The sequence below is a fragment of the Manacus vitellinus genome, unplaced genomic scaffold, assembly GCF_001715985.3.
Source record: "Manacus vitellinus isolate BGI_N305 unplaced genomic scaffold, ASM171598v3 scaffold_2_pilon, whole genome shotgun sequence".
Taxonomy (NCBI): domain Eukaryota; kingdom Metazoa; phylum Chordata; class Aves; order Passeriformes; family Pipridae; genus Manacus; species Manacus vitellinus.
Window position 1 is genome coordinate 11,813,810 of NW_021940208.1, and position 60,948 is coordinate 11,874,757.

Genomic DNA, 60,948 nt, shown 5'->3' on the forward strand with positions numbered 1-60,948 from the left:
AGGTAGAAACTGAAGTCAGATGTGTTTAAATTAGAAATAAGGCATACAATTATAAGAACAAAGACAGTTAACACACAGAACAAATGACCATGGTATGGTCATGGTATGTTCTCTCCTGCTTTGTAGTGTCACATAAAGACTGGATGGCTTTTTGTAAAATTATGTGTGGCAAAATACAAGTCCTATTGAGATGAAACACAAACTGCTGGGTGCAAAGCAGAATGATGGGTCCTGCAGTTTGCAGATGGTCAGATGACATACCAGTAGCGTTTATTGAACAGCAAATACTGCTAAACATATGTGTTATTAAATGTATATAAGGAGATAATCTCCAGTTGCCTCCCCTGTAAACAAAGAGCACACAGCATTGTGCCCTGCTGATGTAGTCAGGCTTCCTCCACAGAAAAATTAGGGCACAGTCGTTCTCACCCATGCCTTCCCCTGACAAGGAGGTTGGGTGCAGCCTGAACAGATGCCAGCATCCAGCAACATGGAAGTTTAAACATAGTCACTGAAACTACAAATGTCTATGGCTTTTGCGGCAGTGAATTTGCAGCAGTAGATCTCAGGAGGTCCAGCCCTGATTATCTTTGGGCTTAATTATGCCTCTTTGAAACAAGAAGGGTAGAAACCAAGCAGGGAATGAGTCCTGTGGAATATTAAGTTCTACATTTGCTTGTTCAGCTTTCATGTGGAAATATCCTTTCTATGGGATGTGTTGTAAGTCAGTCTGTTGGGATACCTGTCAGATAGTCAGAGTAGATGGGCTGAAAACAGTGCTAGCAGGGAGAAGTGTTGCCCAATACGGTTAACATGGCATGGTGGCTGCAGTGCTCCCCAATACCAGTCCTCTTTCTTGATAAAGGTTGTGTTGCCACAGACAAAATGATGCCCCTGGCTCTTGGGGTTGAGGAGAAGAAAAGGTTGTGCAGTCCCAAGGTTGTACCACAGTGATTCCAGCAATACACATCATCTGCCCAGCAATCAGAAAGACAGGGGAATACATTCTTATAGGCACCTATAGCAAAGGTTGTCATGCAGCTAGACCCTGGAACAAGCATGTCAAGATTATTGCACATGTTCACAGTGACATCAAAACTGATGACAGAAAAAATAAAAATAATTAAAAAAAAAAAAAAAAAAAAAAAAAAAGAAAAGGAAGATCCCACATGGGTGTCTTCACAGCAAGAGCAGGAAAAAGGAAGCAGCTGAGGAGATGGTTAGTCATGGCTGTAGTGTATGAAATGCAAGTTTTCCTTTGAGTATTCATAGCGTTATCTTTTGTCCCTATGAACTAAAAGCAATTAATATATGCAGCAGTTGTTAAAATATAATGCAAGTAATCCATATGGGATATGCTGGCTTCTACCAGCAGTTCTGCTGCTTCTTAGCAAGCAGGAAGAAATAACTCATCATTATAATATTTATACCCCATTTTACAGTCTATCTTAATGCTGGCTCCCAGAACCATAAAAAATCCTCAAACTCTCAAGACAAAACTTCATATCATTGCTCTAATTTGCCTTGTTGAGAAATATAATGATGTGTCAACACACTAACAAAAATGTAATGCCTGCATTGCATAAAAGAGAGCTACTTAATGTCACTATCCATGGGGGTTTATGCGTATTTTGAAGAGACAACTGCATCCATGTTGGCAGCTGGTAGTTAAAGTTACGTACATGCTTAGTCTCAGGGGTACATTTTCATCCCACGCTGTACTAGATTAATGCAGGTAATACAGACGAAGAGTATGACGGAAATAATCTACAGCACATACAGTCAGCTGGCAAAGAAAGGAAGATATTTTTTCTCCTTGCTCAGTAAAGAAACTAATACAACCAGCTGATATTAACCTCACCCCGTGCAGGCTGTGCTTTGCCAGGCTGTGGTGGCTGCCGTGTCACCTCCTGCCAGGAGCACACAGGGAGGATGGGAAGCAGTCACCTAGCAGGGGGTCTCTCAGGGAGCACAGCCTGTTGCCCTCCAGCACACATGCAAGGCTTCATCTCAGCCAGGGAATGGCTGCAGGCCACTTGTCATCTGTTGCTGGTCAAAAGAGCTGAAAATAGGTCACTGAGTAAATAAGAATGACTTATGATAAGGCTGGAGTAAGAGGTACAGGATAGACTGCCCGCAGTCTTGGTTGGGTCAGGCTCGAGGCAATGAGAGCACTCTGGAATCATAAGCACCTTCTCAGTGGGCAAAGAGAAATAGCAACTACTATCCCTAAATCTTTATGGATCCTGGAAGTTTCTGGTTATGGTATTCTCCCAAATGGGACATACAAAGAGAGTTTAATATGTTTATACTCATCTATTTGTAGCAAAACCAAGTGACCCAAAGTGTAAAAATATCTTGTTGGAACTGAAAATACCAGCTTGAGTCTCCACAGGAGAGGAAAACCACTCTAGTGAGGTCTTGTCCAGTCTCACAGGTTTCTGTGAGACATTACATTACTTTACATGTGTCTCACAACTACTAACAACATGGTCACTAACATCAGACAGGATGTGCCATTGACCATATCCACTGCTTGCAAGTGCAGCTCTAATGGCATGGACGTCTTCTCACTGGAACTAGGCAGTGGCAACAGTGACCTGGGGTGCATTAAGCACAGTTTTGCCAGCTGGTCAAAGGGGGTGATTGTCCCACTCTGCTCTGCACTAGTGCAGCCTCACCTGGAGTCCTATGAGCAGTTTTGGACACCATAATACAGAAAAAACCATTAAGCTATTAGACAGCATCCAGAGGAAGGCCATGAGGGTGGTGAAGGGACTGGAGGAGAAGCCATATGAGGAGTGGTTGAGGTCACTTGGTTTGTTTATCCTGGAGAAGAAGAGACTGAGAGGAGACCTCATTGTGTTCTTCAACATCCTCACAAGGGGAAGAGGAAGGGACAGGTACTGATCTGTCTCGTGACCAGTGACAGGGCTCAAAGAAGCAGCATGAAGCTGAGTCAGGGGAGGCTTAGGTTAAACATCAGGAAAAGATTTTTCACCCAGAGGATGGCTGGGCACTGGAACAGGGTCCCCAGGGAAGTGGTCACAACACCAAGCCTAAGAGAGTTCAAGAAGTGTTTGGACAACATTCTCAGCCACACAATGTGCTTCTTGGAGTGTCCCATGCAAAGCCAAAAGTTGGACTTGATGATCCTGATGGGTCACTTCCAACTAGCATATTCTATGATTCTATGAACTCAAAGAGGGATCTTTCACCCTTCCCACTCCCAGTGGTACTGCAGGTCATGGGGCCTGGCAGCCAGCCAGCCATCTCACAATGTGCTTCCTTCCATACCATCACCAGCTGAGTCACAGCTGTAATTCTGCCCTTTCTGGCACTTCTGACTTGCACAGTCAATAGCACAGCTGACCTCCAGGTCTACGGATTTGCTCCCAGACAACATTTTCCAACTGATCTTCTTAGGGGAAGATATAATTTGGGAGGTAAATTAATCATGCTTCAGCACTAGAGAAGGGAGTTTTCTCCATAGGCAAAGACAGACCTGCTCACCAACTATCAGTTCCCGGTTAGAGTTAGATAAAATTCCCCAGCTCCAGCATATGCTGGAATTATCAGTGGCTGATAGATTACAATTGTCATCAACTCTAGTCTGAGTTTAGTGGTGGGCTTTTTTCTTTAATGAGTTCAACAAGTCCACTATGCTGGAGAAATGAATGTGACTGAGATAAGTCCATGCTCAGCAGCCCTTGGGTTCTTAATCAGTAAAAGCAAAGCTCTCCTGGAAGAGACAATACTATTCTCCTGCCTTTCTATCCTGTAATCAATCAAATCAGTCACCTGCTCTTGATGACTGCTCTGTGCTTTGCTCAGGTCTCAATGCCTTTCCTGAGTCCCTAACACCAAAGGGGATTCAAAAGCCAAATAGGCAATCCCTCTCCTGATTGTACTTTGTGACACCTTTCATTTACTGATTTGACTCTCACACAAAGTCAGTCAAACCCTGTATTTGCACAAGCTCATGTGAGTTTGACTACAGTCGACACTGTTCTCCAATGCATGATCCATGGCTGTGCAAATTTTCTACAATATCCTATTCCCCTGCCTTGGAGGAACTATATCTATTTCTGTGGCTAGGTGGGGATTTTTTCCACTATAACTGCTGACTGCTTTTTGCCCCAGTGACAAACACCTTGTAAGTAGGAAATAGAAGTATTTGCCCTCTTGAGATTGCAAAGAGAGGTCATATCAGCTCGACAGGTTCTAACAAATGGCCTTAGAAAAGGTGTTAGCTGGAAATTAGTTTCCATTTCTACTGACCTGGGTGAATTTCAAAGTGCTAAGCACTTGATAGCAGCCTCTATATGCTTACCCATAGTTTGAGCCATTCAGTCCCCTCTGAGTATTGATTTTTGGCCCTGGAATATTTCTGTTCTACACAAACATGTTGTCCTGCAACTGCTCAATATAACAAGTTTTTATTCTCACTTACAAATGCTGAATTTCATAATAAGTTAGAGAAACATTTAAATCAGAGGGAGGAACTTCATATAATTGTAAATGTCTCCCTTTACATGTTTTTTTGCCATTTTTCAGATTCCTTTCTCCTCCTGGCTCTTAAGAGAAGTGTTTCACATCTGGGCCTCAGCAAGTTTGTAGGCTGTGCTAGTACAATAAAGAACATTGTTTTTTCTCTTCAAACTGTAGCAGGCAGGAAAGAAAATACTGCCAACAGCTAGAGACCCCCAAGGAGGCTTCAGTACCACTGTGGGTAATTTTTCCTGGAGAAATTTATTGAGAAGCAAAGGCAATGCCTAAATATCATTTTATTTGTATGTTGCTCATTTGAATAACATCACCATAAACATCCCTTTTACGTGAGCATTTTTCTCCCTTCTGAGAGACTGAGGAGAGGGCCTGGGAGAGGCAGAAGGAAGCACTGTGTTGCAGTACACTGTGCAACATTCAGGCACACCAAGGGATCTTTCTGCACAGTATGTAGCAAAAAGTATCACTATAATCACCATAGGGGAGTGAATAAGAGAGAGCTGCCTTAGCCAGATCTTGAAAATGTGCATCCCCCACAATGGGCTGCTGGGAATCCCACAGCGCAAACAGCTCAAATAGCACTTTTCAGTCCTGGTGAGAATGTGCCACGTGGAGCCTTTTCCTGAAGAGGTTGCTGGGACTGAGCATACAACAGGAGAGCATTTTACAGGCAGAGAGCTGGGGCTGCCACAGCATGCCTGATGTTTATGTCCACCAAAGGCTTTACAGGTTGATATAAGAAGCAAATGGATTTGGAATTATTTCCTCTCCCTCTGAACCCAGCATCTTCAGCTATGTCCCTGAAGTTTCACATCCCTCTTTTCCACAAAATCCCATAGCACAAAACATCTCTTTGTTCCTAGAGAGGTTGTTACTGTGCAAAGGGCAAAACCCAGTATGCCTGCACCCATTCTTCACTGTTGCTAGCACCAAAATCATCTTCCACTGTTGCCTTTTCCGTTCTTCCTATCCCAGATGCAAAAGAAGTCCAATCCTGCAAGACAGTGACAGTGTCCCTAGGGAGCTTGAGTGCTTCCATTATTCACCCAGCTGATCTAGACAGATATTTTTTATATTTCATTAAACAGAAAAAGCCTCTTACTGTCATTCAACTGTGGGGATTCTCTCTACCACTGGTGCAAATTACATGTTCAAACAAGAGCTTTCTCCCTTATAGCCAGATTCTTGTGATTTCACCTAGTAAAGAAGTCATAATACTTTGTTGTAATGGTTGGTTTGCTACCCTGGTAGCTATAACAGTTTACATTTTATTCAATTATAACAAAAAGCAACCTCCAGTACACCTCAGAGGAATAAAAGGTGCCCACACAGCTCAAGGAGGAAAAGACATGGCACAGACTCCTGCTTGGAGTGGTCGCTTTACTGCAGCATCCATTTGACTCTGGAAATCAAGGACATGATCTGAACAAAGTTCGAGGGATGAATAATTTGCCAAAGATGCTTTTTGGAAAAGTACGCTTTTGTTTTTTGTAAATCATCATCATCTCTCAGCATAATAATTGTGAGATCAATAGTGCCACAGGAACAAGCAGTGGGTAATGTGTCGAGTATTTTCAGGAAAATGGACACATTATGAACAATCCATATTTGATATTTCTAAGAAGCACTAGGTCTCACTTGACATAACTTTGGAGGTTGCAAGCTGCGTGAAAATTCTGTTTATACTTGCAAACTGTGTGAAACTATGCATGTTTATAGTTGTTAGCTGTGTGAATACTGTATGTTTATAGTTGTAAGGTATGAGAAAATAGTGTGTTTATAGTTGAAAGTTGTGGCAAATTGGAGATAAAGGGACACCTGGAAAATCTCGGGAAAGTCCCTAAAGGCGGATCGATGGGAGGGACTTTGGGTGGCACGAATGATGTCAGGCCACGTGGACAGAGCCTCAGAACCAATAAGCTAAAGGCATGAGACACATGCACAGACTGAGCTATCCAATCACCTTGTTGTAATCACGTACCCAGAAAAAACTAGCTGTATAAAAACTAACTCATTTAAATAATAAATCATACTGATCATTTTGATCGTCTGCGTGTGTTCCAGAACTCCTGCTGTCCACAGTAATGTTCATGCTGCAGTCTGTTAAATGCTCTTAAGGTATGTCCACACCAGTGCTGTAGTTCAGATCAAGAACACACACTGCAGCCACCCACTTTTTTCTGCACATCATAAAGCGGGTCTCAGGGGATGCAAACTGGATCCTTTCAAATAAATGTTAGCTAAAGGATTCACTGGGCCGTGCCTGTCCCTCCAGCACCAAAAGGACCATCAGTTTTCTGAAAGCAACACTGGTGTCCATAAATATTCTTAACCTGCTGATAGGAGCAAGGAATTGGGATCACAATTGTATTTCTGCCTAAAAATTACTGGGATCAAAAGGTATTCCAGTAAGCACATAGAGGGGTGAGACTATCCTTTGTCCTTGAAATGGCCACAGTAGGGAAAAGTTCCTAAAACTATTAACCTATCATATCTGTATCAGGAGGAGAAAAGTCCCACCTTCTTTCTCTGTCCTTGGTCTACAGGAAAAACCTAAGGACTAGCTCACATATACACATCTAAAACTAGGCCAGATAATTTCTATCTTTTCTGGCCAGATATGCGCAAAGACCAGAGGACAACTTGACTTCCCTTAATAGTTAGCTGTACCTACAAACAACACATGTTTCTCTGGCCAAGAGCGCAGGGTCTGATAGACAGTGACCGTTTCAGCCGTGGAGCCAATGCAGCCAAAGGTGCTCAGGGTCCCTGAGAACCTGGGGTTCCCCACATCAGAGGACAGGTAATGCCTGTAGTAACTTCCATCCTGACTCAGGTGTTGCCTAGAAGGGTGTATGAGGTACTCAATGGCAGGTTAACAGTAACCATGTGAGCAGGAGGCTTTTAGCAGGAACAAGCTTCAAGACAATGCGCACAAGTCCCGTTGAGTGGAAGGGGCAGAGTGATTCGCAGCAGTCTTGAAAGGTATGTATGTCCTGGTGAAGGTAAGTTAGCACTGAAGCGGTTAGGTGGTCCCCAAGTCATTTAATGAAACAGGCTTGATTTTAAAAAATAGCAGTGTAGTGCAGCAGAAACTCTGGGTTGCTGGGCAGACTGTGTTAGTTTGGTCAGAGAGAGGTGCATCCTGGGAATGCTCTCTTATTGTTCTGTGTTGTTTAGGATGACATGGTTAAATAGCAGAAAATGAAGTGGGTTTCATTTAAAGAAAGCTGTGAGCATCTGCCACAAACCCTCCCAGCAATGCAGCACCACTCAGAAATGGCAAATTTACCCCTGGTGTACTGAAGCACTTTTTCCACTTTCAAATGATATTCCTCTCAGATGTATCACTGCTGCTCTGAGCTCACCTGCAGCTCTGCATGTTGCACCCAGATGGGGTCTCAGGCTTCCCTCCTCATTGAAGGACCATGACGTGAGAGAGTCTGGGGCAGCTGGAGGGGCTGCTGCCAGCAAGGCTGCCTGCATGGGGACAGGGCAGAGCACCTCTGGTGCCACGGAGAGCTGTGACACAGTCAAATGTATCAGACAGTCATTTATTTTTCACCTAGTGCAATAGGCTGTCACATACTTGTCTCAAGGTCGCTGCTGTCCCACTCCACTTGATCTTTCTCATCAGAAGAGAGAACTGAGGAATTCTGCTGTGATTAATAACCTTATCTATCCCCTCGGGCTTATTTTTTCCCCTCCATTTTTAATTTTATGTTCTGCTTACCAGCTGCTCTTGATCATTAAAAAAACAAACCCTCTCTACTTCTCATTAGCACCATATGTCTGCTGGTTATTTGAGAAATGAACGCAAAATATATTTAAAGGATTAGTCAAATCATGATAGGCAAAAAGATCAAAAGGCAGAAAGCTAAAGAGATACACATTAGACTCTGTCTTCTTGCTGCTACACTTGCCCTCCCCAGCTAAACCCAATACAACATCCCACCACAGCCCTCCCTCCCTGCTCCACTAGTGCCTCTAGAGCTGCAATGAAATCACAGCCATGTCTCTGGCTCTCATTAATTCCCCAGTAGAGCTTTTTCTTCTCAACCCTTCTTAGGGGAAGTTACCACTGACAAGAAAATGGTTTTCAAATGGGAGCCAAGAACTAGTGCTAGTTGGAGACAGTTGTTTCTAAAACACTTGTAAAGTTTTGCAGGGCATTCTGAAACTTGTGCAGCACAAAACACAGGCAGCTGCTGTTCTCTGCTTCCCTCATTACAATCCTCAGCATGTGCTGTTTGAAGCGCTCTTTTTCTGAAATCTCCCAATCATTCCACATCGAAACATATTTATTTAATTTGAACTGTGAACATATATAATCAGTTTTCTTTGGGGTGTAATAAGGCAAAAAGTCTAACCTATATCTCTTCTCCAAGAGCTTCTGTCATGCAACAAATCCTGTTACACTATTTATAAATTCAGTCCCCATCCTGACACCCTGATTGGTAAAGGAGAATATAGGCAGCCCAGAATTTGACTTGTCTTAACGCCTCTGCACTACTTCTGAGAGTGTGACATCTCATCTGATGTGCATTACCTCCAGCAACACACGATCCCTTGGCAAAATGAACGTGTCCAGATTTCTTAGACGATCTATTACCAGTAAGACGCAGAAGAAACAGAGCTGCTGAGTGACATTTTTACAGCACTGGCATTGAAATTCATTGTTGAGTGCAGACCTGCAAATGGCTATGCTAACAGGAATGAAAATTTATATATTTAGATAAAGATTTATAAATTTTCTTATGAAAATCTATATATTTCCTCTGGCAATTGAGTCTGTAATATGAATAGCACTACTGATGATGATTCTTTGTTTGTTTGTTTATTCCTTTTCCATAGGAAAAAAATAGGAAGTGATTAATAGCCTGAGAAGAGACTTCCTGCCCAGAGGATACAGGGAACAGGAATGACTCTAACTGGATCTTCTTCAATAGAAAATCTTGTTTAGAATAACAACAAAAAGTTGCAGTTTCTCCTGAGAGTCTGAGCCTATGCTGAAGGTGGGTTATTTTCATTTTTCCCTAAAGCACACGTGGAAAAAACTGAAGAACATGAATCATTAAAATAATGCGTGAAAATGTTGAAAAAGCAGGAAAAAATCCAGTTCTGATCACTCAGTATGCTGCACAGAGGACTTCTTACAATCCATTACAGGAAATTTAAGTAGTAGATGGATTGCAATAGTTTGGGGGACTGGACAGAAACAGTATGTTAGAAATAGCTTGCAGTGGGTGCTGCATGATTAATAAGATGTTCATACTGGCCATGGGGGGAAATTAATTATAATATTTGGTTTTAATGGTGTATAGCATCAAATCTTCCTACAGTTCACATAAAAGATATTTAATAGCTGTCTTGGTTGATGCGAGGGAAAGCTCCAAATGCAATTTAATTCTACTAAAAATATTTCAAACCACGTATTTAATTTCTTAGATGTATGATTTTTTTTCTTTGTTTTCCTTTCTTGTTCCTGTTAGGTTTCACTAACTCTGCTTCAGCCCAAGGGTGTGGACAGAGAACTCTGACTCCGGCAACTGACAGTGAGTGCAGAACCCATGCAAATATATGGCTGCACCCAGCCTCCCTTTGACACTTCACCAGGGCCAGGTTTGTCTGGAGCAGGTCCAGGGGCAAGAAGCACCCCAGGGCTATGCTGCACATCCAACCACCCAGCTCTGCTCCTGCCTTCCTACTGGTCCTGGGGCTCTCTGCATGTCCTGGGGAGCAAAACTCTTCTGAGAATCAGACTCACCAGTCTGAACCCCAGCATTGCCCACGGCCCCAGCAGAGCTCTGTGCGTGCTCTGAGCTAACTAAGAATTTCACCATGGGTAGAAAAGCTATGTATACTTTGCCTTATTACTCCTCTTGATAAAAGGATAGTTGCTTGCAAGAGGGGTACCAACTCTATGTGGTGATGGTTGTTGGTTCTTTTAAAATAAGCATATTTAGGGATTGAATTTTAGAGATTTTAATTTGATCTGTTTTGGAAAAACTGACGCATAGTTTAAAGAATGTGGTGAATAACTGCAGCATCAAGAACAGAAGTGCTTGACTTATGGCTCTCACTTAGTACCAAGAGATCTGTCTGCCCTCTGTTGCTCTCAATAGTGCATCTGGTGGTTCCCCCATGGGCAAACTGTGATGCAAAAGAAAGTAAGTTTTCAGTTTTTTGTTTCTTAAATCAGACTTTCAGACTTTCTCAAGGGTATCCAAGAATGACTGACTTCATTCTGGATCACTGGGGACAGGGAATCTATATTTTTGTGACCAGTCTAAGTTCCTGAGCAGTTGTCAATTAAGTATCATCCTTTCTCCTTCCACTTCCCTTCCCCTTCCCCTTTCCTTCCCTTCTCTTTCCCTTTCCCCTTCCCTTTTTCCCCTTTTCCCCTTTTCCCTTTCTCACTCCCCTTTCCCCTTTTCCCTTTCCCCTTTCTATTTGTATTGGAAAATACAAAGGTTTTGACACAAACATTTGACTCTCCTAGGAGAATGAAACCTGTACCATGGTGCATTTCCAGACACTCATGTCTTGGAGAAATTTTTCCTTTTCCCATTTTTGAAAAATAAAGGGCGCTTAGGATGAAATTGGCAATGAAAGACACCAAAGGTACCAAAGCAGTAGAAATCTGATATTAGAACAATGATTAAATACCACTATTACCATGTGTCAACAGACTTATGGGAGTTTGTAAATTAAGCTGGCATAGCTATAATTACTGAGGAACTGTTCTGTCTTTTTAAAACGTTCTTTCAAATTGACATGAACCCTATTGAAAATAATATGATTCAACACCAAGATAAGACATCTTCCAGGGGCTGCTATGCTCAGAGGTAGTTTGGGGTCTTTTTTAAAAACCTACCTTCTTCTCAGGTCACAAAGGTGAGAATTTAGTGTGAATTTCTTGTACAATTGCAAGCATCCAGGCAAAACTGCAAGATGCTGTTATATTCCATTTGTAGGACACTGATTGAGAGAGGGCATTAGCATGTGAAACCGTTCCTTCTCAGCGTAAATGATGAGCAGAGTGCCTCTTGGTATCCATACTAATAGACCAGTTCAGCATAACATCAGCAGTTTGTTTTCTGAACTTGTTGGTCACCCAAAATTCTTGTCTGATTTTCTTTACAAAAATAAACAAAAAAAGCTTTTCTCCAGAGAAAGTCAGACCATTTCATTCATAAATTTTGCTATTTACTTTTTATTCTAAAACCATCACATATATCTTGTCAGTGTGAAAATTAAGGCGAGCACCAAATGAATGTCTGAATGTCTGACTTGTTTTTTTGGGAAATCAATTCAACCTTTTTTCCTGGATTTGGTATTGCAGGGGAACCAATGGCATAAAGCTGAAACTAGTTTATTCTACTAGGATACAGGTTCATGCTGGGGTGAAGCTGAGAACGCACATATAAGGTCTCAAATGCTCTCATGTCATTCCAGTAAATCCCTGATGACCTTCCTTGTAAGGCACGAGCAAGGGAAGTGACTTGCCTTTACCTGACACAGAGATCAGCACAGAGAGCCTCTAGGTTGGGGACAGCAGGTAGGGGTAGGGGAAGCACCACAAAAACACGATACAAATGTTTGCAGCATAATTTGTATGCTGAAAAACTTTTGCATTCTTGTCCCAGAGAATAGCTGGTTTGTATCTCAACATGGAATATGGTATGGTGACCTTGATTTCAGCCTGCCTCTGATTAGGCTGTCCTATTTTCTGTATCTCCCATTCAAACCATTTCTTGGTATAAGCTGGTATTTGATGGGTGACTGTAAAAAGCATACATGGTACAGAATAGTTATTTTTACTGGAAAATGGCAGCTCTAGCAGCAAGTCTTCCTTCTGGAAAACCAGATGAGTCTATCTATTGACACCTTAGTGGTACTAATTTAATTTAATAACTAGATTTTGCATTTCTGTAATTCCCATAGGAGTCCAGCTCAGTGCAGTGACAGACAGTATACCCCAACAAGCCTTTTCATATGTCCCTCTGTTTGACCCATATGTCTAAATTGGGGACTTTCAACAAAACAATTGATGACTGCAGCAAGATGAAATGAGATTCTACTCCTTTCACTCACTGATCCAGAGAGTTTAAGCCCTTTAGGGCTCCTCACCACACGTTACAGCTACTACATGATATTCTTGTTCTCCTCCTCGAGCCTAGCAATGTGTTTGACGAGAGTCTTCCAGAGAAGTATCCTGCTGATGCTGGCAGTCCTCAGGAAGTGGAGACCCTGCTCCTTCCCTGACTGCCTGCTCTACTAGCTACTCATGTCAAGTTCATATCAACACCTTATTTTTTCTTACTCAAATTTTCCATCTCCAGTGTCCAACCACTGGAACTCACTATACCTTTCTCTGACCTGAGCTATGAGACATTCACTAACTGGTATTTTCTTCTTGTCAAGGTTTTCCAGGTCACAATCAAACAATGTTTCATTTTTATTTCCAGCAGTCTGAACATCCCAAAACCTTTGAAGCTCCCACATTTCAGCATTTCCTCTACATACATCCTTTTTCTTTGTCTTTTCTGTGTCTTCAGCAGCGCTTCTACATCCTTTATAAAGCCCAAGATAGGATGCAACATGCCCCTCTCCAAAAGTACCTTCAGTGACTAAAAGGAAAGCAGAATAACCTAGCTCATATCTGCTTCTAATCCTCTGAATCCTCTGAACCACTCAGAGATTCTCAGTATGGTCTCCCAATGCTGTGCATACAGATCAGTCCCGACTTATTTGTTACCCCTCTCTTGAGGCACACAGAAAATGCATTTTTCTCGAAGTGTCTCAGAGGGGGCTGACACTGCATCACCATAATCCTTTCTCAATGCTCTGCTTCCTAGGCTGTAGTCCCCTGTCCCGTGGATCTGGTGTGAAAACCTTGGCCCTACTCAGAGGAGAAGTACTCCAAAGCACCACCACCTCCCTTCATGATGAACCCTCCCTTCATATTTCCTTCATGAACAACCCAAATGGTGATTTTATGAAAATCCTATCTGCTCCTGCAGCAACTCAGCAAAAGTTTTTCCTTGATGGGACCTTGTGGTAAGAATCCCAGGCCACCCCACCTGCTTGACAGCATCTACATGACATTGCCCACCATGTCCTCCCAAGCCTGCCCCAAGCACCCACAGCTATCCCAGCCACATGGGCTGACCACACTTTTGACCATGTGGCCAGCCTCAAAGGCCAGTACAGCACCAGGGAAAATGGCTTTTTCCTGGGCATATGCAAATTCTCCAGTTCTGAATGGCTGCCCAGCTCTTGCCACTGCTTGATATTGCACCAGCATCATCTGCAGATTTTCTGTTATCAGTGGCTTTAGACTTGCTTTGAGAACACTGGTAAAACTATTGCTGCACGCTGAGTGCTGTGCCAATCCATGGACCATTTCAGTGGGTGCAGCCCACACCCTGATGGCTCCCCATTCCCTGCTGCCCCTCACAGCGTGCCGGTGAGCCAGTGTTTTTTCCATTTAATGCACACACTTTTCATGAACACTGTTTGACCTTCATGCTGCAGACGGGATACCACAGAGCTCTGAAATCACAGAATCGTAGAAAGGTTTGAGTTGGAAGGGACCTTAAAAATCATCTAGTTCCAAACCTCCTGCTGTGGACAGGGACACCTTCCACTAGACCAGGTTGCTCAGAGTTCCAGTCCACCTGGCCTTGAACACTTTCAGGGATTTGACATCCACAGCTTCTCTGGGCAACCTGTTCCAGTGGATCACCACCTTCATAGTGAAGAATTTCTTCCTAATATCTAATCTAAACCTATCCTCTTTCAATTTAAAGCCATCACCCCTTGTCCTATCACTACATGCCCTTGTAGAAAGTCCCTCCCCAGCTTTCTTGTGCATTTTGCCATATATGTGGAATTAACTTTTTTGAGCCAAATTTTTAATTTAAAACAAGATGAGTATAATTACTAAGACAAATTAAACAACGAGCTGTTAAAGGACACACATTCCTACATGCTATTACAATCTGTGGACAGGGTAATGGCTGACAAAACACCCACAGCTGAGGAGCAGAGCTATGAGACAGAGTATTACAGAATGTTTTGGTTGCTCCACATCTTCACGTCTGATATGGGGGCTATGCCATCTAACTGATGGCAGGGATTTTCCTATTGGCCTCAGTGTACAGGGAGGTCTGAGCAGAGCAGATGGCAGAAAAGATGAAGAGTAAAGGTGAAGAATGGCAGCCCTGTAGCAGGCAGCCCTGCAGCAGGACAGAAGAGAAGCCTCCTCTCAGGCTCTCAGGGAAGGAGTATGGTACCTCAGTCAGAGCTGTCTGGAAAAGCAGGAGGGGGCTCATGCATACTCATACACTCAGTGGAGACCAACAGCAGATACTGAGTTAATGCAGATCTCCCTCATTATTGTTTTTGGTTGAAATGGCAAGAAGAGAAGATGGATCTTCATTTAAGGTAGAAAGGGATGAGAAGTGTAGCATGGAAAAGGACAGTCTGCATACGAATGGCAGGTAAGTGACAGCGCGTTTTGCAGAGCTGAGTGTGAAGCATAGTCTATAAAATCCCTGCTTAACGCTTATCAGGCCCCACCATGTCTAAATCATATATCTCCATACAATTTGCATTCCTTTGACCTTTTTGCTCCAGTTCTATGTTACAGGCCTACTTCACATTAGCATCCTTCTACAGAGACACTCAGTATTGGTAGGCAGACAGCAATAGCAGTCTGCAGTATGTCACCACTGATCAGAATTAGCTGCTGAATAGGATTGATGCTGATGTCCTGTTTGGTTTCACATTTCAGCCTCTTTGTTATGTCTTCTTCTTGTGACTGTACCTTAGTAGCACTGGAGCTTCTTGTCCGGGTGAACACAACATAACCCAAACCCCTCCATCACAAATAGAAATAAAAAGCTGTAGTTTGTTTTCACTTGATTCAATAAGCCCAAGTAAAACCCAAAAAGAAATAGGATCTAAAGATGCATATTTCCTGAGAAGAGTTACTAGATCATGCTCTCTGGCTTTTTAGTCTGGACAAAATTTTCCAGTCCTCTAAATACAGACCCTTGAAATTACCCTGAAGCTACCAGTGATATGAATTGTGTCTGTGGCAAACATTTAGGAGAAATTGTTGCAATAGTTCCCTAGGTATTGTTTAACTGGTGAGCCTGACAGGATAGCTGTTTGCAGGGATTATGCACCATGTGCATTGTCAGTGTCTGTCACATGGCTCGTGCTATCAGTTAAAACAAAACAAACCATTTCAACATAGGTCAGAGACTGTTTGCACACTGTGTTTGTACACCCTATTTCATGATCCCCTAGCCCCAGCCAGAAGCTCAACAGAGAGGAATCTCTCTCTGGGCTGGAAACTTAGATATTTCCTGTTTTTCTTCTGCCGATTTTAACAGCCAGTACTTGCACATTGACAAGACAACTCACAGGTCACAATGTGCTCTCTAGTCAGAGTCACTGATGACAAAGGAATCAGTGTGCAAGGAGACAGCTGTTGCCATCAGGGATCCAATGCACCTCTCAAAATTCCACTGCATGGGGGTGAAGACAACAACCTGGCAGAGCCAACGCATCAGAGAGATCCTCCTGCAGGTAAGGCCAATTTTCAGGAGGTTTCTTCTCCTTCCCAGCAACAGCCTGCAGAAAACTTGGAAACGTTTTGCCTTTGCTGTACCTGGGTGAGTACAGATGTATCTTACAGCCCCAGCGCTCCAGAGTAATGGCTGGGCTGTTGCCTCAGTTGGCACACAGCAGTCATCTGGATGACCCAGGGCTTGGAGGGAGAGTAAAGAGGGTGCAGGGTGAGTGAGCACATGGATGGCATATCTCAACTCCAGTGATGAGTAAATAATTCCTTTCCTGTGAGTGCTTAAAAGGACTTAGAACACACTAAGCAGTACTTGTTTTGAAGATCACCTGGAGATGGTTCTCAGGGTCTACGGGAGAAAAATGCTGTAGGAAAACTCTGATGAGTTTGACACAGTACTTTGTACCCTCACGGTTATTGATAAAATAGCTCTAGGAGTCTCCTTAATAGGTGTCCAGAAAAAGTATCCAGGTTTTAAAGCATTCCCAAACCAAGCCCTAACCCAAAGCTGGCTCTTGGCTCACAGGCATTCATCAGACAGGCACATGGTGCCAAATCAAAAGTTGTTCATAAAAGCAACACTCACTTCAAGCTGCAACATCATGGTAAATAATCATCTAGGCTGCTGATATGTAGCTCTGAACATCTCTTTCCCAAGATGCTGGACTCCTAGGGGTCTTTGTCCTTTAATCTAAGCAGAAATTGTACTTATTCGTGGTTGTCACTGCTACAAAGAAGGAAAATATACATTCTTAGTGCTCTGGAAATTCTTGACATGTTAGGTGTCCCCCAGTGCCTAGAGATTTTAAGGAAGCTGAAAAGTGCCACTGGTAGTGATGGGTCTGTTTTGATATCAGTCGTAGGGACAGTGATCTTCCTTTCTAAGGTGGATCAAGATTTTCCCTTGTTGTTCCACTCTTTTCACATCTGAAAATTCTGACCAGCACTCGTCACCAGATCTGCAGTGTCTGCAGTCCTATGTCTTGGGAAAGCTGGTGGCATCCCTTCGCCTCCAGATGAAATTGTCATCCAGCTTTGGCCTTTTGGATCAGCCAAAGGATGAAAACCAACTTGCAGCTTACTCTGATTAATAGCTTTTTCTTAGGAGGTAACTCTAAAATTTGGAAGGGATACAGTGGCATTTGCATGTCTCTGGTCTTTAGCAAGGATTTAACTACTGTTTATGGAACTTTACAATGCTTTTTCCTTTCTCTCACATTCTAGGAGGTGGCATGTACTTGCAGTGACACTAGAGAAGCACTTTCTTTCTGCTGAGCTCTTTGTTCCTTATTTAATTTTGATATATATCATATATGACAGTGACTCCTCTTATTTAATGCTCTCTAACAGAAATTGGGAGAAATTTTCATAAGAACATGTCTCAGAGAAACGCTTTTCATCAGACATCTCACAGAGCCATTAAAATCCATGATTGTGGCCTGCATTTACCTGCGTTCAGAGGCAATGCTGGCAGGCAGCACCATTCTAAACTGGTGCATCCCTCTCAGCACAGCAGATAGTCTGGCACTCCATATCACTACCAGTTTGATGATGCTCCCACAGCATCAATGCAGTGTTGAAATCAAGGACACAGCCTCCAAGGCTAATGGGAACAAGACACTTGTCATGTTGTTATATGAAATATACTCTGAAATTAAATTATGTCATTGCATTACTGTTCTTTATTCATCTCATGAAGCTTAGTCCTTCAAAGGACAATTATAATGCAGACTGAATATTACAAATACCTATGCAAAAATACCCCAGGCTCTCCTTGGGAAGAAGTTAAACTATAATAGCCTGTTCACTCCTGTTTTTCCTTCAGCTTTTATGCCATCATTTCTTCCACTGATTTGTTGGACACCATCAAAGACATTGTTTCACTACCCCCCAATGCCTGTTCATGTTTTTTCTCTATTGACTCTAGGCTATTTGAGGTCAGGATGGTTTCTCACAGTGGGAATACATATAACATGCATAACAGCGCTACCTGCAGGTTCCTTACGACATCTGCAGTTCAAAGAGATGTATCCGGGTTAGCTTCTTTTTAGGAAAGTTCAAAGGAGCAACGCCACAGATGCAGAAAGCTTATTGGAAGTGATAAACACCACTTCGGAAGCTCACGCTGTCTCAGATGCACTTCCCCTCAGCCCACCTCCAAAGCTGGGCAAACACTTGGCTCCCCAGACAATGTCAAGCAGGTGTATTGACTGCTTGAATATTTTGATGTGTCAACAGCTAGTTAGGCTAAAGCAGACTCAAGCTCACCTAGAGTGCTGCAGGATTAATTTCACCTAACCATAGCCACATGCAACTGAATAGACTAAATTAGACTAGACTAGACTAGACTAGAACAGTTCAATTTGAAGTGACCTACAATGATCATCTACTCCAACTGCAGATGATGCCCAGTCAAAGCCAGGTGTCTAGGTTTCCCTCTCCTTCATTGAGACACTGTTGTCCCCATGCAATGGTTCAGTCCCACTAGTCTAGACAGTGTTTCCTTTGTCTACAGGCAGAGCCTAAACTAGTCTCCTGGCTTTCAAGCTCACAGATGCTTCTCAATCTGTTTTAGCTTCAAGACAATATTTGTGTCCCCTCTCAAGCCCAGGTAACTTCCCTGATGATTGTTGCAGCAACTCAAAGCTGCAGCTCAGCCCTCCTGATGGGCTGGGTGTCATTCCCAGGATGAAAGAGGACAGCTCACCCCTCTCCTCCTCTCCCATGCAGGAGCACAGAAGGGACAGACCTACTTCCCCCCCCCCCCCTTCTGCCTCGAGGAAAGCATGCAGGAGAGTCAGAGAACTGGGGAGGGATTTTCCCTCATGGAAGCAGAGAGTCCCCAGAGCAGCTGCCATTCCTTGGGTCTCCACCAGCCAATCTGGCTTCAGCCCAGCTGGGAAGGCATTGAGTTCACTCACAGGGATGTAATGAGAGCTGACTGTGCCATGCTTCCACATGAAGTGGAGCTTATGTGGAGTCTGGGAGATTTGTGTCCAGCTCTTGATACTCACCTGACTCTTTGCTGTGGACTAGACCATCTGTTTTGTAGAAGGGACTGCATGCACAGTAAGAACTCCGTGTCTGGAGAGCTGCAACCAAGCCATTATTTCCCATCAACACCCACTGGTCATTCACAGCCAGCAGCTAATCAGCTCCTCAGAAGATTTTTCTCTCTCTCACTGAAATGTATCACCTTAATCCAAGCTGAAAGAACTGCATTTTCCCCTTTAAAGAGAGAATGAACAGGGTTAGGTCATTGATAAATCTCAGATTTATTCCTATAACAGAACCAGAAGACAAGGACGTTGTCACTGATGGACTATAGATTACATATTCACTCAGGTATATTCCACCGGAGGGCACTGCTGTTCAGATATCTGTCATTCACAATAAATAATTTTAGCAAGCAAATTTAGCCCCAATCTAATAAAGCACTTGCTTCTGTTTAATTTTAAGTGACAGAACTATCCGTGCACCTACATTAAGCCTATTTTCAACTGCTTAACTGAATTGCAGCAGCATTGTATATTTAAACTTCCCAAAAAAAAAGAACTTCATACAGTGTTGATTAGATGACTCATTGTAGTTTCATCTGGATTTTGTTTCAGCTTGCTCTGCTCACATTCCTGAACAGAGTAAACAGTAGGCAAGGTTAAACACAGACCTGAAAGACATCATCCTCCTAAAATTATAGTGTAGTTAACATTGAAAAAAACCTCCAAGGTCATCAAGTCCAACCTTTGACAAAACACCACCGCGCCATCTAAACCACAGCACTAAGTGCTATGTCCAGTTGTTTCTTGAACACCTCCAGGGCTGTTGATTTCACCACCTCCCTGAGCAGCCCTTTCCATTTACTAACAACCCCTTCAGTGAAAAAATTCTCACTGATGTCCAACTAAACCTCCCCTGGTGCAGATTGAGGCCATTTCCTCCTGTCCTGTCCCTTGTTGCCTGGGAAAAAAGACTGATCCTCACCTGGCTACAACCTCATTTCAGGTAGTTGTAGAGACAGATAAGGTCCTCCCTGAGCCTCGTTTTCTCCAGGCTAAAAAACCCCAGCTCCCTCAGATACTACTCCTCAGATTTGTGCTCCAGACCCTTCCCAGCTCCATTGCCCTTCTCTAGACACACTCCAGCACCTCAATGTCTTTCTGGTAGTGAGGAGCCCAAAACTGAATGCAGGATTTGAGGTGTGGTCTCACCAGTGGCGAGTACAGGGGGATGATCACTGCCCTGGTCCTGGTGGCCACACTATTTTTTATACCGACCAGGATTCTTGGCCACCTGGACACACTGACGGCTCATGTTCAGCACATTCCTTGGTTTGAAAGCATAAACCCAGAGAGATGATATTTCCTCAGCACCAACACAACATCTTGACCACTGGATGACATATCAGGCATCACACTGCACAGCCTGATCTGTTTTCTAAAATCCCTTATTCTTATAGACAGTACTTAGATTTTATTTTTTTTTTCAGTATTTTATGCTGTAGACTTTCCTTATTTCTAAACCAGGTTTTACCCATAGGATAGGAATTGCCTGAGCAAGGAAAGTTGCTCCATGCTTCTTGCTACAGGCAGCATCAAGCCCAACATTTCTTGGCCTTGCATATTTGTAGACCATCTGTGGAAACTCTGTTGGTCATGAACTCTGCATTTGAAGCCTCGTGACAGATTAGTTACTGAACATGCAGTGACTCAATAAAAAACATACAGAACTACAAGGAGAACGGGAAGGCTTCATGGTAAATGGCTCAGGATCTCAATGTTCACTCAAACTGCCTTGTTAAAGCATCCAGCAAATCTTACTCTACATATTAATTCCAATGTGTTTAGTGGATTCGTGCTCTAGTGGTGAGAAAAAATGATTCTGTGTGCTGTATTAGCAATGTCAGGAAAAATTATAAAGGAAATTTCTTTAACTTTGTAGTGTCATAAAGCAGGAGACAGTAAAACTAACTGGGGAGACAGAGAGGTAGCAAAAATCTATAGAGGACCTCTCTAAGTATCACAGAGATTAAAAATTAATTGGGGAGTACAAAGTTAATAAAAAACTTGAACAGTTTTGGTTTTCTTTTGTCTGTTCAGTTGACATAAAACCAGCACAACTGAGCACTGAAAGAGCAAAACATACAGCCCACAAACAGCCCCAAAACTCTTTTATATTATCCAAGTCTATAACACTAAAAAAAAAAAATAGAAAAAAGGAAAAAAGATAAAGACAGAAAAAGAAGGAGAAAGAGAAAAAAAAATAAAGATGGCTGGGAAAACTCACCCAAGGAGCCAAGTAGGAGCTAACAGTCAGGGCCCAGTTATCAAGCTTATTTCCTCCCTTTCTTTTAGTTGAAAGCATTAAAATGCCTATAAAATATTAAAGAATTAGTACAGATCAGCCCCATCTTTGTTATAAAAAACTATCAAGAAGTATTTTCAGCCATGACCTAGAAAAGTGAATGGGTTCCTAAACTGCTAAGAGAAATGGGGTGAAATTACCCAAGAGGACACTGTAAATGGGCTGTTAGGGGAAATTCTTCTGCCTAGAAAATCTCTGTGACATGCTGGTAGTCCCAGCCATTAAGAGGAACATTTAAAACTCGACACAAAGAACACTAGAAAATGCACAACGGGAAACACTACAGGCCTGGGGGAAGAGATCATCAGCATAATTGTTGTTTCTATTCCCATGAGTTTTGCCAACATGCTTTGGGAAGGCAATTAAGGTCTTTCCCATCTATAACTCACACAGTTCTGTAAGGTTGCACTAGAACTTTTTAAAACTTAACTTTCAGTGAAATGGGATTCCAGAAAATGTCTGAATGTTGCAGGGCAATTCTGCCATGTGCGATTTAAACTTATTTTACCCCATGTGAGTAATTTGGCTGGGTGACAACTGTGGCATTCTTTTTGTCAGCACAGAAAAATTATTTGACTATTCACTGTGTATTTTCCAGGTCTGTGAAAGCCTTTGGGATTATGCTGGAGAAAATATTTAGTTATGTTTCTATGGAAACCATAACACTTATATAAAAGCCTGTTTAACAAGCAAGAGTGTGACACTGTATCTCATTCAAGGTGAGCCACCTCTGAGATAACTCATTGATAAACTTCCAACTGGGTTTTAAAGTCTGGGAGGACACCAATGGATTTCTTACACCTCTAATAAGAGTGAGACTCAGCAGGTTCTGCTGGATAACTACTTAGCAGGGTAGCCTGGGTGTTATAATCTCACGTGGAAAGTTACAGTCATTTGGCTAGACTTGAAAGGAAATTTTTCATCAGGTAGATTATACAGTAATGATTCCTAAGTTTTTGTTTTTCTAACTTATCCCCTACTTTATACATTTGTAACTTCACTGACTCCAGTGTGACCCAGAGGAGAAACTTTTTTTATGTTTTTTTCCATAAAACAATGAAGTGTTCCAAAGTGTTTGCTTGCAAACACCTAGAATAGAAGTTATATTTTTTTCACTTAGTTACTACTTTATCTGAGATGGAAGTCTCCTTTAAAATTAAAAGAGCTTTGTCCCCTTCACACTGCTTCACACTTTTTTGTTGCAAAGAAGCACAAACACTGTAGCTAGAAGGAGTCAGAATTTATTTTTTTATTTTCTCCTCAGAAAAGATGTTCAAATAAACTTTTAGAATCTATTTCAGGTTTTCCCTTTGACAGCCATTCTAAACATGTTGAGGATGCTATGGCAATAAACCAGAAATAATAAAGCTGGTCTTATTTGATAAGTGGCAAAAGCTGAGATGGAAAGTTGTTTTCTAAATTACTTCTGGTTACTTCAATATAAAAATTCCACTGACATGAAAAAAAATTGCTGGAGCAGGGATTGAAGGACATTCTAGGCACAACATTGGATTGGGGGATTGATTTTTTAATCTGCTCCTACTGTTGAAAAAGTGCAATGGGTTAAATTATTTTTGATTGCATGGAGATGCATTGTTTTTCAGGGTATGAGTGGCCCTTTCTGGATTTAAACAAAGCCAGTCATGTACATTTTTGTCCATGAACTTCTAAGTCATTCACAAACAGCTGCAGAATCCTCCCCCTGAAAAAGAGAACAGCAGCAACACAAAGGGACTATCTCAGATCTGTTGGGGGCCTGATCCTGAAAAGACTCAAGCAGTAACCTGATTTCTCGTGCTGTCATGGTACCTCTGAAAACATCCTTTTCCACAGACTGAGTTAATAAACTCATGCATGTGTTCTTGCAGTACCTTCACTTTTTTCTTTGCTACACAGGCACTAAAGATGCCATTGATGTCCATTTTGGCAGTTTATGTTCATTAAGAAGTGCACCAAACTACCACTACCCCACCACTGCTGTTGAAGCGGTTTTGAGTGATCAAAAAGGAATAGTTGTTACTCTTGGCTGGAGAGGCCCAGTTGCTGGTGCAGTCAAATGTCACCCAGCTACGTGACCTGTTGCAGAAGACATCAAGATATACAGAGTCTGTCTGTGTTTTAAGGGTTTATGAGAGGTGACTGACGTCTTCCAAGTTTTGCTATGGTAGGATATGGAAAGCTAAGGAAACATGCACCAAAACCAAAATTCCCTAAGAAGGATTCCAAGAGAAATATGATTTCTATACATGTGGTGTTGCCACCTTTCTACTAATTGTGCTTCTGAATTGCCCAACAGCCCATTCATTTCCCCCAGCTTTCACTGAGACTAGGAGGTAGTTTCTACCTCATTCCTGCTAGGACAACAGTTTCCAACATTATTTGCAGGAGCTTGGATTGCCTTGGGTAAGCTCCCTTTCTACAGAGAAGAAGACAAAGCAGGCAGGTACAAACCATGCAACAACTTCTCATACAAAATGTTAGTATTCAAACACAATACCATAGATATTCAGTCCTGTGGGACAAAGGCATGTCCACAGGTTCAGTTTTGTGAGGGAGAATGGAAGCCAGAATTCAATCCTTCGTTAATCACCTCTCTCAAGCCCTGCTGTTTTTCTGTTCATGACCCATAGGTTAATGTTCTCTGCTGCTCACGTTCTGTACAAGATTTCCAAATAATTAGACTCAGAAAATTCTAGAATGGATGTTTTCAGTTGTTTCCTCACTGGCAATCACACTAGTTAATTAGGGCTGACTTTATGGGGTTGCAACACTTGCTAACTATGACATTGAGCATGAGCTGCGTGGTGCAAATCTTTTTCATATATAGTATTAAAAATTGTATGTAGCTAAGGCATCTTCAGATGTTTTCTCTACATGTCACAAAAACTAATATCTTCAGCTTCAGAACACCTGTGATGGATGGGATATCTATTTTCCTTGCAACAGGAACAATGCAGGTATAAAGGCTAAGATTTCTAAGGTCAGCTTTCTAGAAGCAGACTCAAAGTTAGGTTCACCAGAGCACCACTAACAGCATGTCTGTCCTGGGTCTGATTCAGGCTTATTCAATAGGATTGGCTTTAAAAAAATCACTTCTGGAAAGCTCCAGACTTGCTGCTTCTGCCAGCCTCCCTGGGAGCTGTGCCACATATGCATAGGTTGGTGGAAAACTCCTCTTTGCCTTCCCCAAGCCTACTCATACTTCAGATCCAAAATTGCCACATTAACAGTAGACTCAGGGATGATTCTTGCTGGGTCCTTGGTCTTGGCACTAGTCCCATTAATATTGCATAGGAGCTGTATGTTTGTTTCTTTGGCAACATGTTCCCAACTCCTAGATGTGCCAGAGACACACAGTGGCTTTTTGAAGTGATGAAGATGTAGCTACTCACAGATTCCAGTTACAGCACACTTTGGTAATGTTTTTATACCTTTATTTCTGTTGAAAAATTCTGATTCCTCCACTCTGAATGAAACAAGTGGCTGACACCTGCTTTCAGGTCCCACCCCATCTTTTCTGTGTATGACTCCTGTTTTGTGAGTGGACTATTCAGTGGAGACCAATCTGGAAATTTTTCATCAATATTCAGATCACAAAAACATACCCATTTGATTTTGAAGTTGCCGATTAGTACAGAAGAAAGTATGTTAAGAGGAGGTGGTATTCTGTCTTCCAAACATTTCTTGGAACAGTTCTCATTCGGAGTGTCCATTCACGCACTGGTAGGAAGCTATGTTACACCTGGTACTACACAGAAGCATAAAAGCTCAGTTTTGCTGGTGCTGTGAATAATTCTTTGCAAGTGAAACCTCAAAATTTAACTGAGTCAATCATTTGCAGAGAAGTATCAGATGTTCAGAGTCTTCCAGCCTGGCCTACCCTCTGGAGAAGAAATGTGCAATACGAAGTTCAAGTTTTTCAATTGTCTACATATACACACACATACACACACATAAGAAAACAGGCACTGCTTCTTGAACAAATCACTCAAAAAGAAAATAATTCCTTCTTTTAAGCACTTTAGCGCAGTGGTAATGATCATTCCAAGAATTAGCTCCACCCGTAGAACTGAGAAACTAACAAACTTCTTTTCCCACACATAACTGGCTCCACGCACAACTTGGATTCACACAGCATATCTTTCCAAGAGATACAACTTACTCACACAGTGAGGAAAAAAAGCACTTGAAATGTCATGTTGCCACATTTGCTGGTGACATGATCATAGAGTATCGTAGTATAAAATAATTGATGAGTTTTGTCCTGCATATTCTGGAGGAAGGTGATCAGTAGTTGGCCCTCCAAGACTTCTGTGGAATGCATGCAGCTACCTACCTCTGCCTGAGCAAAGGGATTCCCCAGGTTTTGGAAGATAATGCAGATAATCCAGATAATCATGTTACCATGATTCCTGTTCACTTTCATCAAATGAAGCCTATTTTGTTTACATCAGTACAGCTATTTTTTTCTATGCCCTCAAATATCATCTCACTAATTATACTGGATGTCAGTTTGCAAGATTAAATTATTCCTATTTCATAAGAAAACAGAAGCCAAGCAACTAGATTCAAATTAAGATATCTCCATGTGTAAGGTTTGAAAAGGGTCATTTTGGAAAGTAAGTTTCTGTGTGGTCACTGTTAACCCCAGCTAACTCCAATAGCATCAGAATTTAGATTTAATTTAGTTTAGTTCAACTTGTTAGAAGAAGATTCCAACTTTTTTCTTTTATTTTGTTGGGCGGGGTGTTTTGGTGTTGTTGGTTTTTTTGTTGGGATTTTGGTTTTTGTGGTTTGGGGTTTTTTTGTTGTTGGCTTTTTTTCTTGCAACTAAATGCTAGAGCTGAGGGATTTGAGGGATTTCTATGTTTACAGACAGCTGGATATATGACAAATAAGAGTTTTTTCAGAAACTTCTAAATTGAGATGGAAGTTACAAAATGCTCCCTTGAAGTTAATAATCGCTTGTATTTCAAGTGCTGACTGTGTTGGTTTTTCGAAACAAGCTTTTCTTTGATAAAGCAGTTGCACACTTAAAGTGTCTGCAGTCAAGAGGAGGACAGAAAGCAGTTAAAGGCTCACTTAGAAATATCAAATTATAGAAAACCAACTTAAAATGTTAAGAAATAAATCAGATCCTGAGATCAAACAAATCAGACCTGTGGAAAGTTGCAGCAGAAGGTCTGACTGAAAAATTTCGTATTAATTTCTTTAAAATAAAATCATTCAAATCCAGAAATCTTTCTAAGATATCTTCTTGCACTACCAAGGCTTTGGTAAGTGCTTCACTTGAAGTAACTTTGGATAATGTCATTAGAGATGCATCAGTTTATCTCAGTTGTGCCTCAGGAGGCAAAAGACAGGAAGCAATACCCTGTGCAGTACAGACAGAGCCAAGAGAAATGTTTTATTCTCCACTTGGTTGCAGTAGGTGCAATCGGTCCTGAGTTCCATATGGTTGGCTTCTCCACTCATCACCCACCACTAAGAAAATTCCTGTGAGGTCAAAATGGGGACTGGAAGGCAAAATGACACAAACATTATGAGAAATTACTGTGTGCTCCAAGGGCCAGCACTAGACAACATTACCAAGCACCAAACATCCAATGACTGCTGTTGGCTTTGCCAATAAAATTCCTACTCATCACTTCCCTGATGCAGAGAAACCTTTTATTGCAGCAAGAATTAGCTATGGATCATTGCCACCAGAGACAGTACACAGGATAGAGAGAGCAGTGATCTACTCAAAAGCAAACCCCTGACATTTCTATCAAAACTCTTTTAACCAAAGTATTTATCAAATTTGTTCTTGCTTTGCCTGTTATATAGTATTTCTCGTAAAAGAAAATATAGTTATTATTTGAGTACTTTTTGAGGTAAACGATGGGAAGAAATATTTACATGGATGAAGAGACAGAGTGGTGATGGCTGCTATGTATGAGCTGAGGAGAGAGAGGATGTGAACTGGCAGAAGGAACATCCATCATCTCTGTGCTGTTCCACGTGGCTCAGACATCAATGCACAGTAATGATCTCCAGGCATGATTTTTCCCCAAATGAAGAGTACATTTTTTTACATCTAGCACATCAGGACAAGATAATAATTTCCAGCTTACCCAGTAAATTGGAGCATAAATAAAATGGATTAATTACATAGAGTTTATTTTTGATTTGGATTCTCCCCATTCTATTTAGAGCATGATGCCCAGAGGCAACAAACAAAAAAACGCAAGTCCCATGAAAATGGTTTATTCTAACAGCTAGGTGGGCCAGCAGAGCACACTCCCTTTGGGGAGATACTGCCCACCTAGATGATACAGTACCACACTTAGATGAATGTACAGTGTAAACACACTTTCTAGCTGAAAGTGTTTCCGAAGGCAGGAACTCAGGTATGAGCTAACAGATTGCTTGTAAAAAAATGTACAAATTTTGAGACAATTAAAGCTCAGAGTGGGCAATGACAGTAAACGGCTGATGCTTCTCATAAGCCCACTAAAAATTGTGTTTTGACCCATTTAGCTCTCACTGGTCATTTTCACTTTGGTCAAATGGGCAAAGGAAACCTCAAAAAAAATTTGCCAGTCAGAAAAAAAAAGAAGTTAAGAAATCTGTCAGCTCTGAGCAATTGTCAGAGATTGGGCATTTTCACAGCAACATACCAGCAGTACATGATGCAATGATTCTTGTGAACACAATATACTTTTGTAACTATGAGCAGCCATGATAATATAGCAGTAGCTGTAAAACACATTATTATCTAAGACATGGGCCAGTATGGCAAGATACAAGCAGTCAAAACATCACAGACATGTCCCAGTAGGAAGTTAGAGCAAAGCTTTACTGATACTTCATTTGCTGTGGGATATGCAATGTGTAGGCAGTGATGAACATGGAGTAAGTGCTCATTTACAGCAGAAGAACTTCACATTGTTGAGTGCTGTGTCATCCTTAAGCCCCTGTGGTGGCTCTACCTTGGTCTGGAGACCGCATATCTTGCAGCTTGTGCTCCATGGGCCAAAGCTTCCCCACGACAGTCCATCACCTACTAGCACAGTTTCATCTGAGCATCTGAACTGAATGTTGTTGGCTGCTGTGCCATCACCTCCTCCTTGGGATTTCTCTGTTCTCAGTGAAAAGGAGGTCAAGTAGCCTCCAGGGCAAACTTGGAAGATGGTCCAGGTACCCCACCTGACAAAAAGCAAATGGAAGAATGTCTGGGCTCTGCAAACTGCTGAAAAGGGCTCCTTCTCGTCATGCTACTCTGAGGCTTAACAATTCCTTGCTCACAGCCATGACCAGCTCAGCATCCTGGGCAGTTTGGGGCCTTTATTTTCTCCTTTTTTTTTTCCTTGTCCTCCAAGGGTGTATTTTTTCTTCATTGATATCTCATCAGAAAAACATCGGGATAGTTACAGTTCTGGTGGAAACTTCAAGGGCAGCCTGAGCACATGTTTTATGATGCATGCCTGACACATGTAACAAGTACACACCAGATACCAGGGAGGGCAGACACTCTGCTGTCCAGAGGTGCAGTACTGTTCCCTGCAGCAGGGCCACCTAAGCAGTTTCAAAATGTGTGGTTAGAAACCCCTTTTCTCATATTTGCCCCATACATTGCAGATTTTCAAAGAAATACTCTATGCCTGGGACCATATTTAAGGTGTTTACAGTGCTCTGCAGAAATTTCAAGAGCAAACAAAAAGCAGTAATGTGAGGTAACTGTGTTTAATTACCATAAAAATTAATGAACACAAGCCCCAACCACCTGTTTTAATTCACTATGTTACAGCGCTGTACATACAAAGTAAGTCAGAGACGAGACTCCTGTAAATGGTAACACCCATGGGTGTTTGGTGAGCTGGTACATGACAAACAGGAGAGAAAACACAGTGTTACTTACTCCCCCACCAAGGACTCAGTTATTGAATCATCTTGACAATGCAGGCGTATGCCATTCAGAGCGGTGTCATCTCTTCCAAACTGGGCAGGCTCCACCTGCAGTAGAAGTCACACAGAGGCAAAGATAAAGGTAAGAGGGAGAAGAGCCAGGAAAAGTCCTTGACATGCCTGTCATAAACAGTCCCCACTCCTTTCTGTAATGTGAAAGAGAAAATGTTTTGGGAAGCACATGGAAAAGATGACTGTTACTGGAAACCTATAAAACCCTTGTAACATGCTCTTTGTGCTTTCTATTTCTGACCCGGGTAAGGCAGAGTCTCAGAGCTCCAGGAGAGACACTGGTGGAGGATGTCTCTTTCCCTGAATCCAGCAGCAGATTTTAGCACTGACGTGACTTCTCTCAGCAACATCCGCCACATGCAGACTATGCAACTGCCAGCACACCTCTATCCTATCTGACAGCAAAAGAATTCTGGCAGTAGCTCTGTTTTTGTTGTATCTAATGGGAGAACTCTTGGCCTAAGAAGAAAAAAAAAAATGTATTTTTCCTTTCTGGTGTACCTACAGTGGCAATATGCTCCAGAAGACTCATAGTTTTATGTACATATTACCATACTCAAGAAGAAGAAAAACTCTGCAGAAAGTCCTTAGACTCTAGAGAAGACTGTACTGGGAGCTGGAGAGCTTTAGACCAGGGTGCAGGAACAGGAGATGGTAGGAAACGGAGAGAATTTTACCTTCAGTGCAAATCCATTGGCATAGCTATAGCGGCAAAACTGCCGACTGCCCCACTTGCCCCAGTGGCCTCCATTGGGCACGGCAAGCACAGAAGTGTATTCACGCTCCCCTGTGCCTGGGGTGCAGAGGAGGAGCAGGGAGAATGTAGCTGGCATAGGGAACTTCATGTCTTGTACTCTGCATCTGCTGAAGGAGAGCTGGTATATGGACAGGGGAATTTATACCCTGCCAAGGCAGCTTGCTTTTCCCCACCAGTCCATTGACAAACACCATGGGAACAATAGTTACTACCCAGGCAGTGACACAGCACTTGCTGACCTGCTCACAGTGCCCATGAGGAGCTCCTCTGGGAGTTCAACAGCCAACAAGCAGCAGATGCTGTGACCGTAGGGGTATCCACCATCACTGAAGGGCTATACGAATATCTATGTGCTCCTTGCTGTGATTGTGGTACAAGCTTAATATCGATTTCTGCTGCTGGCTATGCAGATATTTGGCCATGGGAATGTTTGCCTTCTGAGAGTAACTGTCATAATCATTTTACCTATTGCTGGATGTCTGGAAAGGTGGGTCAAACTACATGAAGAAACATAAAGGACCTGATCTGAAACAAAGGATAAGTAAACTCAAGCCTTGTGTTTCCCAGCACCTTCTGTTGAACAGGATTCCTGGTGAGCTCAACAAATGTGTCAGTAATTTATAGTTTACATGTCCTTTTTTTTTCAGCTGTCATTTTAGCTCAACAAAAAACAGTATGCTTTGCTTTGCAACAAGCTTAACCGAAGTCAGACATGCTGGGATGCCCACAGTGATTCTGCCATTGGGAGGCATAGAAGGCAGGTTTTCCAGAAAGGTGATACTGAACCTCAGGGCACGATCTTAGAGGAAGTCACAACAAAAGGAGAGGTGAATTTGGACCACTGGAGTTGAGACTCTCTTAACATAGAGTTAACCGATGCTCCCCAGGGGCTTTGGTCAGACTTGCAGCATCTGACAGAGGCTGTTTCTCTATTCAATAGGCAAAGAGGAAAATATATTTTAGAAAAGTATCTTGAGCCTCAGAATTTTATAGCAAGGAGTAGTGCCAAACTTGGAACTATCAGAAGGTAAAGAATTTCCCTCTTTTAACTTTCTCTTCCAACATTTGCTCTGCTCCCTCTGTTTCTTAACCATTAAGAGGTGATGATGCTTTTCCCACCCTCGACTTCCTTATTCTTGTCAGTGCTTTGTATAGGTATGTACAACATCCGCAAATTGAGATGATGGGAAGTTGAATGAGCCTTTGGTGGATGGCACCAAAAGAGCACAGCATGTGATGGAAGCACAGCCTTCTTTCCTTTTTAAACCAGAAGTTTAATTTTACTTTTCCAAAGGGGTGTCAAAATCCAGAGGAGACGTTTTCCCTCACAAGGACTGTGCAATCACATCTGTCAAACCAGGTGTGTTTGCTCAGACAGGGTCACAGCACGGTAGCCAGGGACACTTAGACCTGCCCTTGGCTGCACGTGAATGTAAAGGAGCAGGAGTCAGAAAAAAAAAGTCTGGGACCTGGTTAAGACTGCAAAAGAAGATCCCCACATTAATTTCTCCTTTGCTAGCCCAAACAGTCACCCTTGGCCACTTCACCTCTGGTAGCAATGATATAGATGTGCAGCCTGGCAGGATCCACCTCCCCTCAGACTCTGTTCAAGTCATGAGATTCCTGTCTTTTCCCAGCCCCAGAGGTAGGATCCCAAAACACAGTGAGCCCACAGTGTACAGGGGAGGTGGATGAGGCCACTTTCAGGGATTTGGCCCTAAGTGACTCTCATGCACACTTCAGAGGCCCATAAGAAAACTCAAGCCTAGGACAAGAACTGTCACTCTTGGACTTGGGAAGTATCATTTTTTGTATTTGTAACAAAACAACCTGGTGACCTGGGGTGCCAAAAGTGAGCTGCCTTGGATTTGATTTCACACTACATGGCTTAGATATAGCACTTAATAAGTACAAAGCAGACCAGATATTGATTTTTGCTACCATGTAATTATGCCAATTTTGTTTGGATGCCTCAACAAGTTTCCTAAGATCAGCTTACGTAAACTATCAAAATCAAAAAAACTCTACAATGGTAAGATCCTGATCTCTTACTGACACATGCCCTGCTTTCTCACTCCCTCTCCTGTATTTTAATATCCTTGAAAATGTCAGAATATTTTTAAAGAAAACAGGAAAAGTGATGAATTTGATTAATAAAACATGACTATAGAAAAATGATGATGATACAGAGTGTTTCATCCCTTCATTATTCATCCAGTTTAATACAATTATTTTTGCAGGCAGAGGAGAATAAAAATTATGCCACTGCTTTTCAGCTTTTATATAAACCTCTAAATTTTTTAATAATAAGGTAAATATAATACTAAGCAGTGTATTGACTTTATAAAATTATTATTTTGATGCTACAACACATTTACAATCTATATGGAACATGGAAAATAAATTTATGTCTATAATACATAAAAACATATACTATACACAATTAGCTTATTTTATGATGTTATTAAAAAAAATTACATTAGAAGCTTTTGAAAAATTATTAATTTCTTATTTTTACCCTTGAAAATACCACACCTAGGAATGCAAGCTTCATTTGGCACTGTTGTGTGTTGTCTTTCTCATATTCTCAGTTTCTTGTATTCATGTATACCTTCTGCTTCCCAAACCAGTGATCGTTTGAGACATTGGACTGCCCGACCATTTCTTATAGCTTTGGGAAAGCATGGAATAGACTGTGAAGATGTGCAAGACCACACCTGCTTCGATTTTCTCACTCCCTTTTCAGTCTTCATGGTTCAGCTCTCCATTCATTGCCCATGTACCTCCACCTTGCTCCTGGTGGTCTGTCAGGAGCTGTGCATGTGGAAATCCTGATTATTTCAGCACGGTTCTCTTTGTCTGTGTTCAGAAGAAGGTCATGTACTAGGGCAATTTCTGGTTTTTATTTCCTTAGTATTGTAAGGACTGGACACTTTTAAAACCTAGTAAGCAATATTATTTTTTGTGGTGGACAGAGAAAATCAGCTCCTATCACCTTTTCTACTATGTGTTTCATAGAATACCCTGCACAAGATTAAATATAGTAATCTAGAAAAAGTTTGAATTTTTATCAACAAAACACAGAAGTAGAAATAAGCACTGCCTGGTACAAAAGAAACACAGACATGCTGGAGAGAGTCCAATGAAGGGTAAAAACATAATTAAGACACTGGAACACCTCCTCTATGAGGAAAGCCCAAGACAACTGAGACTGTCAGCCTGGAGAAAAGAAGACTCAGATGGGATCTTATCAATATCTATAAATACCTGAAGTGAGGACAGAGTCAGGTTCTTTCAGTGGTGCCCAGTGACAGGCCCAGGGGCAATGGATAAAAATTGAAACACAGGAGGTTCCCTTTGAAGATCAGGAAAAAGTTTTTTGTAGTGAGAGTGACTGAGCACTGACACAGGTTGTTCAGGGAGGTTGTGGACTCTCTGACCTTGGAGAAATTCAAAAGCTATCTCAACAGGGTCCTGGGCAACCAGCTCTAGGTGGCCCTGCTCGAGGAGGTGGTTGGACCTGTTGACCTCTCTTCAGCCTCAGCCATTCTCTGACTCTGTGGTTCTGTGAGCTGGAAGGGAGAAATCAACAGGAACGAGGCATGATAAATGCTCATGAAGATAATCTCAGTGGTGTATTTTGAGTGAGCTGTAGGAAGGGTTGAAGGCAATAAGTGCCCAGGAACTCAGAAGAGGAGTGGAGGTAAACAGCATCCATCAAAGTAAGTAAGTACAGAAAGATGGTTTTGGCTGACTGACTGTGTATTTCTGTGTGCTCTAGGCCATTTTTTTTGCTGAGAACACAGTTGTGCTGGGCAGGGCATGTCTCCAGGATGAAGGACCACCACCTCCCTGAGATCTTGCTTTATGGTGAACTTGCCCCTGGCTGCCGCAAGAGAGGAGCCCCGAAGAAAAGATACAAGGACTCCCTGAAACAACATCTCAGCCTTGGCCATATTGATCAACATAACTGGTCTACTCTGGCCTCTAGTCGGGAAGCCTGGAGACACACCATCTATAACACTGCTGCTTCCTTTGAGAAAGCACACAGGATCACCCTTGAGGAGAAAAGACAACGCAGAAAGAATCGTGCCTTGCAGAATATACCACCTAAGGAGTCTTTCTGCTGTGCCTTTTGCAACCGGACTTGTCTATCTCGTATTGGCCTTTTCAGCCACCAACACACTTGCAACAAACGTGGGTAGAGTCCTTCCCAAATCTTCGTTCACGAAGCCTGGCCATGAGGCCATTTTGTACTCCTTCCACACTATTACCAAGATACTGGTTGCCACCCATCAACTCTCAGTAGCCATGTTCCTGAGCAACTCTAATGTCAAACTGACCATTACAATTAGGTATAAACCAGCTATAAATCACACAGCCTGGCTTTGTCAAACCTTCCTCACCTGCAGCTTGGGATGTAGATAAGATGCTCCACAGCTAACTGCATCCTGCAGAAGAACACACTATCTCATGGAAACAGTATATCAGCAAACCCAGAAATCACACCTATTGCCAAAGAAATATGAAAGGGCAATAAAGAATCTATTATATTCTATTCTATTAAAGTATGAATAAGCAAAGTACTATTTAGAAACAAGAGGTGAGATTCTGAATGAACATAGACATCTATAGTGCAGATGTCTACATTTGAAATAATCACAGTGAGGTTCCTTTATAGCTGCTGAGAGAGACAACAGGACAACAATAGAGAGGAACAGATACTTCCACATGAACCTCTCCCTAAAAATACCCCCTCTTGCCTGCTGACTGCAGGGAGGCATTATCCCCATCTGGACTAGTCTTATAACCTCAGATTCTTTTTACATTTTTGTAGGCTAAAACCAGTAGTGCTGAATGAGAATTAGTTTTCAGTAATATGGGTAAATGTTTAAGAGAAAATGAGTAATCAAATTATGTGCTGTGTGGTCCTCATTTTCTCATTTGCTAAATTGACTCAGATTAATAGAAAATAGAATAGCAGGAAAAATGCAAGTGAGAGATGCCAGAAGTGATACAAGAGCCAGGATTTTCTAGACACATGAGCTGAGAAAGAAGCTTTCAGCAAACAACAGACTAAGTATAGCCATCTGTCAGATAGGAGACAGTTTTACATTAGTGATTGGATATAAAGAAGACCCCCATGACAAGGTGATGCTCCTCTTGTTGTGAACTTATTTTCAGGAAGTTTCCTACCTGCCTGTAATCCCCAGTTTTCATATAAAACTTTTCCTTGGAAAATTAGACATTTTACTTATTTACTATTTATCCACTAACGTTTTTAACACAGAAATTACAATCTTTACAGTTTCTTTCATTTTTTTTTCTGTATTATTAATAGGACTAATTTCCTTCATCTATAATTATGTCATCTTTCTATAGCCTTATTCTTCATTTGCTCATTGTAATTTTTGTTTACTATTGCTAATATTGTTTTAGCACGTTCTTGTGAAACACTTACTGCCCTGGTGCGGGACCTCAATTTCTTTCAGTTTTCAGTTCCTGTCTAGGAGCCAGCATGCCAAAACTGCTTATTTTTTCCAGAGACTGCCACAGAACAATCCTCTCTATAAATGAATCTGAAGTAGAGAACATGAAGAAACACAATAAGACAACAAGACAGGTTGTCTGTGCCTTCAGCCCTAAGGCAGAATCACTCCACAACTAAGTGCTCCTGAAGGATGAAGGATGATTCCCCAACATGTGCTTAGAAACTTGCATTTATAAACACACAGAACCCTTAAGAAAGACAGTCTAGTGCTCAGCTGTCTTTACTGTTGAGCTGGCCCTCCTAACAGCTCCTGAAATGTAAGACTACTGTTTTTTTCATTATTATAATAGTATAGTTTATTCTTTTCTTCCCTACACTACTATTTACACACTTAAAGACTATTTTCATCTCCCTCTTCAGTCTTATCTTCTTACTAAAGAACCTCAGTTCTTTCAGTCCTACTGCTTATATCATTTTGGATATCAGGTGTTTGTGGGGCTGGTCTGGATTTTTTTTTCTCTCCTCTATCAGCAGGTCTGGGGCTTCCTTGAATTTCTTCTTCCAGAACTGTACCTAATCCCAGCCTAGATGAACCAAAATGTTGAGAGAAGGATTATTCTGTGTGGTTTGAAGATTGTACTTTTGTTTAAGTACTCCAGTACAATTCCTGTCATTTCCACAATGATGTGGTACTGTTGTCTCACACTCAGGTTATGACCTGCTATACTGACAGAGGATCCTTCCTTTTTCCTTCAGACTAAATTAATTTCAGCACTACCTTCCCACACAAGAACAGAAAACACATAAAGGGTCCATTTGTCATAGAGATCTCACTGTGATTTCCACCTGCATAGGATGACCAGCAAGCAAATCAAATATCCTTAAGAAACCTGCTGAGCAGAAAGCAAGGAGAAACAATAGCCAGTACCAAAGAAATTGCTTTGCTTATGTCTCATGGTTGTATACATTCTTTGCACTGAGACATTTATTTCTTTTCAAGGCTGTGTTAGGGGCCAGAATTGGCAGGAAAGGAAGTTCACAAATTAGCACCAGATAATAGTAGCTAAAAAAGTAGGGGTATCTGCTCAAGCAGGATTGTACAAGGGCAGATGGGGACAGAGAGAGGCGCTGTCTGGCTGTAGTCCAGGTGTGCTAGAAGGAGGTGGAGGGAAGCTGTGAAGACAGCAGCTGGGACCTGTAGATAAAGCCAGAGCAGACAACTCCATTCATTTCTGCCCAGGGTACAGGACATCACTGGGTAAGAACAGAAAACGAGGCAATATCTCATTTGGTATTGATATTTGCCTCTTTCTAAAGGTTTAATCCCACATATGCTGTTTTCTAGACCTCTCATCATTTTTGTTGATCTCTTCTGGACTGTACTCAACTAGTCAAATGTGATTTTGAACAGTATTTCAACAGAGACCTTGCCACTGCAGCATGATGCTTGAAAGGTGAAAGCTTTCTACTTGTTCATTTAGTTAAAATGCCCAATTAGATAGCAAGGGTGAGACTGGCATCTCTCTTCCTGTAGAAATGCTGCCTCACCAGTCATTCTCTCTCAACTCTCTTTAAAGGTGTCTATTCTTATGTTAATGTAATACTTTGCACCTGTTTTTATTTTGAATTCTATCCCCATCTTCTACTGTCTCCAGCATCTTCTGGGTTGATGACATCTATAAATTTAATAAGCAAACTCTGTATTCTACTGTGCAAGTCATTAATAAAAATATCGAGTAATTTCAGATGTAGAACAGTCTCCTGTGGAACATGGCTCGATATGTGTTTCTGCAATTGGATCAGGCTTTCGACATTTTTCACCATTGATTCAATTTAATTTAATTTAAAAAAAAAAAAAAAAAAGAACCAAAAAGGAGAGAGACTCTCCCGTAGAGCAGATTTGCTGACAGCCAGAGATCAAATGCCAATTTACACCCACTGGAAATCTTCAACTAAAGACCACTTCACATATGAAAACTCTAGCAACTTATTCTGAAAATTCACTGCGAAAATTTCTCAGGAAACCTAGCCTTAACCACAGCCACAAGACTGTTCAGTTCCCTGAAAATGAGTGTTGTGGTGTATCCAAAGTGATCCATCCCCTGCTCCATGTCAGAGTCACACTTCCCTGGCTTTATGTTCTGTGTACACACTAGTGCATACCTGGGTTTCCAGCTTCAGTAAACCAAGTGGGGTCAGGCTGCCACCAGCTACAGCATACATTGCCTTGGGATGCAGATTGATCAGCACTTCAGAAACAAGCCAGTTCCCACCACTAGGTCATGGAAAGCTGTCTGGTGCTAACAGCAATGCCAGCAGGGGTACTTCAGTCCCAGAGTGTCCCACAGCTCCCCCAGTCACCTGCAGAGAGCTGGGACCTCTCAACTGCTCTTGTCACTGATGTCACTTTCCCCAAGCTCCTACTGGTGGATCTTGACCATCCTCCTCAGCTCCTTTCCCCCCTCTTTAACTGCCCTGCAGAAAATGGCAGCATGTGCTGTGGCTGGGGTTTGGCCATGCCTGCAGTGGCGGGGTAGCTATGTGTGCTGGTTCAAGAACACCAAGACAAAGAGAACAGACTGGAGTCTACTCAGGGTTGGGGAGGGAAGGAGGAAGGAAGAAGGGAAAGAAAGAAACTCTGCAAAAAGGTCTGAAAATAAAATTGAATATTTGTAGATTATTTTGATAAATACTAGATCAGTCAAAGTTACCTTTATTTTTTAAAAAAGGACTCAATTAACAGATCTTGAACACAGATGAAGAGAAGGATGAAAAGAAAGGAGAGGGTATGTCTTTCTTTGTCATCAAAATGTCTAAAAGTGTTTAATATATATTAAAGGTTTTTTTCTTATATTAAAATTTCACATCTCCTAAGGTGATTCAGATGTTGGTTGCAAAGACTTTAGCCATGACTGCAAGGTGCACGCTCATAAGTAGAACAGATTACACCCTGATCTATGCCCAGAGCCAGGCAATATGATGGTCTATACTATACCATGTTTTTGCAGAGAGTCTTGAGGCCATCACCCTAAGACAAGGATCCACGGAATAGAGTCTGTGTTTTCCAGGAAACCCACGTGGGGAATTACAATCCCTTTCCAGTCCAGAGTAAGGCAGAAATAATCTATGATCGTTTGGAACTACCATGTGCAATTACTGCTGGCCACTGCAGTCTGAATGTTTGTCGTGATGGGGCAACACAAGAAAAGTCCTCTCCCTCTCAGGAACTCCTCAGTCATGATGACCCAGAGAATTGACTGTGGAACAGACCCTGTCTACTTCAGTTAGCCATCCAGCTCTGGAATTGATGCTGATTCAGCAAAGCCTTTAAGCACAGTATTAATCTTCCAGAGTTCATTTATATTCCTAAAGTTCAACAAGTGCTAAAGGGCTTTGCTGTACTTGAGCTTGCAACACCTTAAAAGCTCTTCAGTTAGCAGCCTTCAAATCAAGGTCCCAAAGTCCTCACCACTGATCAGAGAACCAACGACCTGGGAGGTAGCCCTGGTCCTGATACAGTTCTCCTTTGTCACAAAATTCTGTGAACCTCAATGACCTGGACCCAGTGGCTTTGCCTGGGGATCTGGACTCACCCATGTGTGATTAACCAGAAGATAAATCAAGTGATCAGCAACTTTGCTGGTGTGTTATCCTGGGGCCTCTGTCAGGAACAGATGACTAGGGGAAGTACTAGTTAGACACAGATTAACCCAAGATATTCTGTACCTGGGAGTAGTTTGGAATGAAAACATGAAGGCTAGTCCTTCAGAGTTATGAATAGATATTTCTTCTGTGGTTTGAACCTGCTATATGCTTGACTTAACTGCTGCACATGCACTGATCCAAATGTCCATTTCTTGCTTCACCTCTGTCATAGACATCAAGTGCAAGAATTGGTCACCACTTGCAAACAATGGTAGCTGTTTGGGGCATAACCTATTTATTATTTACACTCGGTTAAAAACCTCATCTAGAAAGGTCCAGTTTACCTGGTGAGTTTCCATAGTGTTCTTCCCTGAGGTATCCAAGGGCTCCACAACACTCCCTTGTTTCACATTTCTCCATGCAGTAGTCCAGGCAAAAAAGAACGCATTTACTCTGACTGCCAGATTTCCTTGATTAGATTTCAAAGTTTCAGGTATTACACAGGATATAATAATTCAAGGCAAAGCTACAACTGCTTGTAGAAAACTTCGTTCTAAAGTTGAGACCCTAGTGCCTCATTGCAAACAACTCAAAAAACACCAAATGATTGGGAATCCATCTATGAATGAGTGAAATGATCCACCTTGAACCACCAAGGAAGGCATGACAGAGGTGCCCTAGGCAGGATTCACACTCAGTCAAGGCTCAGGATGGAGTCCCCCGGCTCTATCTTGCCGTCAGTCACCCCAGACTAGCATATCTAGACCCTGGTTCCCTGGACAGGACCCTGGTGCTAAGATCCAGTCCACTTTGCAACATTTTCTGCTTTGCCCCTTGCCCAAAAACCTGCAAAGGAAAAGAGGAACAATTATCCCAACATCATTAAAATTGTAGCATTAAATGGGGTATATATGCCACATTCCACTAGTTTGTGCTGTCATAGGTGATGCTGAGAGCTGCAGGCAGTAGGAAAGTCCTGAGGAGATAGAAAGAGTAGTGGAGAGGGAAACAGAGGAGGCAGATGTCTCTCTCCTTGCACTCGGGTACTGACCATTAACATGGAGAGAAGCAAGGGTAGGCCAGAACAGCTATGGATACAAGGCAAAGGAGACACTGCTTGTGGCTCAGGGGGAGAGTATCATCCACATGCCCCACAGCACTCTGTGCAGCCACAGGACTCACTCCCACCTCTTCCTCCAGCCTTGTGCATTCATGGAAGCCCACCTGGAGAAGGCAATGTTGGCTGGGACAGCGCTTGCTGGTAAGAGGAAACTTCTCTTCCAGTGCCTTTCTGTATTTCCCATGTTTCCTGACCTGGAGGGCATGCTTGCAGCCAGCTTCTGGGAAGGGAGTTTAGTCCACACCAAGGCCTGCCACTGTAGCTGGCAGTGAAACATTAACAGACAACTGATGATCTGAAGAGGGTCTTGCCCATGGCATGTCTCTTACAGCAGCCCTACAGGAAGCCCACCTAACTCCTTCTCTTTGCTGCCACACACAGGTTTTCAGACAGCCCAAGAGTTTCTTCTCATGAAAGACTCATTGTGACCATGCCAGGCTCTGCTTTATCTTACTGCTCTAAAGAGTCTACCTATAAGCACTTGCCAGCCATGCTGCTTTTGGCATGTCCTTGAAACCTTAACACTGTTGTTTCCATTTCTTCCCCCCAGTGTTCATCCCTCATGACAGTGTTCATCTCTCATAGCACACTCACATTAGACATGTGAGAGACCCTCATGTTCAGCACAGCTGTAAAGGGAATACCAGGGAGAGTGCCTGCAGTGTGGGCCTTGCCACCTTGAGGAAGGATCTCTGAAACAGCAGAGAGAAGAAAGCAGACATCTTCTTTCTTTATTTTTATGGATCGCCTGCAGGTCAAAGCCCAGAGTGAAGTGGTTTTCTTCACTTCTTCAGGTTTATATGGGTTGCAGCCAAATGGCAGGTCTGGGTGTCCCTGGCTGCCACTGTGTCACCCTGCCTGAGCAAACACACCTGGTCCTTCAGCTACTCTCCGGGGTTCTTGCTTGCTTTCATATTTCAGGCAAAAAAGAGTGTCTTGGTGAAAAATATCCCTTTCTCAGCTATTTGCTATATTGTGGTCCTTTCTTTTTTTGCGCTCGGATAAAACTCCTGTGTACCAGCTCCTTTCGAAGTGGGTCTTTGGGTTCCAGTCCTGCTGCCTTTGGTCCCTTCAAAAAACATCTTGCATCACTTTGCTGAGTCCACCTTGTCCTCAGTGTTAAATTAACTATATAAAAATATTAAATCAAACAAATAATTGGTTACACATGCTACACTAGTTCTTGAGTTTCCAATGTACCGTTTATAGTGTTTAATTTTCTAAGTAAAAAGGAACTCTATCCCTCAAGCAATGCACACTGTGGCATCAGTAGTATTTAAATTTGCAAATTCATGGCATAAACTTCCACCATCCTAGTGAGTGGGGCTCACTGCTGTAGAAGAAATAAGATGCCATTTTAGTACATTTTTTTTCTGTCTGTCTCTCTCAAACCATAGTCTTATTATTGTTCCAGAAAACTTTCCAGAGAAACTTTTGCATTATGTCAGGCACTGCAACCACAAATGGGAAATTTCTGCACAAATGGCTGTAGACTGGAAAAGCTACAAGAAAATGAAATCAGTCTAGACAAGCAACAGTAGAAAATCAACAGGCATTTCTAGCAAGGCTGTATGTAGTAACAATGCATATAACTCTTCCTAGAAGAAAATGTTGGCATCATGCTGAGTCCAGATATCTTGCAGTTCCTCTTCAAAATTGAAATTTATTTCAGGTGGAACCCTAGAAGATAATTTTGTTTAAAAAAAAAAAAAAGAAATTACTACCTTGAAAAAGACATCTAACAGCCTTTGCTGTGCACAAAAACACTCAGGCTGTGCATGCAAAAAGACAAGAAAACAAGATATAAGTAAGAAAGAGAAATATACTCTGTAAACAAACAACTAAGCCCTTTACTCTTAATGTACCTTTGAGAAGCACCATTCTTCTTCCCCATGGCAGAGTTAAGGTGAGGTTAGGTTTAGAGTCGGGGTCCCAAGGCCCTCAGAGCTGGAAATCCCCCAGCATCATGCTTGGTGGAAGAGTTTAAAAGAGACAAAACACTATGGTCTAGATAACTGATGCTTGGAGGGAAGATGGAATGACTATCTGCAGAATTCTGAACTTGTTCATAGTGGTGTATAATTATAAGCAATATCAGAGAGGAAAGTTTGAATCTAAAAATATATTTGCCCAGAGTAAGCCTTAAGTGTCAGGTAAGGTTAGAAAATTTAGAGATTGCATGTCCTTTACTGAAGCTAGGAGAGATACTGCTGTGATGACAAAATGTAGGTACAATTTTAAGAGGGAAAACATACTATCACAAGGACTTCTTGCCCTTCTCTCAAAGGGAGAAAAATACAGCTATACACTCCTTACTGTGAAACTGAGCTTGCCTTGCCTCCAGGACCTGCCTGTGTTCACTGCTCTGGCGTTTGCAACCACAGAAGCATTCCTTGGTAGAAGGTTTTGTTCACCAAGTACTTAATTCTCCTTTCATTTGAGGTTAACCCAGGTTTCACCCCTCTACTCTGAACTGCAGGACCCACCCCCCAGGGTTCCCTATTAGGGCTGCCAGGCAGTGGGGTGAGCAAAAGGAAGCTGCTAATGACAAATGCTGATATGCAAACTACCCACCCTTCCACAGCCTTGTGACAGTGACAGCCAGGACAGGCCATTGAAGACCCGCTCAGATTATATGTTAAGGAGCACTGGCTGTGCTATCACTCAGATACTCAACAGGTCACTCACCCAGAGGCTTGGTCTCCTTTTCTCCTGTTGCTTCCAAGGAGCAGGAGCACAAAAGCACATTTTCATCCTCCCTGTTCCTAATGAGGAGGTTCCTGGGGCAACCAGGGGAATCTCCACTATCACTTCAAGTGGCTACCTTGGATTTGCACTACAGGTAAAAGTCTCCTCCACTCCCAGTAGTGTTCCATGCCAGCTATCCACATGTCATTAACTCCCTCTGAAAACCCTGCTTGATTCCAGAACATGATTTTCCACTGCACAACCATCTGCAGTGGCTGCAGTGGTTCACAGTTTCCCCCCCCCCCCCAAAAAAAAAAGAGGCAGTTTTCATTCCAAACTGAGGCAAGTCACTGTGGAAAAATATTAACAGAGTGTGTCTCTTCTGTGGCCACATCTGCACAATTTTATCATGTAATTATACCTTGGCTCCTGCCAATGAGAGATCTATTAGCTAAAAGCTCCTCAGAAAAAGGGAAGCCTTAGTGCATAAATTAATGCAAATCAAGCCTGGGCTCTTCCCTCCCATGATGTTTGGAACTGTTATGATCTCTGTGTTGCTGTAAAAAATTAATGTTCTGCTGAAGCCTGGGGACAACAAGTTGATGAGAGGGGAGACAAGGGCAAGGCAGAAGACAAGGTCCAAGACCTCATCTTTACAGTCCAGATGAGAAGGAAATATTCAGAAAATAGTCTGGTTTGTGGATTGGTATTGGAACCATGTGGTGTGTCAACTTCAGTTTTAATGAAATTTTTTTAAGAGACTCATGTAAAACGAAATTTTTTTGTACAGAATTTTATTTGATCCCTGAATAAAACTGATGTGACTTTTTGTTGTGTTCCAGTCTTTTTTCCTATCACTAGATCTTTGTTTCGTTCCAGGTGCAGTCTACCAGAAGTAGAGGTGATGACACAGCTCTGAAGAGCACCTGCTTTATTATACAGGTATCAAAGTCATTAAGTCATTCCCATGAGTGGCAATTGATTTTCTTCTCTTCTGCCATGCAGCACCTCAAACACAGTCATAGGCACTTACCTGTGAGTGGTGTACCCGTGCAGAGGTTGACAACCCTCACCTCTCTACAGGAGGCACGAAGGTTGATTTCTTCAGGGAAACAGTGGGTGGAAAAGCAGGAGGAGGATTTGCACCAACAAACAGGCTGGGTTACCAGGAAAACAAAGACAGTATTTTGGGAGGATGCTACAAGAGTTCAAGAGAGAGGAAATGGGAAAATGTCCCTAGTGTAGATCTGTGTCCCTGGGTGTGGTGGTTTGAGAGCCCCAAAAATCCAATTTCCAAATCCAAGCCCCCCTCCCACAATTTGTTTCAGTGTGAGAGGGTTTTCCACATATAACACAACTCAGTATGGGGGGAGGGGATTATATTACTGTTTATTACTTACACAAATAAATACTATAATACATTATATACACAATTCTAACTATCTCTCCTATGGTAAAGCAATATATTTACATTGGATCAAGTCCCTCCTTTCCCTCCAATAAAAGTTCAGAAGAGCAGCAGTGTCTCTCCTCTTCAAGACAGCAGTCATAGCTGGAGTTGTTGTAGCTGGAAAATATCTTTCTCTCTCTCTGCATTACAATGCAAGGGGTCTCCTCTCACCCCTCGGCCCTTTGGCTCCAGCCAAAGGTCTCTCTCCTGTGGACTGTGATAGCCGGGTCAAAGGCTCGCCTCACCATGCCATATCACGAAGTGCAGGGCATCTTCGTGAAAATCCCTTCATCAGGGAATTCAAGCTCCTCCTGAGTCAGAACGTTTAGGGCAGCTCTCAGTTCAGTCTTTGCCGCAAGCGTTCTACCAGAGCTCCTTTGCTCTGCCTCAATTGCCAACGTGGCAGCGGGGTGGGGCAAGGCCACTTCCCCCACATTCCGTCCTGGTCCAGCTCTCAGGACGACTCCGAGTTCTCAGCTCTTCTCTCTCTCTCTCTAGCTGCTGCTGCATTTCAGGACTCCCTAAGAGTTTGGAAGCCCACCCCTCCTTTCTAGGAGGTCTCAGGGTTTTGGGAAAGTAATTCAGTCTTACCCCAAAACAGCTCTGCTGAGTTTTCTCTGCTCTGTTGCCAGCTTTTGCTCCTTGCAGGACATCTCTGTGTCTCTCAGCCTGGCTATGTGCCATGTTGCTGGTTGCAGGCTATCTTCTTGGCTTTCAGCCACAGCTCTCCACTCAGCACTGCCTCTGCCAACGCTTTTCCGTCTTCTGCTGCCCATTCACAGCCCAGCCTTTGAACACAGCACCCAATCCAGTTTTAACACCGTTCTGGTTTTCTGTAGCCCCAGCCGGGGGCTGAGGGGCCTTGGCCCCCAGCAGGGCTCCCTGGCCCCTCTCTCCTCGTGGTCTCAAACCATGGCTGCCTCTCTTCTTCCAGCTACGTCATCTCCCTTTTTTTCCATCCTGTTGCAATATGTTGATTTCAAAGGAGCAAAATGTAGCTTCTGATTGGGCCCTACACCAAGACCACCAACCTCAGGGGTTACCACTTTTCTAACTCCAGGGGAAAACACTTTTTACCCCAGGACACTGGGTTAAGTGGTGTTTGCACAGAGACGCCTCTCCTTTCTTGTTTTCACCTTCAGTCCAAGAGACCTTGCTCACACCACCAGGATTTAGTCTGAGCCTTCAGCATCAACAAGACTGTGCAGGGTATTTCAAGGCGTTCAGTTTCACTTGGAAGTAACACAGAATTCAAGTGCTAGCCCCCTGAAAATGCCTACTTCAGACATGTCAGGAAATGAGCAGATAAACCAAATTGGAGATGGCTCAAATCTTCTTAGCAGCATAGCAATGTTCAGCTCAGAGTTGCCAAAAAGGAAGATATAGCGTGCATTGATGTTTACCCTTGGAAAAGAAGACCAGTAGGAAGTTCTTTCACAGAACTGTGAAAGAAATGGATGAAGACCTGTTATTCTTGCTGGTGCCAGGGCAGAGAGACATTTGGAAGCATTGTCTGTGGCCACACTTCTCCCCACAGTAATGGTCACTTCCCCATACCCTACTACTGGTAAAGAGGTGACAAGATTGGACAGTCATGGGGCAGCACAGTTCTCCAGTTGGGAGAGACTGGAGTCTTCTGAGGAGTTGGGAATGTTGGAGGCAGTGACTGCAAAAAGACTTCCCTCTGCAACAGCCACAATGCAGCCACTCCAATCTTCTCCCTGCAGCAACCACAGTGCTCCCTGCCTAGCTTTCCAGCCTGGGGCCACAGCTATTTTGCCCATTGTGGCTCTTGACAATGACTTATTTTACTTTGGCTTGACATGTCCTGCAACCAGGTCCTGCAAACAGGTCCTGTTCTGGTAGTGTGGCAAATGACCCTACAGTGTTCAAAGTACTAGTAGACTCTTTGTCCTTCCCTACAGGGTCTGAAGAAGCTTTTTCCCATTTGCTGTCTGTCATTCCCATTGAGCAGTCACACACAGTGTTCAAGTCCTTGAAGCTGGTGGAAGCAGGATTTCCCATGAGGCTTGTTATTACTTGGCACTTATCTCAGACAATCCTAACCACTGCAGAGGAGAGTAGTGGTGATGAGTCAACCAGCTGCTGCCACGGCGCTGGCTGCTACTGATGCATTGGAGATCTGCTGCCCCTGCTCCCATATCCGGTTTTCACTGATGCTGCACCAGTGGGTACCCAGACTGGGGAGGCTTTACAACCCCACAGAAGTGTTGCAAAAAAGTGAATATATTACAGGACACACAAACAGTGCAAGTCCTGCTCCTTTGTCCTTGTTGACTTAAATAATTAGTCCAGTTCTGGCAATAGCAGAGAAACTCAGAGGGGGTTTTTTTTTGGGGGGGGGGGTGTCTTTTTGAGAGAGAGTTTACTCAATTAAACCACTGTTTCTACTCTTCCCTGTTTGAGCCAAAAATGTCCTTTCACCTCCCATCTCTACCTTGAGAAAGAGTTGATGCCCGTCTGAAAGGGTGTTTCCTAAGCATAACCCAAGCCAGACCTGTGTCAGTGCTCAGGCAGGCGTGCTTGGACTCACCCAGCTCCACGAACAATGCTGTAGCTAGAGGGAGGTGCCAAGTATCCCAGAAAATTTGCTCTATGGCATTTCTTGCATGTAAGTGCTAAGAAGAATTTATTTCCTTGTTTGTTTTCTTCACTGCTGCTTAGGGGATATTTACCCTTTGTTAGGCTCACATTGCTGGTCAGGAAAAGGACTCCCCAGGCAGCAGGAATTCGATGTCCAACAGTTTATCTGCAACTCTAGTCCAATTTGTATTAATAAAGTTTGAAGATTATTTAGTACTTCCAGTCTTCTGGCCAGCTGCAGAGGGGTTTGGAAATTCAGGACAGGCCTACACTCACAGTAAAACATAATACATGCAACAATATATGGTTTAATAAATATTTTCATATACTTAATCTGATAAATGCAGCACATGCTGTAATGGATATATGACCCTGGTTACTTACAATCTTCATCAACAGTTTGTATAAACATCAAGATCCCAGCTGCTCAACTGCCCTTGCTTGTATTCTGGATTTTCTCCCAATTTTACTCTGCAAATACAGAGAAAATAAACACAATGTAACAATGCTTTGGGCAGGAATCTTCACCCATTTACCAGTGCGAAGCTCCTGTAGACACCTGTCACTCGACATTTCACACTCCCCTTTCTGCTGCACCGATGGAGGCTTTGCTGCCCGTGAGCACAGTGGTGCAAGGGCCAGGGCAAGCAGCCAGGCAAGGTCCCAGAGAAAGCTATCTCCAGCAAGCCTACAGACAAACATGACATGATCATGTGTGGCATCTCCCTCCCACCCCAGTCCATTTGGTCACACCTCCAGTGACTGATACTTCAGCAAGGAGTCTGTGGCTGCAGAGTGCCTGTGGTGAACACTGAACCATGCCCATGGTAGCTGCACTGCTCCCCATGAGGCTCTTTCCACCTGGGTCCCCTCCAGCCCCAGGCACAACTACATGTCCAATGAGTCTCCAGAGGAGAAAATAGCTCCTGGGGGCTCTGCCACAGCTCAGCAGCTGAAGGTCAGGATGGGCTCTTGACTTGCAAAATCATTCAATTAGAGGAAACAGGTCTGGAAAGATGTTTAGGAGGTCTTCTAGTGCATTCCTACCCCAAAGCAATCATTGTATGCTAATCACCACTGATGCATGTCTGCTCAGACTTTGCCAAAAATCCTCCAGTGATAGAGATCTTGCAACCTCCCTAGGTTTAACTATCGTTATCGAGAGAACTCCTTTGGCCAATCTCAGCCTGCTGCAGTTCTCATCCATTATTCTTTGCCTCAGCCAGACAGGGGCCAGGTCATTGCCTTCCACTTTGCAGCAATATTCTGTACCATTGCAGGTTCTTATCCTGCCAACCACCCGCAGCGGCTGTGAGCTGTTTGTAATGCTGGGCACAGAGACTTGCTGACCTTCTCATTCCCTTCAGACCCTCGGTGATTGCACTCCTACTTTGATAAGTCCCTGAACCAATGCCTACCTCCCCAATGAACTCCTTACCTCTCCCACTTGAGTGGGGACTCCCATACAGCCACCAGCCTCCCTCCCACACTAACTCTCCTCGAAGCCCACCTTGGCCCCTTACAGCTGGCTCCCAGCCTGGGTCTACCTGGCATGGAGGCAGCCCAATCAGGAAGAAGACAGAAAAATTTGGGGTAGATTTTCTCTCCTGAGCTCCCTGCATTGTCCTCCCCACATCCTCCCACAGCAGCACTAGCTACAGACTCCTTACTGAACTACTCTTCCCACGACTCCCTCTCCCCTGTTCTCCCAGTCTCGATTACACTGTCCCAGCTCTCACGCTCGTTATGTACAGGTCATGTTTTCCAGACTGCTGACCATTTTTGTTACTTTCCATTGGACTCTATCCAACTGGGCTTCCTTCTGGAAGCTCAGTGTCCTCAGCTGAGCAGAGCATCCCCACTGGGGACTCACACATGCTGAGAAGAAAAATCACTCCATTTGTCTTGTAGTCTGTAATTTGGTTCATATATCTCAGCATGGAGACGACCTGGCGCCGCTGACTCATGTGCTGCCTTTGATCCATTATGACCCCCAGACCTTCTCTGCAGAGTGATGTTAATGCAGGTATTTTACCTCATGCAGCTGCTTATTTCTGCATAAGGTGGGAGCTCACTCCTGTCCCTGCAGAATTGCATCCTATTTTTCTCAAACTGTTTCTCCAATTTGACAAGATCACTTATCAGACTCAAGCTGTGTCCTCCAAAGCACTTGCAGCCTATTACAGCTGTTTGTGGTTTGTAAAGTTAATAAGCTTGTTATTTATTTTATAGACAACCATTAATAATGACCTGGCCTGGCATTTCACTACTCCTGACTTTCTTCCCACAGGCCACCCTGTTCAGTCTTCATGAAGCTTTTCTGTGGAAATTGGATTTGGCCAGGCAAGAGAAAAGAGGAAACAAAGCTAAACTCAGGTTATTATTTGTTTCCCACCTGAGGGCAAAAAGGAGTAACACATAACGCACGTCATCTGCTTCATCTTAGTGGTCAGAGCCAGTAGCAAGTCACAAGTATGTGTTCTTATGCTGTGATCATGTTACATAGCCACCAAATCAAGACCACCTCCCACATGCCAGCATGTCCCAAAGAGGAGCTGAAAGATGGAAGAGGTTGCTGCATGCAGTGTCTGGGGCAAAGATTATCAACAAGCCTGGGGTAGCTCATTAAAGGGGACACTGCTGATGTCAGGGGTCAAAAGGAAAAAGCCATCAATCCTGCAAGTGGGACTGTAAAAACAGAAAAGCTCCCCGACTGCTCCTTTGCTTGGACAACTGAGGACCTAATTTACATCCACTCTAATGTCTGCTTCTCCCATCGATGAACTTCAGAATGTTGCCCAACTGTCCCAGCTCCTCAGTAAACATGGCCAGTTTTCCTGTCTTGTTCCTATACTGAGCAGTGGCTCTCCTCACCCTGACAGCTGCTCTCAGATGACACAGGAGCATATAGTAGTGGTGGTTATAAAGGTTGCATTACTCTATGTTGCTGGAGTATAAATTCATCCATTTGCAAAGCTAGGCTCAAGATGAACTGTTGACATGCAAACCTGTTGCAGCTGTTCTCTCCCTGCTCTGTTCCTGCATAATCAGGACAATGGAGCTCAGCAGCACAGCACTGTCCCTGCTATGCCTGTGGAGGCTCCTGGGCTAATGAAGGGATTCTGTATTTTTTGTCCTGGGGCTATACCAAGGGATTTGCAATGACATTAAAAAACTCTCCTTTTCCATGATCTCCCCTTCTGCGCTTGTACTTTCAATATCCAGTTTCACAAGGTGAATTAATTTCTCATTGAGGTATTTTCCTTATGAGGTGGTTTGTTGGGTTTTTTCCCCCCCTCTGATTGCAATCAGCAAACAGGCCCTTGGAGTATAAAAGCTAAAGGAATAGCTAAAACTCAAGTTTTAGACTGCAGGGATGTTATTAAAGAAGACTTTTGTGACTGGAGGGATGTTATTAAAGAAGAATTTTGAGACTTTGCAGACAACAGTAACAGAGATTTAACTATTCAAATGTCCAAAGTTTCCAGACAACACAGAAAATATCAAAATTGAGTGCAAAGGAAGGACTCAGAAGAATAAATCTGTGTGGTTTACAAAAGACAAGGAATGAGATAATGTCTGGAAACTGATTAGAGAAGTGACTGTGTAAACTGGGAAGAAGAGCATAAATCAGGAAAGAAATGTGTTCAGAATTAACTCAGAGGACAAGAAGAAGAGAAGCATTTTTCTGTCACAGTTATGTCAGTGACACTGCCATATATCTAGTTTTATACCAGTTCAGTCCCAGACAGCATCTCAGCAGACATGGCTTTTTCACAGAACTTGAGCATCCTGCTTAAAGGAGGGACAACTTCAAAGAAAAATCAAGTTTCTGAGGGTCATACCCAGTCAAGTTTTGAAGGCTTTTTTTTTTCCCCCACAACAAATTCTTTTGATAAATTTGTTTATTTTCACTCTTCAAAGTGAGCAAGAGCTGGCAGCAGTACATCGTGCCAGCATAGCTATTGCTTTGCTTGTATGAAATACCAACAAAACTTTGCTAGTGCTAAAGTCACCAGGGCTCACCACCTGTAAGAAATTCCTTGTCAGATTTGATATACAAAGAGAAGCACTTAAGTTAATTTTAATTCACTTTTGCACCCTCCTCTCTCTTCAGATTTTCCAGAAAACCCTCCTTGTAAGCTCTCCAGGGCAGCTGTGGGACACCATCACCCGTCATTCCCTGCCTCCGCTGCAGCCAGGATTCCTGCTCATTGATCAGGAGGGAACAAGTTGGGCAGCTGGCAGGCAAGATGCTTGAAAAAACTGCTGACCTGCCTTCCAGCTTTCTTGGACAACAGCGGTAATTGGTGTAATCTAATAAAGGGAGAATGGTGCTGGCACGAAGCGTGTTCACAGCTGTAGGATGGCAGTTTCTTTCTGCATGTCAGGGCTGAGTTGATGCTGCAGGTCTATGTCAGCAAGTCCTCAGGAGTACTCAGAGTAGCTCCTGGCTCTCTATTCCCTTTGCTCACTGACAAACCATAAATACAGACCCTGCACAGGGTCCTTCTCCATTCTTCCTGCCAAAAGGCAGTCTTCAGAGGAAAACCTAGAGCTTGTAAACTGACTGACAGCAGGAGTCTGAAGGTTATGGTGCTGGAAGTACAGGAACATGAAACACAAGTTATTAACATGTACTTGAGTAAGGGTAAAAGGAAATAGGCAATGTCAAACCACAAGGCAAGAGAGGCTGCCGGAGACAGTGAGTGCTAAAATTGTGGCCAGATGGGAAAAATAGAAGTAACATATCTGGTGACAGGCTGCATGTGAAAACACAGCAGACAAAAAGCACTTTGAGGAACAAATGGCAAAGGGAATTAACACTATCAATGTTTCTTCACATCAAAGATTCAGGAGACCATCAGAAAATCTGTAGAACCAGCTGACAGTATAAAAGAAGATTACAGCAGATATGGCTATTTTAAATTATTTAGTTGCTCAACGTTCATAGTGGAAGAAACTTCGTGTTTAGACAGTTCCAGTCATTCTTAGGGGATAGGGGTCATAAGAAAGATTAGGTAGAAATCAAAATTACTTTGGAGGAGAGATAAAAAAATCACAGAGTGAATAGCAAGGAATGAGTAGAACTGATAAGAAGTACTCGAGAGGTCTAAGATGTCTCTAAAATGGAAGAGCTAAGGTCATAGCAGTGATGGATAACGTCATTTAAAATTACTGGAAAGCTATACAGTGGTCAGTTTTAAAAATTTGCTTGAAGATTGATCTGAGTAACTATGGGCCTCTTATTGCAGCTTAGATACTACAGTGGGGTCTCTCGATGTGTACCAGATTTATGTGGCAAAGTCTTTGTAGTGGGGGAACTTCAGGGGTGGCTTCTGTGAGAAGATGCCAGGAACTCCACCCATATCAGACAGGGCCAACACCAGCTGGCTCCAGTGACTGCTATCAGTGATGCTGGTGGCACCTCTGTGATAATATATTTCAGAAAGGGTAAAAATGCTGCACAGAAACTGGGAGAGAGGAGTGAGACTAGTGAAAGAAATAGCCCTGCAGGCACCAAGAAAGGAGGAAGGAGGAAGAAGAGGTGTTCCAGGCACTGGAGCAGAGATTCCCCTGCAGCCCATTGTGCAGACCATAGTGAGGCAGCTGTGCCCCTGCAGCCATGGAGACCACGGGAGAGCAAATACCTTTTGAACCACCACATCTGTTTTTAAACTGACATGACAACAACAGGAGTAATATGTTGGTCAGTTTCAAAGACTGACTGACCCCCTTGACAGCATCAAAGAGTTCTTGATATTAGGTCCTTTATCAAAAAAACTATCTTTAGTTTTCAGCTGTGGGAACAATTTAGCTGGCTTTATCTCCAGTAACAGCACAGGGGCCATTGCAAGAATGTTTTCAGCCCACACGCAACTTAAAGTAGCTGTTTCTCACCACCATCTAAGAAGGTTTATGTTGCTAGAGAAGTTCAACTGAGAACACATCTGGAAAGCCCCCTCATCTTATAAATGGGCAGTAAATAACAAAATACCTTCTGGCCTACAGAAAGTGGGAGTCACCTAATCTGCACTTAGACATCTACAATGTAAATGTATACATGCAATGCAAGCACTTCATTCTTTCATCTTGATGTTTTGGCTCTGTGATCACCTTTTTCTATTCTTCTGATTTCTGATTATTTCGAGCACCTGCACTGCTCAAGTATTTTGTCTTCATTGTAACTCACAGCTCTTTTTTGTCATAGGGAGAAGGACTCAAGTTGTCCAAAAAGAAAACCAAATATTTCCTTTTAATTTATATGTTTGAAAAACACAGAACTGATCTTTGGTCTGCATTAGCCATCATATCTTCACTTCTATTGCTTCTATTGAGTCTAATGCTATCCTGCCTTCCAATAGTTTGATTAAAAGAAGATGGGATATGTCACATAACATGACCCTACAACTAGCAGCTATACCTAACCAGCATAGAAGTTGCTAGACTCACTGAGTTCAAACTCCAGTTTTCAATGTAACATAATTAAAAATCCACCCATTCTGCACTTGCAGCCTGGTACTTTTCCCGCCCGATTGGAGGACCAGAGGTTAACTGAAGGGAAAAACAAGCACAGGGTGAAGAGAGAGAGCTTCCTCAGACAACAGAATACTGATTAACAGGGATATTAGGAACATCACTGGATACTCAGGGGAGCTCAGCATATGAGCAGATCTACCCAAAAATACTCATTGGCCTTGCACTCCAGCAGCACAAATTCAACTGCTGATACTGATACCATTGTCTTCATTTCAGTCCATTCCTTATTCCCCTCCTAGACCTGGGAAGGTTTTCTGTAGGGAAAAGGTGGGGGGGTGGATGGCAGGATGGAGGGGAAATTCTTTGACTCGAGAAGAAGATTTATCACTCTGGAAGAGTCAAAAATCAATGAGACAGGAGAGAGAAATATAAAGCTCAGATTAGTTCTTTATTTGTTTTCTTGCTTCCCACTGTGAAGTTATAGAAATGCATACAATGTTCGCTTTCTCCCACAGGCATTTAATTACTTGTGTGAATAGTTTTCATTGCTTGCTCCTGGAATATCCCATGACCACTGACCCAGTGCCACTGCCTGCCACCTCCTAACCAGGCAGCCAAAAACAACAACAAAAAATGAGGAAAGATGCTGAGCAGGGTCTTTTTGCAGTCAGAATCTTTGTCCTTCCACCAGCAGTGGCAGAACTGTTGGGGCTGGAACCCAGACTGATTAACAGAGAGGAAACAGGAAAAGATGTGTGAAAGTGGAAGGCAGAGAAAACAGGCCCTATCAGTAAGAGGGACTTAAACAGAGCAAGATTCAGCTCTGTGGATGTAACTACAAACTGTGAAACATCTCTACTTTTTTGGTATCAGCCAGCTCAGGATGTCCTCCTCCACCTAGTTCCTCTTCACTGCTTCTCTTTAAGATCCTTGTATGGTGTCTCTGACACTGCTCCACCCCAAAGCTGTAACTTTCCACATACCCTAAAGCCTTACCCTGCAGTCAGCATGGTTAATGAAGAGGGTTGATAATATCACTTATTCATAGCTCTTCACTGCACATGGAACCTGGCAAGGGCCCATTGCTCTTGCTGTGGTTGCTGCCACTCTTATGAGGAAATCCAGCCAGCACCTCAAGCTTAGAAAGTCCTATGTCACCAGAAGTAACAAAATATCTGTGAGCTATCCATTCTCCTGACCAGGACCCAGCCTTTCATGGCTGTTGTCTTCTTCCTGACATGTTCATGCTGTGTATGATACAATGACACATTTCTGTTCTCACTGTCTCCTTTGAGATGCTGTGACTATCTGAAGACTTTTGCAATTATACCCAAAAGGTAACTTTAGAGGGTTTCAGCTGAAAGCAACACTTCCTCCTGCACCTGCACAAAACAGCTCTTACAGAAGCAGGCTATTCCATTCTTCATTGACTGAAGCCTGGAATAACTCTTTCTCCCTGTATTAGCTACACTTATAGTGCTGGTATATACTGATATATATATATACACTACTCACATATTCTGATATAACGGTGATATAAACCTCACAAAACAAATCTCCAGGTGGCATCATCACTGACTCTTCAATGGACTAGGAGCAGCTCATCCTACTCTGCAACTACTCACAGGATACCTTGAATATTGTTGTCAATATTGCTGCTTCTCTGCCCAGTTCCTTTGGAGGAACAATGAATGCAACAGGAACTCACATCTGAGAGAGGCACAACAGGAGAAGTAGGGGCTGCTTCTGCTGGACACTCTCACCTCTCTGAATGCTCACATCTCCAAAAGATACACGTGAGCAGCTGGGAGCTGCATCTGCACAGCTCCATGGGATAGTGTGACTGCATGCAGTTTTGCTCCCATTCTCCGGTCCCTGTTGCAAGAAAGATGTGAATAACCTGGATTAAATTCAGTAAAGGCTCGATGAGATGGATGGCTGCTGAAGCACTCACTCTGAGTAGGGCTTGACACACTTAGTCACTTACACTTAATGCCTGTCCCAGAGCAAAATGCAATGGCTTCCTGTGCAGGCGCTTTCCTCAATCTTAGTGGGATGGTGAGGAGAGAAGGAAAGCAAAGAGGAAACAAGTGAGGACTTCCACAAGGCAAAGGGCCCTGAGACTGCTCCATCTCAAATTTTGCCTCAGCCCCTTCAGAGGTTTCTTCCCCTTGCAGTCCACCACTGCTCTTCCTACCTCCCTCTCTCCAACATCCTCCTGGCAGCATTGTCAGGATCCTCTTCCAACCACAGCACTCCCTTGGGAAATAGTCTCAGCTCTGACCCCCTTCCGTTTCCTCACATCCACAAGTTTTCACAGCCCTGCAAGTCCCATGACCAGTGCATACCAGTGACAGCCCTTCCACCTGGCAAAGGTGGCCTCACCACTGAGGGACAGGCAGTCACCAGGAGCAGTACATAGCAACAAGGAGCACTCCCCATGAGCTTTGTAGACACTCCCCAAGGACTCCCACCCATTCTCCTGGCAAATAAATTCCCCTGTGCCATCACCTCCGTGTAGCGAGGCACTGAGCAGGTTCCCTGCAATGCAGCTGCTTGTCCCAGCCGTCCTCTGCCTGCTGGGCTCCTGCTGCCTTCAGGGCACAGAGGCACGACAATATGAGTCAGTGCTCATGGTGCCAAACGGAGGCCCCTGGGGCTCCTGGGGGCACAAACAGTTTTGCCCCAGTGGCTACGCTAGGGGATTTGAATTGAAGGTAAGATTTCACTTCTTCTTCAGGGGGGAAAAAACCTGCTGTGAAACAATGTTATTTTGTTCTGGTCCTAGCGGGGCTGGCCACAACACTTTGTCCCATCGCAGCAGTTTGCATTGTATTTGCATTTCTCATGCAGGTTTCTCAGCAAGAGTTCTCCAGCATGGAGTAGCTCTCCAGGCTCCCTGCCAGTAAATGATTTCTTAGCAGAGGAGTCCACTGGGTAAAAAAAAGACCTGGAGTCAGTTCAGCAGATCCTGTTCCTGGGTGTGTGGAAGAAGTCCCACCTAACAGCACAACAGCTTTGGGTATCATAGCACATGGTGAGAGTGTGGGCATGACCTGGGACAGCAGCCACACAGCATTCCTGTGTCCAGAGCCTCTGACCCACCATTTGGAGAAAAAAAGAGGTGGGCAACAGCAAAAAGACCTTCCTGAGAAATGCTGTGGAGCTGCCTCACAGCCCTGCCCAGCTGCATTGTCTCACTCTGTACACAAAGCCTCCTACAAACCCTTGTCATGAGGGTTCACCTCATCACTTCTTTTAAATGGGGGATGGTACTGACCTCTCCTATTTTCTTCCCCTCTTCTAAGGTCCAGCCCTACCAGGGGTTTTGGCTGTTTGCAGACGACACGGCTCTAAATGGCATCCGCCTGCTCTGCACAGATGGCACAGTCATTGAGTCCTCCGTGGGATGGTGAGTATCTTCACTTTCTCATCCTCCTTCAGGGCAGCAGCTTCTGGGAAGCATGAAGGAAAAGCAGCAAGTGGTTTCTGCGTAGCCCACATTCCCCTGTGAAGGTGGTTCACCACCTGCTTGCAGAGGTGGGTGAGTTCCCCTTGACCACAAAGTGTGAAGGTCTTACGGAAAAGATCTGGTCCCAGGGAAAGGAACAGTGCTGTCAAAGATGAAGGAGAGTTCAAAAAGATGCAGTTCTTAAACCTGTACTTTCTCCTTTTCCTCAAACGCTTACTTTGAAAAGGGCATCAAGTAACAGGGACAAAGCAAGCAGCTGAAATTGCCAAGGGGTTGTGCAGGAACAGAGCAGCCTGGGGTTGATGGTGTCTGGGCATCCAGGGAATGATGGAGAAGCAGAGAGAAACAGGTGCTCCTAGAAACCTGCCATCTCTGTGTGGGGGTGCAGGATTGCCCCAGGACTGCCAGGATCCCAAGCACGTTGTGGTGTTGATTGCAGCACAGCAGAGGCTGAACAAAGTCTTGGCAAGTTGTTTTCTTCTCTGGCAGGTGGGGAAACTGGACTGAGGCCCAGCTCTGCTCCAGCAACAAGCTGGTTTCCTTCTCCCTGCGTGTGGAAAAGTGGCAGTTCTTTCGTGACAACACAGCAGTCAACAATGTGAGGTTCGCCTGCTCAAACGGAACAAAGCTGGAGGGCTGGGGACTTTCAGGGGGTCACTTTGGCCCATGGAGCAGCAACTGCACCTCTGGGGCTATCTGTGGGCTCCAAACAAAGGTGGAGGGGCCCCAGGGAAATAGGGATGACACAGCTCTCAATGACCTGAGAGTCTTCTGCTGTCAGTAACCCAAGTCCCCACCATATGGCAGCATCGACAAAGTTGTACAGCATTAAACCTTGAATCTGTGCTTGCACAAGTAGCAGTGTACATTTTTCTTGTCTTGTTTTATCAAGGGTAGCCAGATCCCATGGCTACAGCACCCTGGGGGTTTCTTCCTGCCACCATCCAGCTGATGCAAGGTTACTGCACCTCCTTGCTCCAGGTTCAGCCTGCAGCAAGGCTGAGAACGTGTTACCAGGGGGTACAAACATGAGCGCACGCAAACACACACACACATTGCCAGCCACGGATGAACACAGAGAGCAGTGCCTTTACACTGTGCCTACACCTGCATAGACTCACACACACACACACAGTGCTCACACACACATGAACAGTATGATTCCTTTCCTGCTGATCAGCATTGGCCTCCACCAGTGAAATCTGTACTCACACATGGAAAATGAGTCTCTCTGGTAGCTGGCATTAGCTACTCAGTGTGCACCAGAGCTGGCCTCAGGCCCCAGTTTCCCCAAGTGGTGGCAGTGGCACCCTCCAGCCTCTGAGGTTTGGGATTCCATTCCAGTTGCCGGCACTGGGCTCAAGTGCTGCTGCCCGCTCATCGAGCTTGAAGGTTGCTGGTGGTCTCTCACATGTGCTCAGAATAGAGGGTGTGCCCACATAGAAAGTCAGTGTAGAGAATGTCAGAGTAATTAGTGTCAGTAGTAGCAAATAGTTATTATTATGCAGGAATATTTAGTAAGATTGTAGGCTGTGGTGATGAGGTGCAGGTCTCGGTCCTCGGAACATACTGACTGGCAGATGTCACCCAGACCAGCATCTTTGATCCCCATTTTTTCTCACATTAGTTCCCGCAGCAGAACCTCCTCTGATCCTTCCCCTAAATATCCCATACTAATTCTTGCACATTGCCACAACTCCCTTAATATACTTCATAAGTGGTACAACATCCACAAATGCTATTCCCCTGCAGCCCTCATGAGTCTCATGCCCCTGTGGATGCTCACCCCCACAGTCTGCAGGTCCTTCTGGGGGGGGGTGGCCCCTCTAACTCTTCAGTGGAGTTCACCAGGTGCCTGTGGCTGATGGCTCTCCTCCAACAACCAGAGGGAGCAGGTCTGGAGCTCTGTAGGCACTGCTGAGCTAACTGGTTTCTTTGCCTGGTGTTGCCATTGATTCCTGCTGGGTCTTTGTGTAGGTGTTTTATAACCTACCCAATTTCTGTGCAGGAGCACAGGGGATTCCCACACCTGTCAGTAAGGTAGGAGGCAAAACTGTAAGAGCTGAACAGTGAAGTAGAAGAGGGTTCATCTGCCCTGGCAGAAACCATGGTTTCAAAGGAGAGGAAAGGGAACTCTTTATCCTATCTCCATTATAATGCCTAAGATGAGGAAGGATGACTATCATGCAGTTATTCATCCACAAATAAGTTCAAATATACCATGCAGCTCGTGGCCCCAGCTCCACGCCTCTCCTTCCAGCCTGCTCAGCACAGCATCTCAGCGTCTCAACCTCTCCAAGTGTCTGGTGTAAAAGACGCATCCTGAGGACTTTTGTTTTGAAGACTGCAGTAATTCACATGTGATGAAGTCAGAAATGTACCATTGTATAGGTACCTTTCCTGAATTCACCACCATCTCCTTCAGCATCAAAACCTCTGCTCAGCACTTCTCTGGACTTCATATTTTGTTCCCATTTCTGAGGCTATAGGCAATATCTTCTGTGTAAGGACTCTGACCATGAGAACAAGTATGGTACAGGCAGTAGCCACAAACCCAAGTCTCACAAGGTATTATGTAGGAAGAAGTTGGTTGGAGACTGTTGTGGTGCATGTGTGCAGGAAGGCTTCAAGGATGGGGAGAGTTCCACAGTGAAATGCAAAGATTTCAACAACAAACCCTTTCCTCAGTCCCAGGACTACAAAGAGGAGGCAGAAATCCGAGAAAGGGAGAGGGAAGGAGAATATCCTCAGCTCTGTAAATTTCATAGACTTTTCCCATACTCATGTATTTGAAATTTGTTTGCTATGGTATTCTTTCTGATAAGTAATTCTTCCTTAGGAAGATTGTGAATGGCCCTCAGTAACACACCTGTGAGCCAGAAGTTTCTGTGTGCACAGCTAACACGCAGACAATGTTATCTTTGTTTAATCTCTGTTGGGATTCCAGATGTTCTACAGATTTGTGCCCTTATGCATCCAAACAGACTGCTTGTCACTTGGTGCCAGGAGAAGCCTTACAACAGGTATATTTACAAGTCTATTTAACTCTTTCCACCAAGATTTTGAAAACTGGGGTTTGAAACTCTAAGCAGTCATATCTTTATTGCCTGTTTGCTTGGTTACCACATAATTTTCTTATTCTTTCCTTTACTGGTAAGCCCCACAGAGCCACCTATTATCCCAGGAGAGCACCAGATTTAAAATCAAAAGAGAATCATTGAATACATGATCTGGCAACAAGGTCACACATCCTCATGGGTGGATATCCAATTTTAAGAGATGAAGGCACTCTCAAGTCAGTTCTGTTATGGGAATCTCTGTTTACAATTAGATATAATAGGAAAATTCGTAAGTCAGCTTTTCTTCTGGAAAAAAGGTTCCCTTAAGGCACTCTGAAATTCACTGAGACAAAAAGATGGGATTCTTGTCATGAATGTCTCAAGAGTTTTTATGTTATCTTTGTATTATTATATCGCATTCATATTACTCATTACTCATTCAGTTAAGCAAGTTGTTGTACACAGCACTTTACATGGCATTAAACATGAAAGTGTTTGTTTCTACACAGGCAGTTCCTGCAAGAAAACTGGTCTTAAAAATAATTTCATGGTCTTTCTGCTCAGCTCTTAGTCCTCCCCATTATAACAAAAACATTTGATTAAGCTGAATCCAAATGCCATGGCAGATCCTCTTGAATAATAAATATGCCAGCTTCTGGGCAGAGCAGATTTAACAGTGAAATGCTGGAAGATAGATCGCTGTCCATTACTCCTTCAAATTCATTATTTGACTAATGTCAGATTTTATACT

At 43.3% G+C, this 60,948-nt stretch overlaps 2 protein-coding genes across 3 annotated transcripts; one reads left to right on the plus strand and one right to left on the minus strand.

Annotated features, from left to right (window-relative positions):
* Positions 1-15,981: 15,981 nt before the first annotated feature.
* Positions 15,982-57,922, plus strand: LOC103756719 (vitelline membrane outer layer protein 1). 2 transcript variants are annotated; one of them, XM_018071049.1, is made up of 4 exons: positions 15,982-16,113; positions 44,012-44,074; positions 56,975-57,078; positions 57,628-57,922. In XM_018071049.1, exons 1-4 carry the CDS (start codon positions 15,982-15,984, stop codon positions 57,920-57,922), a joined length of 594 nt encoding a protein of 197 aa, XP_017926538.1. The 2 variants fall into 2 exon arrangements, 1 of the variants encoding a protein (XP_017926538.1); XR_001920439.1 differs by lacking the exons at positions 44,012-44,074; positions 56,975-57,078; positions 57,628-57,922 and adding an exon at positions 22,068-22,114 and having other exon boundaries at positions 16,057-16,113.
* LOC103756720 (vitelline membrane outer layer protein 1) lies at positions 28,375-30,315 on the minus strand (the record flags this gene model as incomplete). The annotated part of the gene is made up of 3 exons (XM_018070910.2): positions 28,375-28,660; positions 29,373-29,467; positions 30,109-30,315. Coding segments are annotated over 3 exons (588 nt in total), but the record flags the coding sequence as incomplete, so codon positions are not given.
* Positions 57,923-60,948: the final 3,026 nt, after the last annotated feature.

Excerpts from the sequence above, each read along its gene's own strand:
- LOC103756719 (XM_018071049.1), top strand. The coding sequence starts at position 15,982 with ATGACAAAGGAATCAGTGTGCAAGGAGACAGCTGTTGCCATCAGGGAT. Across the intron at positions 16,114-44,011 it reads TCAGAGAGATCCTCCTGCAG|GTGCAGTCTACCAGAAGTAG; the intron begins GTAAGGCCAATT and ends GTTTCGTTCCAG. Across the intron at positions 57,079-57,627 it reads ATTGAGTCCTCCGTGGGATG|GTGGGGAAACTGGACTGAGG; the intron begins GTGAGTATCTTC and ends CTTCTCTGGCAG.